The sequence below is a fragment of the Lygodium microphyllum genome, chromosome 6 (assembly GCF_053477565.2).
Source record: "Lygodium microphyllum isolate KBCC chromosome 6, Lygodium_microphyllum_v1.1.10, whole genome shotgun sequence".
In the NCBI taxonomy this organism is placed as follows: Eukaryota; Viridiplantae; Streptophyta; class Polypodiopsida; order Schizaeales; family Lygodiaceae; genus Lygodium; species Lygodium microphyllum.
Window position 1 is genome coordinate 98,976,936 of NC_141140.1, and position 72,089 is coordinate 99,049,024.

At 40.0% G+C, this 72,089-nt stretch overlaps 2 pseudogenes; one reads left to right on the forward strand and one right to left on the reverse strand.

The window, feature by feature from the left end:
* The first annotated feature begins 18,134 nt into the window (after positions 1 to 18,134).
* On the forward strand, positions 18,135 to 18,948 carry LOC148034853 (germin-like protein 8-2 pseudogene; annotated as a pseudogene).
* A 7,826-nt stretch (positions 18,949 to 26,774) lies between these two features.
* Positions 26,775 to 47,886, reverse strand: LOC148034854 (threonine synthase, chloroplastic-like; annotated as a pseudogene).
* Between the last annotated feature and the right edge of the window lie 24,203 nt (positions 47,887 to 72,089).

The window sequence follows — 72,089 nt, forward strand, 5'->3', positions numbered from 1 at the left end:
ACATGTGAACCATTGCAATTTGCACCTTTTTTAGATCAACCCATATATTGTTAAACTCATTGTAATAAAAAATTGCCTGTTTTTTTTGTTTTTCATAGGACATAGACCTTTCGATGTGAATGTAATGTCCAAAAACATGTGGAATCTTGCGATTCATGGAAATTCTTGCAGTCGAAACTGCAAGGGCTCGGGGCAATCCAAATGTAGTTACCCTATTGCGTTTAAGATTTTTAAACCATAATCCAGAGATAGCACGATAACCTTTTCGACTTATACCCACAGTATCACATGTCTCTACGATTTCATTTGCTTTCACTGTGCCTTTTAAATCCTTCACTAACTCTCTCAGAGTTGGACCTCTCAAATCCACATTTTCTGGTGACTTAAGAATCCTCAAAATGTCTTTCTTATTCATAGTTTCCTTCAAAAGTTTGATTCTTTCCTCATTCTCTCGGATATTTATGCCTAGTATGTTAGAGACATATTTCTTTGTAAGATTTAGTCTCCTTTTCTTTGCTCTCTCACACAAGCTGGTTATATTTTTTAATGGTCTCTTCCTCTCTCTAAATCCTACTGGAGTTTCTCTCAAGCGTGTTAGCTTATCCTGCAATGAGTTGTTAACATTTTTCAAAATATCAATCTGACTTGTCAACTCTAAAATATAGTTTCTAGTGCTTTTTTCATTTCGTGCACTTGAGCTATATATGTGTAAGATGCAGAGTATAACCTCATACAGTAGCCAAGCATTCCATTGTAACCTTCTCCAACATATCTTATTCTTCCTAAACCTCAACTAATTAGCAACTTAATCACTTTCTTACAAGTGCCATTTTTGAAGCGTTTTTGGCCCTAATGGTCAAATGTGGAAGATAAAACCTTATTTACTTGTTGGAAGGAAGTTGAGATTGTTAGAAACAAGTATGGTATCGTCCACATATAGAGCAAGAATAACAAAACTATCATTGCACTACTTGACATATAAGTTACGATCTAAAGAACAAGAGATAAAACCATGTTTTGTAAGGAAGAGATGAATCTTTTGATACCAAGCTCGTGAAGATTGTTTGAGACTATAGAGTGCCCGATGAAGTCTACAAGCAATATTTTCCTTATGTTTGACCAGAAATCTCTCTAGTTGCTCCATGTATATCTCTTCCTTTAAATCGCTATTAAAAAAAGTAGTTCTCACATCCATTTGGTGAATCTCCAAATCAAACTCAATAGCAAAAACTAACAAGACCCAAAAACTGGTAATACGAAGAACATGTGAGAAATTTTATTGATAATCAACTCCTGCAATTTGAGAGAAACCTTTGGCAACTAGCCTTGCTTTGAATTTTTAAACTGTTCAAATTGCTTTTGTTTTAGTCTTATAAACCCACTTTCATTTAATAGTAGTACGTCTTAGTGGTAACTCAGTTAGAACCCATGTACCTTTATAGAGAAGAGATTCATACTCAACTTCCATGGCCTCCAACCATTGTTCCTTTTGTGGGGATGACATGGCATCACTATAAGAGAGAGGGTCTTCACAAATATTGAGAGCATTATCAAGAATATCATTATCATAAACATGACAAGTACCATGTTCATTATCAATTGGAAGATAAACGCGAAGGTCATCATCAATAATAATAGATGCAAGTTATTTAAGAGTTTCTATGTTGTACTATTTTGTGTGTGTGTGTGTGTGTGTTGTTAAAATGAATCAAAAGAGAACCAATTCACTTGAATTCTTGCAAGAAATTTATAGTACAAATGAGAATCATGCTCATAGTATTACTTTGCAAATTACATTGCGAACACATGAGGTCATGAATGCAAAACCTTTTGATTGCCTAGTTGCTAATAGAAAATGGTATACAATAAGATATGAAGGGGTTGCACATGGTGCTTCTAAACTAGTGAGAAAGGTGATTAATAAGCATTAATGCAAACAAACCTATGATGCAGGTGTCAGGACCACAAGTTAGTTGCCATTCCTTTCACCATATCCTATAATATACCTTGTATATGTTGAAGAGGTTAAACCTGTCTACCCCCACAACCTTATATCCTAATCCACAATAAAAAGCTAAGTCTTACCAAGATAATTTTCAAATACTACACCATGGAGAAGGAGAAATAGAACCGTAGATGAGACACCTTGCTAGTAGGATACAATGGGGAAAAGTGGGGTATGTTTAAGCCTTATAGAGCTTGATTTCTGTAAAGAATAAGTCATGGCAGTCAATAGCAAAGCACTAATCACATTCATGGAAGGCTAGGAGTACCACTGGGGGATCTTAATACCCCTTGTTTTAAACAAGTAGCTTATTGCAACTTTGATCAAGGTAATCCCTTTCATATAGTTTACCCTGGACCATATATCCATACACAATGTAGATCCATACTTGTAATGTATCACCACGAAGGCTACTGTGGATGAAATTGCATTACAAGGTGAGAGGGAGATAGGATTAGGGAAGATAGGAAGAAATGATAATAGGAGTTATCATACATTAGTTGGGCAAAGAAGGAAACGATTACATGCACTTTGATGTGACAAAAACGTACTGAAAGGCTATTGGCCTATAGCACTTGTTAATTTTATGGCCTAGCAAAATTAATTCTGCCTCTAATAGATGTGATAAATTAGCTATAGGAAAAGGTAAAGATGACACTAAATAGTCCATAAATGCACATTATATTTTGGGGCTCAAATAATTCATTAGTCGTCCTACTAGTAGCAAGTTGAGGAAAGGAAAGGCCAACCATGTTGAGTGAAGAAGTGGCTATCTCACAAGGGCCAACTTGGGAAATTTGGTGCACTAATTAGCCTTAGTAATCATCTGAAGCTAGGAGCCATATTCCACACTGGATTCTGTGAGGTTTTTATTCCACGATGGATTACGTGAGGTTTTGCGGTGGATTCCATAAAGCTATATTTGCCAGGGCTTGTACACAAGGTGGATTCCTTGTGCGAGAAGTTGACGGGGACACATGTTCTTTTTAGCTGTCATATTAATTTAATGTGCATGTGGGTGATTCTGCAAAATACATATTTAAATTAATGGACATTTATGAGTTTAGAGTGCACTCGTATTAAATTAAGGTTAGGACAGAGTTCAAATCTATTTATTTATTTTGTAGTTGAAGAATGCCAGGTATTCACTTTTGTTTGTTTAAATTTATTATTTTCTAACAATTGTGAATACTTCAGTTGATATGTAGAGCACGTAGCGGTAGCATTGGGAAGCACTAGGCAATGGCGATTATTCAAATTACCTAGAATAAATTATCAATTTTTATGGGCACGTGTCTTATCATTAAAGGCGTGGTGCTAATATTTATTTAGGCATGCTTATTTATTGAAGCACCTAACAAACATTTATTATTTTTTATGCACATAGGCACTCAGTTTGAATATTTCATTATTGGACATTGTATTTGGGCAAAACCCGACTTTAGGGATGCCCAACCGCTTTATTCTTTATTTGGACAAAAGCAAACACAAAAGCCAAAGCATGTTAATGTAAATTTGGCTATTTTTTAGCTTGAAAATTAATAAATTTATAAGTACATGCCTTGTGGAGCACTCACACAAGGCATGGGGGGAGATTGTACCCAATTTATCTTTTTGCTTCATGTCGTGCAAAACCTTCTTCTTACTTTATGAGTTTTAGTAGAGTTCTTTGTTCTCGGGGACGTTTCGGCGTTCACTACGCGTGCATACAACATCCGATTTGCACACCAGTGGTATCAGAGAAAAGTTGAGATCAAGGGCTTCCAATCACTTACCATCTTGCGCAAAGATGAGGCTCTTGGAACAAATGGGCTCCACATACAGTCTTGCGACGAACAGTCAATACGAGGTTGTTCCTGGCGATGAAGAACCCCCTATTGTGCTATGAGATCGCAAAGGACCACTCTCAGGCGACGGAGGACCACTCGGGAAGCTCCTTCATAAAGATGTTTTTTCTCAAAGAAGGCAAATAAGAAACTTCCAATAAGATTAAGTTTAAAAAGCTTAATAAGCTTTATAAAAATCTTAAGCCCTCCAAAGTTTGACAATCGGTGATGGCAGCATGTATTGATCGTTGTCGTCACTGTGAAAACGATGTCTATGTCCTTACGCTAATGAAACGATTAAGTTAAGCTTTCTTTTATCTAAATCTTAAAGGATTGAAGCCTCTATAAGGCTCAAAACTCAATCTTCAATCTTTTCCATAGTGAAAGTTTACACGCAACTAATCCGGAACCCACTTTGCAACTTCAACAAGCCTTTGTTCACACATGCATCTTGACAGAGTCAATTTCTAGCAAGCAGACTACCACCATGAAGTCTATTTCCCACTTGGAAGAAGACCGTCATCAATTACCATACCCACAAATAAGCAAGATCATAAAAAGCCATATTTAAAAAAAAAACAAGCCTTGTAAACCCAAAAATTGAGCTACGCTCATCCCTCTAACAAGATTTCGAGTGTGTGAGGTTGTTTGAGATTTTGTAAGATGTCCGATCAAAATATGGAAGAATTTATGGTTGATTGTGATTTATCGAAACCAACCATGGAGCAAAAATTGGACCTAATTATAATGCAACTTCAAGAGGAATGAAGAGCACATCAAAATTTGCAAGCTCAACTAGCTACTCTTCAACAATCAACTATTAATCAAGATGGAGCGTAACCCGAAGATGTTATATGATGTACGATGTACGATGTACGATGGATGCGACATTCGAAGCACATTTTCTCAAGAAAGAAGCCAAGATAAGTAAAAGAAATTTCAAATTCTGTACTTTTAATGGGCAACGTGATGGAAAAATTGTTCTCGCTTTGATCAGTTAGTTTGATGTTTATTTACATGAAGAGTAGTATGTTGAAAAACATAAACTCAAATGCGTCACTAACCATCTAGTAGACAAAGCATCGTTATGGTGGACTGTCATCTGCAAGAGTATTGATTGTCCTACTACTTGGGAGGCATTTCAAAATAAATTTTTAGAGAATTTTCTTCCACCTAAATTTCATGAAAAATCAATTAAAGAGTGGGATCTTCTACAACAAAGAGATCGTGAATCTATACTGCAATACACTAAGTGTTTTCTGGAGTGCCTTATTGCAACTTCAAATGCTTGAACATGTTCTTGAGGCGATCCATAAGCGCAAGTATATGTTCGGTTTGTTTGGTCACTTCTATGCGGAAGTGAACATGTTTAAGCCAAAGACTTTAGAGGATGCAATTTCTTTGGCCCATGATGTTGAAGACAAAATTTGTGGACGATAAAAGTGACCGCAATAATTTTCAACTAACTGTAACTTTAGTACAAAGAAATTCAATTCTAACTTTTGAAAATTCAATCAAAATTGATTTGTTCCTTCTTCTTTCCGTAAATCGTAGACTCGACTACCCCCTTTGCCATTTTAAAAATAAATAAATCCTAAGCCATCTCTCCTGCCTAATCCCAACATACCATGTTTCCAAAGCAAAGTCTATAGTTTGCTCTAAGTTCCATCAACCTAGACTGAAGACTGAAGATGAAGACCATGAAGATATACTAGATTTTATGGAAGATGATGATATCTGCGATGCTTTAGATACTTCACCACGTATGCCAAATTCTCATTCAATATTAACGATGAAATGTCTTGTGCATGGTCACGCAAAGTTTGTTTTGCATGATGATGGAAGCACACATGATTTTATTTCTGCAAAATTGGTTAAAGAATTGAATTTACATACTGTTACAACTCATTATCATATAAAAGCTATATTCTTAGGCTCTAGATACAATGGTACACAAGAAGTTCATGATTTAGAAATTAAAATGAGTGATTATGCTGAGCGTAAAAAATTCTCGATTGTGCATTTTCAAGCTAGTGACATTATGTTAGAAATGCCTTGGCGTTACAAATACAATCAATGAAAATTCATTCTAACAGAAAACAAATCACATTACATAGAACACACACCTTTAATAATTTTCCATTGCTTAGTCACACACATGCTAAATGTGTGCATTGAGAAAACGTAGCAAATCATACTTAGTATGGGTGAATGAAATTGAAGCTAAGGAAAATAAGATGCATCCTAGGCACGGACAATTTCTTTCATAATTTAATGATTGTTTTGCTACTGATTTACCCCCTGGTTTACCACCTACACGTTGTTGTGACGCTGCACGTCTACCATTGCAAACCTGAGGGCTTCGACCCTTAAGTAAGCGTCATTATCAGAGATTCATGCGACAACGTCATGAAGATCATAAAATAGATTTAGTCCCTGGTTTTCAACCACCATGTAAAGCACCTTATAGACACAAATTAGATTGAACGAAAATAAATCCAAGCACAAGTTGAAGAACTATTAACCCAAGGACTTATTAGGCCAAGTAGTTCTCCTTTTGGTACACATGTCCTATTAGTTAAGAAGAAAAATAATACATATGGGATGTGCATTGATTATCATGTCCCTAAAAAAAATTACTCTTAAGAACAGATATCCGATCCCTAGGGTTAATGATCTCATGGATAAACTACAAGGAGCCACTATTTTTAGCAACATAGATCTCAAATCTGAATATCATCAAGTACAATTGGATACGCCTGACATTTTCAAGATTGCATTTAGAACTCAATTTGGCCATTATGAATTTCTTGTTATGCCTTTTGGTTTGACTAATGCACAAGCCATATTCAGTCGTATGACGAATCGAATATTTTTGAAGTATCAATATTATATAATTATTTTATTTGATGATATATTGGTTTTTAGTAAGAATGATAATGAGAATTATGAACATCTATCTTTGGTTTTCAAATTATTGAAAGAAAATCAATTAGATGCTACCCTAAAAAGAGTGAATTTTTCCAAACCGAAATTGAATACTTAGGTCACGTTGTTTCTTCTGATGGTATTCAAGCTAATCCTAAAAAGATCGAATCAATTTTGAATTGTCCAATCCTTAAAAATGTGCATGAGTTATGTTCTTTCTTAGGTCTTGCTAGTTTTTACAGAAAATTTGTGAGAAAATTTTCATTACTTACATTGTCTTTTACGAAATTATTAAAGAAAGGTGTTGTATATCATTGGTATGATAATTAGCAAAAGTATTTTGACTTATTGAAATATGGTTTAACACATGTACTTGTTTTGAAATTACCTGATTTTAATGGACCATTCTTTCTAGTAGTCTCTGATGCTAGCGGATCAGGAATAGGAGTTGTCCTTATGCAAGATTCACATCCCATAGCCTATTCTAGTTGAAAACTTAGACCCTCCGAGCTGAAGTATTCTACACATGATAAGGAATTGTTAGCTGTAGTACAAGCTTTACGTCAATGGAAACACTATCTAATGGAATCTGAATTCATGATCAAAATTGACTAACAAAGTATCAAATATCTTCTTAGTCAGCCACAAATTTTTGACCATCATACCAAATGGGTTACTTTCATTCAAAGTTTTCATCCACTTATCCAATATCAATGTGGAATAGAGAATGTTGTTGCTGATGCATTGAGTAGAAGACCAAGTATCCATAATATTTCTGTTATATATTTTGATTCCCTTATTCCTATGAAGGATACCTATGACTAAGACCCCACTTGTCAAGCTTATTGGAATAAATTAGTTGCTAATAATTAGATTCCAGTTGATTCTTTTTCTTATTTTGATGGATTTATGTTTTACAAGAAAACATTGTGTATCAGTGTTCCATTTAGATCATTTGTATTACACAAAATTCATTGCTCCCCATATCGAGGCCATAGAGGTATTATTTCTACTTTAAGAACATTGGTTGAAGATTTTTACTGGCCACAAATGGAATCTGATTATTCTAACTTTGTTTTTGAATGCTTAATTTGTCAACAAGTCAAGTGACACCATGGTAAGCAATATGGTTTATTGATGCCTTTACCAATTCTTGAACAACCATGGACACATATTTCAATGGATTTTATAATTGGTTTGCCTTACACACAAGCTAATCATGATATAATTTGGACTATTGTACATTGATTTAGCAAACAATTCATATTTCCTTCCATGTAAGAAAACATTAATTGCATCTCAAGCTGCACAATTGTTTTTTAAGACTATTTTCACTAATCATGGTTTACCAAAATTTATTATTTTAGATCGTGAATAACACCATATTGAGGAATATGAAAATTTTCCATCAGTTTGGGACACATGGTCAAATCTTTGGATTTTTCATAACTTGAACAGTATAACTCCAAATCAAGCGCTCTATAGCTCAATAGATTCCAATTTTCAAGCACTTTCCAATGATAGGTACATCATATGGTTTTGAGAAAATTATTGGTATGTTATTCGGGTGCCACCCTTTTAGTATTTAAAAAATGGTAATTGGGAGATTCCCAAACTTACTAATATTGTGTTGAATGTAGATTCTGTAACAATTTTTTGACTACTTTGTTTGCTAATTTAGATACTAAGATTGATTTTTCATCTACATTTCATCCAGAAACCAATGGGTAAACAAAAGCTACTAACATTACAATTCTAGATCTTTTACGTACATACACAATTTCAAAACCACAAACATGAAATACACATTTTCATCTACTTCAATTTACATATAATAATACACCACACAGCTACACAATAAGCACATTTTGAAATCATTTATGAATATAGATTGCATACACCTGTTACATCATTGTCAAACAAAGTTAAAGCTGCTGATGATATTGCCAATACGTATGCTACTATCTTTGCTTAAGTTAACGACATGATTGTGAAAGCCTAGCAATGTCGTGCCGCTATACACACACCATGTGAAAAACTCTAAAGTGTGGATTTCTTATTGATCTCCAGAGTCAATGCCATTTTAGACATTAGTGTTAGTCTCCATGGTTCAAACATATTAGTTTTTTGGACAAGTATAGCCAATTTATGATATTTTAGATATTTTGTAAAAAAATCCAAAAACTGTAGACAACTTCTAGATTAGGATGACATGAAAAAGAAAGCATGTAGCTTTCAGCCATCTATGAGGATTTTATGTAAAAAGAGAGATGGAAGAAATCACGTGCGTCGCGATCGCTGTTTTCAGGCAGTGAACAACACTCCCAAGTGGGAGATAAAGGAGAGATCTGGCAAAATTCTGGCCAAGTGTGATGGTATTTTATCCAGCATAGAGGAAGGCATTATTTTGTGTACGTTTTTGTGTACAAGAGATTTGTCTTCTCATAATGGAGAAATAAACTGACATGCTTCAATTCTGTGAGTATTATTCTACATCTTCTATTTCTTTATGTGATTATTCTTTCATGTATTCTCTTTCTTTCAACCCCTTCTCTTTCTTTCAACCCCTTCTCTTTATGCGATTATTCTTTATGTGATTATTCTTTCATGTATTCTCTTTCTTTCAACCCCTTCTCTTCGGTCTACTCCACTCCTTGAATCTCCCTTCACCCTGCTGTCTCTTACTCCCGCAGTAGGCTTTCGACCGCAAACGCTCCAACAGTGGTGAACCCGACGTGAAAGTTGGCAGCAAAGGTGTGTAAAGATGGGAGATTCTAGAGCTTCAAGTGGTGGTGATGCTTTACAACAAATGATTGCTTTGTTACAACAGCAACAACAGTAGCAGTTGTTGTTACAACAACAGATGCAAACTCGACAGGAAGTAGAAAGAATTGATTCCTTAGCCGTGAATGCATTGCAAGCAATGGGACAAGAATTCAAGCAGTTTAAAGGTCAAAATGTTTTGGCCTTCATCCGACTGTATGAAGAAAAGATGTTGTTTCATGGGGTACCATAGTATGTATGGAGTCCGTATTTCTCCAGTTTGGTCATGCATGCTTTGCATGATTGAATTGATGAGTTACATAGAAGAGATGCTGATTCGACAGCTTTTAAGAAAGCTTTGAGAGAAAAGTTTTTCTTGGAAGATACAGGATTGGTAACTAAAAAGACATTTACAGATTGGATTGAAAATCCCAATAAAGGGTTGGTTGCTATAGCTTTGCTCCGTGAATTTGAAAGTCGGTATATGCAATTGGATGCCCATGAGCAGCAATCATTGGAGAGTTAGAAAATTGATTTGTTTCTGAAGGCTTCAGATCCTATCTTGCAGGAGAAGCTGACTGATCGTTTAGAAGATGCCTCTTCTGAAACAGGGCTGAAATCAGATTGGGCTAATGTAACTGAAGCAATGCATATGTTGGTAAAGAGAGAGCGGATGAAATTAAGATGGGATATAGGCACCACAACTGCTAGTGCTCAGAAGGGGGCTGAAATTGCAGCCAAGGCACCTGTAGCTATGGCAGAACAACTGGCTATACGTGTTGGTCCAGCTCTTAAAGGTGATACTGTGGATGAATTAATCAAAGGCATGTGTGATTTGAGGCTGAATTTGATAGAAATCTATACAAAGGTCGAAAAGTTGGATGTAAGGTAGAAGAGAAGGCTTGGACAACAGCCCAAAGACCATACAAAGAAGGATACAATAGGAGATGCATTTGGTGTGACAGTTTACAACATGAAAACCGAGATTGTACAGCTTACCGTGAAGCGGAAGCAAAAATGTTAATCTTTTGGAAAGATGGAAAAATACATGCAACAGAAATTGGTCTTCCAATAGAGCCGAATTTTGGAAAAGGTGGCATGCAGAAGAATTTGGTAGATATGGCTGCAAGGATAGCATTTGCTGCCATAGATGCAACCACATATGGGTTGAGAACTGAAACGATTGATGAAGCTCCTAAAGGAAGCATGGCTGAAGAAAAATCTTGTGTTTGGATGCAAGCATTAGATTGCATGAAAAAGTGCAAAATAGCAAAGTCTGAATTGGCTGATGCAAGTCAAAGTATACAAGGGAGAACATGATGGAGTGCACCAATGGACTCATTTTTAGCCTATGCTTATTTGGCCGAGGTTCATAATCAAGAAGCTCTTGTGGAAGAAAAGAGAAGAAGAGATGAGGACATTGCTGGTCCTTCCTCTTCAAGCCCATCTAAACGCATAACACGAAGTAAAATGGAGCAACAAAAAGAGACTGAAAAAGCCATACCTGAGCATGTTATGGACGATGCATCTCAAGAGAAGAAAAAAAAAGGGAAGAAAATGGGCAAGCAACCCGATTACACGTTACAATCACATCTTGAGACTACCCCAAATCTTAAAAAAGTATTGGAAGATCACATACTTGGTAGTAGAGTGGAATTCACACTTGGCGAAGTTCTTGGAATTGCAAAGCGTGAATTTCATAATGCAATCATTGATATGTTGAAACGAAAAAGATAGTTTGATGGTGAAGTTTTGCAAGCATTGATGCACGTTGACAAAGACATAGAGAAATATCTTCAGAGGGAATATGATGATATATGTAATGTTGTTTTGGAATAGACTGATGCTGAAAATGGGTTAGATGGAAGTATAGACAGCAAGCTTGTGGCTGAAAATGGTATTATGGGCAGCACTAAGCATAGAGAAAAGGCTATGTATAATAGGGATGTCCATCAAAAAGCACATGAAGAAGAAGATGCTCATTTTATTCCAAGCACTCATTCTTCACGAATGCATTGGGCTTGTACTACAATAGAGACAATTGTTAAAGTCGGAGAAAGAGAGATGCCTTGCATAGCTTTCTTGGATCATGGTTCTGAAATCAATGTTATGGCACACAGTTTGTATGAGAATTGAGGTTGGCCAATTGATGTAGATCCAGGATGGCGCATGTGGGCAACAAACAATTCATTAGGGGAGCTTGTTCGAATGTAACCATGACTATTGTAGATATTAGGGATGAATATCATTTTTTAATGCAAGATTCATATAGTTATCCAGTGATTTTGGGACAACCCTATATTTTAGAGTCAAGGCTGGAAACAAAAGTCTTGGATGATGGTTCTTCATATGCTCGGGTTCGGAGTAAAGATAATACAAAGGAAGTACAGTTTCTCACTGTTTTTATGAATCATCCCCGCAATTGAGATAAGCTGTGGGATAATCCCATGCCACCTAATGCACGAGAGTTTAAGGGTTTCTAGATAGCACTATTGTAAGAGGAGGCTACGATAATGCCTCTAGGAAGATAATTATGCCTCCAAGAAAGGGGAAAACTGTGTTTGTGTTTGGATTGCATGAATGGACAGCATGTAGTCTTGGCAGTTTTAAGAATGTTTCAGCCATGTGCAAGGCTGAAAAGAAATATGTAGGATGGGTTGGAAAAGAGCAGAAGACATATGGTTTGATGGCTGCAAATGAAGGTATTTTAGGGCTATTTTCAAGGTTGATTGATGTTGATACAGTGGCTAAAATTTTTGCAACAATTAATGCTAAAAGCATGGCAGAAAAAGTGGTTATTTATGTTGACACTTTAGAAATGTATTAAGTCATTCAAGAGTTTGCTAAGCATGAATGTTATGGGCTGCAAAACAGGGCTGAAGCAAGGGTGGATACAAAGTACAAAACAGTTGCAAAGAAGGTTAAGCATGTGGCTTTGCCTTTACCACTTGAAAGTGATACGTTGGCTATGTGACTCAACAGCCTAGTTTACACGATCCACATGAAGTGGGACATAAATTTACAACTGAAACTTTACAAAAGCTGAAAATTGGTGATACAAGCTCTCTTTTATTGGCAGAAAGAGCTTGTTTCTTGTAGATGTTGGCAAGGCATGGGAAAGCCTTTTCATTTCAGCCAAATGAAATTGGATGTGTTGATCTGACCATAGTTGCACCTATGGTTATCTTTACAGTACCTCATGTGCCATGGAATTTAAAGCCTATTCCAGTACCTCGGGCATATTTGCCTAAGTTACTAAAGTTTTTGAACGAGAAGATCAGGATGCAAATTTTGGAGCCCTCTTCAGCTCCATATTCAAATCAGTGGTTTACCGTTCCAAAGAAGAATGGTTCTTTGAGGTTTATACAGGATTTGCAGCCAGTTAATAAAGTCACCATAAGGAATGTTGGATCAGACCCGATAGTGGATGAATTTGCAGAAGCATTTGTAGGCAAAGAAATTTACTATTCCAGAGATTTATATTCACGATATGATCAGTTCCAGCTTGCATTAGAAAGCCGAGATATCACTACCCTGGAAAGAGGGTTTGAATAGAGAAGAGTTGCTGGTCCTACGCATTAGACAGTTAGAATGAAGGCCTGAACACATTGAGACAGCCATGAAAAAACTGAAGACTGCAAGGATCAAGAATAAGAAGAGGTTTAAAAAGCGACACAGACTTCGGCCACAAGCTATACAAGAAGGAGACTGGGTGCTAGTTTATGACAGTAGCTTAGAAAATCAGCATAGTGCCAGTCGGAAGATGACAAAGCGGGGGTGGTTTGGTCCATATGTGGTAAAGTTTGTTTTTGACAATGCTACCTATGCATTAAATGAGATGGATGGGACAACTCTAAGGATTCCAATGGCTAGAAAACGTATCAAACTCCTTAAACGTAGGGAGTCTTCGGCATCTGAGTTGAAGGAGCTGGATACTCAACATGAATATGAGGATATAGAAGAAGAAGAGGCAGAAGATGAAGACATTGACATGGTAGAGGATACTTCTTCTGACACTGCGGATCCATAAGACTTTGGCACATGCTAGAGGATGTGCAGGTTAGGAGGGGGTGGATGTCATGCTGCTACGTGCACACCATGTGAAAAACTCTAAAGTGCGACTTTCTTATTGATCTAGAGAGCCAATGCCATTTTACACATTAATGTTAGTGTCCATGGTTCAAACATATTAGGTTTTTAGACAAGTGTAGCCAATTTATGATATTTTAGATATTATCTCTTGTTTTAAAAAAATCCAAAAACTGTAGAAAACTTCTAGATTAGGATGACATGCAAAAGAAAGAATGTAGCTTTCAGCCATCTGTGAGGATTTTATGTAAAAAGAGATGGATGAAATTGTGCTCGTCGTGATCGCTATTTTCAGGCAATGAACAACACTCCGAAGTGGAAGATAAAGAAAGAGTAATCTGGCAGAATTTTTGCCAGGTGTGCTAGTATTTTATTCTCCTTTCAGAGTCAATGGAAGCATCAGATTGGTGGTCTGAGCAGCATAGAGGAAGGTATCGTTTTTGTGTACAAGAGATTTGTCTTCTCATAATGGAGAAATAAATTGACAGGCTTCAATTCTGTGAGTATTATTCTACGCCTTCTATTTCTTTCTGCGAGTATTCTTTCATATCTTCTCTTTCTTTCAATCCCTTCTCTTCCATCTGTTCCACTCCTTGAATCTCCCTTTACCCTGCTGTCTCTTACCCCCTCCGATAGACTTTCGACCGCAAACTCTCTAACAGCGATCATACACTAAACAAGTTAATAAGAAAAAAAATCCATGAGTTTCAAAGTTGATGATTATGTTTGGTTACATATTGAAAAGAGAAGATTGCAAAGTGTTGAGAAACGTCCTCTTGTTAAATTAGCACCTAGATTTTATGGACCTTTCAAAATCATTCACAAAATCAATGAAAATACATTTAAATTAGAACTACCCCCACATTGGAAAATCCATAATACTTTTCATATCAGTTTATTACGACCTTTAGAGGCCAATTACATGTCCACCCTATCTATGAAAACCCTTCTTTGTTAGAAGAAGAAACTGAAATTCTTGAACCTGAAACTATTCTAGACTCTGTTTTTATGACCACTAGAACTAGCCGTAGATATTCTAGATATTTGGTTAAGTTTAAAAATCATCTTGTTGAAGAGGCCTAATGAATGCATGCATGTGACCTAAGTTCTTACATGTCACTGCTTGCTCCACATTGAGCTAATAGCAATTGAGGACAATTGCTATCCTACCCCAAGGGTATGATGCTATGAGGCATATTCCATGGTGGATTCTATGATATTTTTATTCCACGGTAGATTCCGTGAGGTTTTGCAGTGGATTCCATAAAACTATATTTTACGGGGCTCATACACAAGGTGGATTCCTTGTGTGAGAAGTTGACGGGATGCCTGTTCTTTTCGGGCGTTAGATTAATTTAATGCGCACGTGGGTGATTCCACATCAAGTGATTTTGCAAAATACATATTTAAATTAATGGACGTTTATGAGTTTAGAGTGCACTCTTATTAAATTAAGGTTAGGACAAAGTTTCAACCTATTTATTTATTTTGTAGCTAAAGAGCTGAAGACTGCTAGGTATTCACTTTTGTCAGTTTAATTTTATTATTTTCTAACAGTAGTGAATGCTTGAGTTAATGTGTATAGCAGGCAGCAATAGCATTGGAAAGCACTAGGCGATGGTGTGTATTCAAATTACCTAGAAGAAGTTATCATTTGTGATGGGCGCGGGCCTTATCATTAAAGGCGTGGCACTAATATTTATTTAGGTACACTTATTTATTGAAGCGCTTGAAAAATATTGATTATTTTGTATGCGCATAGACGCTCAGTTTAAATATTTTGTTATTGGACATTGTATTTAGGCATAATCTGACTTTTAGGATACCCAACCGCTTTATTCTTTATTTGGACAAAAGCAAACACAAAAGCCAAAGCATGCTAATTGTAAATTGGGCTATTTTTGAGCTTGCTTCGTATTTTGCAAAACCTTTTTCTTACTTTACGAGTTTTAGTAGAGTTTTTTATTCTTGGGGACCTTCCGACGTTCACTACGCGTGCATACAACAATTTGTGCTCTATCATCTAAGTGTGACTTCAATCTTTGTGGATACAAAGATTTTCTAACAAAGGATGCTTTTCTCCATAGTAGAACATATAGATTACCATAGTATTCTGCATGGATGGGGCTTTGTCCATCCAGCTAAACATGCAAGTGTGGTAACTACTAGGACCATGAGTTGCATAGTGGTATTTGTTGATACAAGGGGCCCAACAACTATATGTGATGTTAAAACATGCAAAAGGAGCTACCATTTTTTGTCTTATTTACAAATTCTTCTAGAAAATCGAACCAATGACGTAGAAGCCACATACAAGTGGCAAGAATACTTCCATTAGTGTATGGGTATTAGGCTTTTAGTTGTTGCATTCAAGCTAGGAAGTGAAACCCCACTAATAAGAGAAAATTCTTACAAGTTAAATAGTAATTACAATCTTTTCTTTCCAAAGGATATGTTGTAGTGAGGAGGGTTCACTTATGTGTGTTTGGTTTTCCATTCTCATATACACTACGCATAAGGACAACTAAGACTTCTCTTAAAGGATTTGATTAGTATATGCTGATGTGGTGCTACTTTTCTTGTTCACTCATAAAGATGAGATTATAAAGAAAATTTCATCGTTACCATCATTCTAACACATCATTTTCAAAGTAAGAGATTTCTAATTGCTCTACACCATAAAGGTCTCTATAAAATGAGTCTATTAAGCTTATTTCACTTTCCCATATGCACGTATGGTTGATGTTCACAAAAGCTAAATACCTACTCGTTTGTTTTCAAATAACCTTGTGTGTGCAGTGTAATAGAGTTGCATTATAATCCATAACTACTCCACTATTTAAGAAAATGCTTGCTTGCAAGTGTTAAAACTTAGCTATAGAAATCTTTTGAACTTCTATTAAACATCCTTGATCACTATTTTGTTAGTACACATGCATGAGTACATATTCCTATATGGAGAGGTATTTGGAAAGGTTATGTCTTTTACATGCATACATAGGCATGTCTACACACAAATATAAATGCGTATCCATGTGTAACTTGCATGTGTATTGCTCATCCCCTCGGGGCAGTTACTCTTGAATATATGTGTGTATCACATGAGTTCAAAATAAGCAATTTTAAAAATACTAATTTTACAAATTTTTTATATAAAAAAGGGTGTCATATAAAGGAGTTACTTATAGATTGAATAAATAAGGGTTACTTTACTAAAAATATCGATTTTTTCCAAAGTAAAATTAAAAAATATTTTTTGTAAATTTTACTAAGTAAAATACCATTTTCTTTGAGCTCACGTGGTATTTTACATTTATTTAAGAAAAATTCACACATAAGGTTATGTATAACCAAGCCTTAAACACACATGATACAAAGCATATATATATAGTAAACCCTTTGAGCCCATTCTCCACTTGCACATATCTATGCACACGTGCACATACACACACATAGAGTTGTTAAGGAAACTCCTAAACCAAATCAAATATACATAATATAACATGATAGAGAAATTTTAAAGAGATCTTTATGTATATCTTACTATTAATTTGTAAAATAAAAACTTGAGACAAAGCAAAACAAGAATTTGATATGTGTAATTTGAGTAACTCATTTCTTAAGTTTTCTCCAAAATTCTTTATTATTTGAGCACCTTTACAACTATTTCTATGTAAATTTCCCATGTGGATATTATATTTGAACTTAGCATCTACTTTTACCTTAGCAAGCCCTTATGATTACATCACCTCGTTACATTGTAGAATAGTGTTTCCCATAAAAATAGAACTCTTGACCTTGGGTTTATTACACCATCTCTCTACATTCTACCTAGCAAGTCTTGGGATATATTGCATTACCTTGCACATTCAAGAATAGCGTTAGTTTATGCTACCAATCACAACATTAGATGGGTTAATGATATAAATATGAAAATCCCGAGCCTCACACCTTGTAGTGGCCATTTTCCATAAACGGGCAACGCTCATGAAAACATGTTTTCTATCCATCTTGCGAAATGATTAACTACCAAGTCGTAGGCCGAGCGATCGGACGCATTCCATGAACGCGTGGACGACGACTTCATAGGTATTTTACATAAGATAAATACTTTCTGCATACACGCAGGATGAAAAGTAGAGTCTCTTATTTTAATGTTAATCAGGCCGGACGCGCGTGATTGGATCCACAAGAGCGTGCAAGACCTGGTAAACAGGCTGATGACCTGGTATACGAACGATTATCCACGCAAGCTCATGACCTGGTATACGAACGATTATCCACGCATCTAGCTCGTACTACTTATATGGAATCGAAGGCTCCATCTTCCCACCATGCGATCAGCGGTGCAGCAGTTGTTCATTCCTAGACGTTAGAAAGCCGCGCTTGTGCTTGCTGAAAACCGTGATCTGCTAATACAGTATTCGCCGATCGGAAGAGGTTAACTAGCTAGTAGAGAACCATTCGGGCCCCTGCTTTCTCATAGCTACCGTCCTGCACTCACCATACGCAATACTGTATCCATGGCATCATCACTAAAGCTTGCTATGCTAATTGCAGCTATCACATTGGCGCAGCAGCTCTTCCACCCGATAACTCGCACTGAGGCGGCGGACGAGGACCCCTTGCAGGACTTCTGCGTGGCTGATCAGGGGGCGCAGGCGGCCGGAATCACAACCGTGAACGGTCTGCTGTGCAAGAATCCCCAACAAGTGCAGGCCAAGGACTTCGCCTCTCCTCTGCTCCGCCAGCAAGGCCAGTTTAACAAGGCGCTCGGCTCCGCTGTGCAGCTGGCGTCGGCCCTCACCTTCCCTGGACTCAACACCCAAGGCCTGTCCGTGGCCCGCATCGACTTCGCGCCCAATGGTGGGCTCAACCCTCCACACGTCCACCCGCGTGCCACCGAGGTTCTCTTCCTTGCCGAGGGCACGCTTGTGGTAGGCTTCGTCTCCACCACCAACAACACCCTCTTCCAGCAGACCCTGTACAAGGGCGATCTCTTCGTCTTTCCCCGCGGCCTCGTCCACTTCCAGATCAACCCGGACAAGAAGAAGCCTGCCCTCGCTATCTCCGCGCTCAACAGCCAGAACCCGGGCACCTCCCAGGTCGCCCCCGCTCTGTTCGCCGCCATGCCTCCCCTGCCGGAGGACGTGCTGCAGACCGCCTTCGCCATCGACAAGGACGAGGTTTATAGCCTCGTTAAAAGCGTCGCCACCACACTGCCGTGATGGTACTAATACGTGTCACACCATCTCAACACATCATTGCTGCACAGTCGAGGTTTACAGCCTCATTAAGACTCGCCACCACAATCCCGTTATCATGCTAATATATCCGTCATCACCACACTCCCGTGGTCATCCTGATATCTATGTCGCACTAAGTTAACACATTATTGCTATACAAATCAATATTCTTAAGCATTATTGTTATAGAATCGATATTCTTGCCACTACATTTCTTTGATACTTGACACGCAACACCTACAAATTTGGAAATCATAAAAAGTAATCCATCCGGAGGTCACAAAATTTTGATCTTTCATGTTCCATGATTCCCAAGTCTATTTATGAAAAAAAATATCAAAATGGAAAGCACAAAAAACGTTATGCAAGAAAAGCCCATCTACGCAATATAGTTACCATGAATATTGCAATAATTGCTATTATTACTACCTTATTGAATTTTCAAACTTCCTTTTATGCAAACGAAGCACTATGAATTTTACTTAAAAACTGACATTCAATTTATGAAGTTTAAAATTTTGCATGTGATATAGAAAATATAGTTTCCATGAACATTGCAATAACTACTATTGTTGTTTTTTGCTACCAGTAGTGCTGTGATAATTGATGCTCCTCCTCCTCCTCCTCATAACACTACTACTATGATTTCTCCTTCTACTTTGCTACTATTAGTATTGTTATTGCCATTGCTACTAGATTAGGTGTCACCACTAGCCAATGTGGTACATATCAAGTCTTTATGTTGGCGAGCACACTTTCACCATATAGAAATGATAGACACATTCAAACAATAAAGGCAATTATAATTGTATGGAATAAATGCACTAATGTATCTTTATCTTTGATGCTTCCTTGGAAATCCACCTTATAGATTATGTAAGATACCACGTAAGTTCAAAAGAAAGGGTATTATATCTCATAAAATTTACAGGATTATATTTACAAATAGGGTTTTTCAATTAAAATTTGAAAAAAATGTGTAAGTTTAGTAAAGAAAAAGGTGTTATTTTAGGGTCTTATAGCATATAAAGAAATGGTATTTCTTAATATCCTTTGAATGCATGTTATATAGATGAATACTTATAGATAAACCCCCTGAGCTACTTCACACTCTAGAACCAACTCTAATAAAATGGAGATAAGAATGCAAGAGTGAAAGAAAGCAAAAGACTTGATTGTGTTCATTGTTGTGCAAGTAATGCTTATATATAAGGATGCCTCATAAAGAGGTCAATGTGAAAGGTTGGTGGTTAGTGGAAAAAAGTATCCACTTGGTAGATGCTATATGATAAGATGATCATAAATGAGAAGATGTGGAATGGGTAATCTTTGTTGACTTTTGAAGGCTTATATTTAAAGATATTTGAATATTCTTCCAACATACCTTCTTAAATTGATGTGATAATTGATGCTTCTCCTCCTCATACTACTGCTACTATGATTTCTCCTTCTGCTTTGCTACTGTTAGTATTGTTATTGCCGTTGCTACTAGATTAGGTGTCACTAGCCAATGTGGTACATATCAAGTCTTTATGTTAGCAAGCACACTTTCACCATATAGAAAGGATAGACACATTCAAACAATAAAGGCAATTATAATTGTATGGAATAAATGCACTAAGGCATCTTTATCTTTGCTGCTTCCCCAAGGAGTCCACCTTATAGATGATGTAATATACCACATAAGTTCAAAAAAAATGGTATTATATTTTGTAAAATTTATAAGATCATATTTACAAATAGGATTTTTTAATTACAATTTGAAAAAAATATGTAAGTTTAGTAAAGTAAAAGGGATCATTTTAGGATCATATAGCATATAAAGAAAGGGTATTTCTTAATATCCTTTGAATGCATGTTATATAGATGAATACTTATAGATAAACCCTTTGAGCTACTTTACACTCTAGAACCAACCCTAAGAAAACGGAGATAAGAACACAAGAGTTAAAGAAAGTAAAAGACTTGATTGTGTTCATTGTTGTACAAGCAATGCTTGTATATAAGGATGCCTCTTAAAGAGGTCAATGTGAAAGGTGGATGATTAGTGAAAGATGCCACTTTTGAAGGATTACACTAAAAGATATTTGAATATTCTTCCAACATACCTTCTTAAATCGAGAAAAGACAAATTAAAAATGATTTCAAGAAAAGGAGTTACTACTTTTTATCCCCTTATAGAAAGGAATGGGTTGCAAGTACAAAAAATGATGTCAATAGAAATCAGGAGCATTAGAGGTGAGACGAAATTTTTCATGAGTGACAAGTTTTGTGAAAATGTCTATCTAGTAAGAACTAGGCACATGCTCAATGTGAAGATAGCTCTCCTAATATAAATATTTTACAAAATGGAAACATAAACTAATGTGTTTGAGTTTGTCAGAATTGACATCACCTAAAGTGATGAGTGTGATATAAGATTGATTATCAAAATAAGTGGTAAATTAAGCAACTTTGTAGTAGAAGTCTGATTCCTAGATCATAATGTGATATAATTTTACTTGTTGGCACTCCAGATAGAAGAACCACCCATGAGAAGCACGTAGCCATCGGTAGTCAATCTATGAGTGAAAATATCACCTCTCCAATCAGCATTACAACAGGCACAGAGGGTATCTTGGGATGGAAGGTGATACTTGAGGCTCAAGCATAAGGAACTTTTAATCATTTCCTACATAGGAAAAAGTAGGGAATCCCCTATCAAATCTATAGATAAAAACACACATAAGTAGGGAAAGTATTTAGGGAAAATGGAATATTTCCTAATTAGAGAAACTAGGAAATCACATAGGAAGTTTCCTACATAGAAAGGGAAAATTCCCTTCAAAGAAAACTTTTCTATATAGGGAAAATTTTCTACATAGCGAAATGTTCCATTTTTTCTAATATTTACTTTTCCTACATACATTTATTTTTGACCAGAGAAATGATAAGGAAAACCCTTTTCTTCTTTCATATGTAGGAAAAATTTCCTATGTGCAGAAATTTTCATACATAGGGATTAGGATATACATAGATTGTTTAGTTAATTTCAAATAGGCCATAATGTACATCTAATAGTTTAGATAGTTGTTCCCTAAATACAACTCTTGATGAATGAAATTCTTGCGTACGACGAATGTGCAACATGCAACCTTTTCCTAACTACTACGTACTTAAATGAGATTATAGGTTTTTTTTCCTATGTTAAGAGAAAAATCCTAGATATGTAATATTTTCTATATAAGCTTTTTTTCTATGTGGAGAAATTTTTTTAATGTAGATAATTTTATTTTAAAAAAATATTTAAGTAATTTATATGATGCCATAATATGGTGGCACTATATCCTTACTCTAGTTGATTCCTAATGGCTAATGAAATGATAAACAGAGACATTGCATTGTAAATTACTTGGACATAGAATTGAAAATCTCTATCACTTGTGTCGATGCCAATGCTAATGGGTTGCTTGGGAATTGCTGGAAAAGGAGAGCTTGCTCATCATTGTCGAGTAGTTCCATGTAGCTGTCGATGGTTATGGCATGTATGTCCCTCTACAATACATAGAGATGTATCAACACAATGGGAAGCTTAGCTAAATCAATCACAAAATGCAAAAAACTTGAGCAACCCACAACCAAAACCTCCCACACTGAAAGTGAAGAAACAAATAAAAATAGAACTTGCTCATCAAGAACAAATAAGCAAGCCAAACTCAGAATGGGGACACTATTAACAAAAACCAGAGTCAACAATAGTAGCCAACTCACATAGATATACTGGAAAACCTGTAGCAACCAAAACAAATACGACATGCTGCTAGAAAATGGGCCGCATAGAAGGCTAAAAAAAAATCAAATTGCTGTCAACTTTGGCTGCAAAGAAGACTTACAACAAGTGCATCAAATGTATAGAAATACCTAAAAAGAGACTCAACCAAGTAGGACAATATTCTAGTATCACACTATATGCAAGGCACACAGCAAGAAGTAGCACTCTCTCAACAACCAAGTTCACATGCTCTAGCAATATCAATCCATAGGAGACAATTGCAGAGGAGACAACCATCAACACACAGGAAGGTCATGTAAGAAAACTCGAACCACTAATCCACATAGGAATTTCTTTCCTCAATAGCTACTTGAAATAAGAGTCCCTAAAGTAGTGGAAACTATGGGATTGAAGGCAAGTTTTCACTTGAGCATATGCATAGATTTAGGTTTTGGAATAACCCAGTACCACTTCCATTAGCAATCAAGTAGCACTTGCATCAGATTTTCTCCCATAAATGTAGCAGTTTCTGCGAAAACCATGTCATCAAGGAAAGAAAGCAGCTTCTTCTCTGAAGACTATCTCACTCAATGCATTTTAAATTTCTTCAACCTGTACAACTTATTCTCACTATTTCTTCACAAATCTTTCTTGGTGAACGTACAACCACAAAAAACACTGGAGTTGTGTGCCTTTCTTGGTGGAAATCATCTGTAGGTACAAAGCATTTCTTTAGCTCACCCCAGCAATGTTCATCCTACTTGCAGCTTGACACAAGCCAAAATTCTGTATTCTCTTCTCAAATCTGCTCTTACTTTTAGTTTTTAAGGTTCTATGACCTACTTCAATAGTCTCTTCTTCTACTATTATTTCACCCAAGAAAGCAGCCATAGCCAGATATTGCAACTCTTGATTTCTCTCCCTTTGTGTCCATATTTCTAAATAAGAAGCCATAATCTGCATCTATTTCAAGCCCCAAGGGTCTCCACTTGAAGCAGCAAAGCTTGCAAGATTGTGAAGATCAATCCCACATGTCACAACTAGTCAAAGATGGAGCTACAAGTAAGCTATAGCCCAATGCCATCAGCAAAATTGAAAATGGGCTCCAAACAATGGTCCGCTCACATATTCCTCCTTGAAAAATAGCATGAGGAGAGGGCACAATAGTTTGATAACATTAGTGATGATGATGATTATTGTTAGCTCACAAATAACCTTTCCAATGCATAGCGGTTCAGTAAGCCCACTCACAAGCTCGATCGCATGTGAGGTTGCCTTTGTTTAGTATGGCAAGAGCCTTTGGTTCCATAAAACATGAAAAGATAGGGCAATTATAGCAATGATCTCATGCTCTACAAGCGTAAGATGCATGTGATGCTAAAATTAATGTTGTTATTGTATAGGGTATCCATCAAGCTACAAGCTCCACAAAAGTAGCTCCAAGGACCTAAATCTATCGATGAATTGTTGTAGTGACATCTAGCCTTACAAAATTAAAATATTAAAGAAAATCCATATACATGTCAACTCATCATGTGGTTGACGGAAAAGATAATTGTTCCAACTCCTTTTACTTATGGGGATCAATGTTACTTTTTGTCCTATCGTAACTTGCAAGCCTAGGATGTTGAACATGGAGATGCTTCTTTTTGTATAGCTGATATACAGCTAGTATTAAAACTTCACGGCCAAGTTTGTGATTATTGGCAATAGCCAGCACTGAACAACCACCTACATAAAGACATTTGACATTTGACTGTTGCAAACAATCCTGCAAATAGTCCTCGGGGAAGTTACTATATGTATATTCTCTACATCACGTGCGTTCAAGGCCTATTTATAAATATCCTTATCTATGAATTTTTCTTGAATAAAACATAACCATTTTCTATTCAATCTGTAAATAACCCCTTTATATTATATCCCTATGTATGTAAAAATAAAATAAAAATGGTATTTTAAAACTACCTTATTTTAAACCCACGTGATGCACACATATATTCATGAGTAACTTACTCGAGGCATTTGACTGCAAAAACTTTTAAGAATTAACTTAGATCTACATATTTACAAATCTAATCCACTACTTAAGAAATGATGGTGAGATAGGTCACCATTTTCCATAGTCCATACAATGCTCCATGAATTTTTTTATGAGCAGGTTTAGTGTGGAATCTAGGCTGCAAAATCTCCTTCTCCATGTAGCATTACATCTTTTTAATCAACAATCCAACCATCATGTCTCATGTAGAAGCTTTCAAGGCTTTATAGATATATCCCATTTTTTGTTTGGAATAACAATCCATTCTTCCTATGATTTTGTCGGTCTTCACACTAGTATCTTCCCCACAAAATTAAGTTGACAACAAGATATGAGGAACGTGAAAAATACCTGAGATAAATAAGTATATATACTAGCATACATCACACATGATGTATTAAGTTCTTGTCCTCTCAACTAGGAGGATATGAAGTTGAAGTTTTCTGAAAGAGATGTAGGCTTACATATTCAATTTTTCCTAAAACAACTTCATCCAGTTTTAAAGCTTATCCATGCCTTGAATCTAGTGACATCTTGGCAAAAATTTATAATAGTTATAAAACCTTATGCATAATCCATCAACATGAGCACAAGGATATAGAATGAATAGACTAATGCATGTTTGCACACATGCATAAAACGAAAGCTACTAGTTGCAAATGCTCCTTATGTTTACACACAGTCTTGTGAAACACACTACACATCACTCTAAAAATACACATGAAATATGGAGGCATAGATGTAATAAGGTATGTATCGTACACACAAGACAATGAACCTTTTCAAATTGTTAATCTTCATGTTTATTCACTCTTCATGTTTGAGTTATACCACTTTAGAAGAAAATAAAAACACCAATGCTACAAGGATAAAGATTACAAGGATAATTTAGCAAGTAAAAAAAAAGTCTCAATAAAGTCACAAACTATCTGGTAGCTTCCTGAATCTTTTCCATGTATTAATTAGAACCAATTGTATCTTGGAGATTCTCCACAAAACCTTCATTATGAGTACTTGAGATTTAGGCTTCTTCAAAGAGATTTTCTCTACTTCACCTGGCATAACATTAATAAGTTACATCTGAATAAAAGCATACAAATGGAGGACATATTGCAAAGAACATCTACATGGCATCTTCCATACATATCATGAATATTTAAGTAAGCTTCAAATGTGAGTAATAGTTTTGACACTCTCCATTGCATTCAATGACCACCAACAAAGGGCATCAATCAAGGCCTTCATCATTACAATAATCTTCATTGTGGTCAAAACCTATTACAAGAGACATATGAAAAAAATTGTGGGTACCTTAATGATCAACTTGACCTTACAACAATTCACACATCCCTCACAAGGCATGGCAATAGGAGATGATGTCTAGTGTTTTATTAGAAAATAAAAGTGCCTACTACTTTCACTATTACTAGTACATAAGATCAAAGATCCACAAAATTCCAGTCCATAAAGCTTAATTCTTGTGTAGCATAAAGATAACTCCAAAGAAAACTGTGCCATTTGTCAAAATATGGAAGATGAAATTTACCACAAAAACACTGAGGTTGCACATTGCACCTGTCAAAATGAAATGTGCATGTGACCTCAGAGACACTAGCACTTTGGGTCAGTTTGTTACTCCAAAATGTGCCTATGCCATAGTCCATTAGCACCCATTTCATAGGTGTCCTGTAAGCTCCATAGTAGTAGCTGACTTAGCACTCAAACCTATAAAGCTCAAAACATCAGAGATACAATCATGGTCTAACTCAGAAGGTCAAGAAGTGGTAAAAGATAATAAAGAAGTACAAATCTTATAATAGGAGACATAAGAACAAACTCATGGATATCATAATGATGAGCTTGTCCTTATTACACAATGTCAGAGATATGCAAAATTCCATGATCAGCCTGTCCTTGTTACACAACATCAGAGATATTCTAAATTCCAACCCATGAGTTTTTCTTTTGCATGATAAAGATAAATCTGAGACACCATGATCTTATCAAAATGAGAGATGTGATTTACCATAGAAATAGTGGTTGCACATTCCACTTGTCAACATGAAATGTGCAAATAACCTCAAAATATTGAAACTCTAGGTTAGTTTCCTTCTCAAAAATGTGCCTATGAGAGAGACCCTAAACTAATCTTTATTTCAATTGGGAGGGTAGCATACTTTAATTGCAACTTTGGTATCTCCTTCAATTGGTAAGCAATTTTGGAATGACTGAACATCAGGCCATTAACTGCACTCATAACAATAGTATGATTGGTCGGGCCCAATTACATTCTTCTCTTGCAACTTCATCAAGGCAGATACTGCCATGCAAGTGTATGGGCAGTAAACACTTCTATCGTATTAGCCAAAGATGCACTGGATTGGCATTTGTTGTTGCGGATTGTGCACCAACTAGCTTGGGAATTCGATTAGTCAAGCCAAGTTCTTTGCACTTAGCAAACCCCTAACAGAATGCATAGATGTTCCCATGATTGCTTTGATGTATAATAACCCAATGAGGAATGTCCCACTTAAAATCTCTATGGCTATAGTTTTCTGGCCTTCCAAGTGAAGGCTTTATAAAGAATTAGCCAAGTACATGGGCATTGCTTCTATCACTTCTCAAATTAGATGCATGCACCTATCAAAATTGGTGTCCAGGCTCAATAAGACTACCCCATTGGCAATTTGTTGCACCAAGTGGGCAATTTAGATTTTGTTTGCTGGAAAAAACACAATAGGAGGAATGCCAAGTGCATCAAAATAAGTTGAAAGTGTTACAGATATATCAATAGTTGATGCATAGTTGACATCAATGAGAAGATTATTCATTTTCCTTAACCTCTTCTCTTGACTCAACAAGACCATCATGCCAAGATTCTTAAAACTCCCCGTGTGAGTGATACCACACTACTTCACCCACAAGTCATTCAAATTCAACATCTCATTGTCCAATTGCTATGCATGGAACAAATTCAAATTCCCTTGAAAAGCATTTACAATATCATCTGTCCATCTCAGGAAGTACACAATTTTCCTTACTCCAAGCACTTGATCCAAAATGGCCAAGTAGTTTTACTAACATAGAAATCAAACAAAGTTCAAATACTTCACATCATATTCCTTAGGGCCTCCATATCATGCTCAACATCAAGAACCAAACCATCCTTGATTTTTTAAATGACCTCGTCCAACAAATACCCCTCGTCGACAGGGTCATATGGGATGAAAGGAACTTACTTGGCAGAGAAGGTAGTAGGTGGCTCAAACAAACCATGGTGGCATGCATTGTCAAAGATGTTGTCAGTTGCCTTCTTTTTCCTAGAGGCCAAAGTGGAAGAGGTGAGCCTCCATGGGTTAGCAGATCTCACGAATAGTGTTGTGTTAAGAATCCACCTCTATTTACTAGTTTAGCTTAAAAGAATTGTCAAAAAATACTATTCGCTAACTCTTCTTACTAGCTAAAAAAATTTGTCAAAAAATACTATTTGCTAACTCTTCTTACTAGTTCAGCTTTGAATGGCAAAAAAGTCTCATGCGAACAAAAGCATAATACTTTAGTTGTGATTTACCATTGCACACCCTAGTAAAGAAAGTGAATGACCTTTGAATGGAGTTTGTAGTAGCTACAAACTTGCATTGGAAATTCTTCTGAGTACTCCCAAAGCTATACTAAATGCAAGTACATCCTACACATGCATTGAAACATGAGCAAGGGAAAATTTTATTTTAGTGGCCCTAATGCATGAAATTATTTCAAGAGTGTATCAACCATCAATGCACCCATCAGAATGGGGAAAAAATAGACCATCCCACTAACTCATTATTGTGATAAAAGAAGCCTTTACACTAAAAACTTGTTGCATTTCTAGCTATTTGTTTTGCTTTACAAGTTTCACATCTCTCGAGTGTTGAGATATCGAGCTCCACTCGTGATATGCCAGGGTGACCGTTGTGCATTTATGTCACCGACTTGTTAGCTACAGATGCGATTGGTACACCGCCCATGAATAATAGCTAGATGACAGTTATCCTTATCTACTCTAGTTCTGGCTCAGTTAGTATGCCACCTTAGTTAGTTGAGTTTGGTTTGAGACCCATATATAGGGTTCTTCTATTTCTTTCTACTAGAGTTCTTTTTGGCTTACACAACTAAGAAGAGGAAAACTGTTTTCAGCCTCCACCTTTATGTGTATTTCCCCATTGTGTAAGTGAGAAAGCTACAAGTGAGACTCCTTCCTTCTCTCCCACAATCTTGACATGGTATCAGAGCCTAATTCGTGGTAAGGAGCTCAAGAAAGCAAACCAAGTTCGTGGTGTTCTGGTAAGAGGACCAGTGTTGCTTTTATTTTTTGAGTTTGGGAGCAAGTCTCTACAGGTAGCACAGCCGGAAAATGCAAGAGTGCATTGTCTCAGATTGAGAGACCCTTCGCGGTGTAGCAAGAGGGCAGTATATGCTGCGGGCGGAAGTTTCGGTGCCTGTTTTGGAGGCGGAAGTTATCTGCACGCACTCAGGAAAAGGCCCTGTTTTTTGCTGTGCGACCACTGTTCTACAGGTCGGTGAAAAGTTACTGTAGAAATTGCATCGTATGCCTATGCGCAAAGACATTGGGAGTTACAGAATCATCCTTGTTGCCTGTTGATGCAAAATCGTCACTAGGAAGTGACTGTGTGGTCAAATACCACTTTCGTCACTTTTGCAGATTTGCCCTTGTGAGGCTGAAGCTGTGTTTTTTGCAGTGACAGAATTTTTTGCAGTGTTCTGTAATGGCGTCTGATTCTCTTTCACAGATTGTCATTGAAAAGCTTGACAAGAACAACTTCCAAGCATGGAAGTTTAGAATGACAAATTTCCTTATGGGAAAAGGATATTGGAAATTCGTTACAGGAAATGAAGAAGAACCAGTTCTTCCTTATGTTCCCAATCAACAGCAAATGCAGGCATTTAAAGGATGGCATGAGAGAGCCAGGAAAGTTATGTACTGGCTGTCTATCAGTATTTCAGGCTTTATGATTGTGCATATTCAGGATGCAAGTACGCCAAAGGAGGCATGGGATACTTTGTCAAAAATGTATAGCACAAATACGCAAGCCAGGAAAATGTAGCTCAAGCAAGAGTTGCACAATGTGCAAAGAGAAAGTATGAGCATCAATGACTACCACATGAAGGTGAAGAAGATTGCAGATGCACTTGCTTCCATTGGGTCGCCAGTGAAAGATGATTTAGTTTCTGTGACCTTGAATGGTCTAGGAAAGGATTATGCATAGTTCCGAACATCGATTTCCGTCCGTGAAAGATTTCCTGATTTTGAGGAGTTGATTGCTCTTCTAATTTCTGAGGAGCAGAGAAATGGTGGTGCATCTTCTTCAGGAGGAACTTTAAAAGAAGTTGTTTTCTACTCAAATACTGGAAGAGATAGAGGCAGAGGTAGAGGAGGCCGATTTGGAGGCCGTGGTAGAAATCAGAATATGTAACAAACTCCAGAAAACCAGTCCTATGGAGGAGGACGTGATAACTCTAGAGGCAGGGGGAGCCAAAGAGGTCGTGGTGGATAGCAAAGAGGCCAAAATGCAAACAACAATGTTGAATGCTACTACTGTGGTAAAATGGGTCATATGGCTAAAGACTGCTATAAAAAGCAAAATGACATCATGAATGGAAAACTGCAACAAGGGAATTATGCATCTTCTAGTAGACAGGGTGATGACAGAAATGAGCATTTGTTTATGGTGCAGCACATTACCAATTCTTTGACAAGTGCAGAAGAAAGCAACGATGTGTGGTATGTTGACTGAGGTGCATCAAACCACATGACAGGTCATGCAGAATGGATGCAGGATGCAAGGAAAATGGAAAAACCAGGATTATGTGGAGACTGATGATGATACTGCACATCCTACTGTGTAGATTGGAAAAATTCCTTTGTCTATGTAGGATGGGAAAAAGAAATACCTGTCGGATGTATTTCATGTCCCGAATATCACCAAGAACCTGGTTTTTGTTGGTCAAATGGTTGAGCAGGGTTTGCAGGTCAGATTTAATTCTCATGGATACTTTGTTGAGGATATGAAAAATAAAGGTCGCTTGATAGCAAAAGCAAAGAAGAAGGGTAGAATGTTTACGTTGGATGCAGACATGCCTGAATTGAGTGCAGCAATATTTGCACATGGGATCGGTGTAGTTGCAGATATTGATATCTGGCATAAACGCATTGGTCATGTTAATGTACAACGACTTAAATCAATGCAAGCCCAAAATATTGTTGCAGGATTGCCTAAATTCAAGGTTGCAGAAATGCATAAGGTATGTGAAGCCTGTCAATATGGAAAATAGGCAAGGAAACCATTTGCTAGACATGTTCAAGAGAGTAAGAAGCCATTGGAATTAATCCACTCTAATGTGTGGACTACTAAAGCTACATCTATTGGAGGCTATCATTATTTTGTCACTTTTATTGATGACTATAGCAGAAAAGTTTGGGTGTATTTTATGAAAAAGAAAAGTGAAGTGTTTGGGCATTTCAAAACTCTTAAAGCTATGGTTGAAAAAGAAGCAGGCCTGCAAATAAAATGCCTAAGGTCAGATGGAGAGGGAGAGTGCCTCTCAAATGAGTTTGGAAGGTTCCTGCAAGAGCATAGCATAAAGCAGCAATATTCATGCAGTCATACCCCACAACAAAATGGAATTTCAAAAAGGAGAAACATGCATATTGGAGAGGTATCTTGTGCCATGCTCAACGAAAAAGACTTGCCAGATTTTTACTGGGTTGAAGCAGTTGCTACAGCAGTCTACATAATGAAGAGGACTCCCACTGCAGGAATACATGGGATGACTCCAGAGGAGAGGTATACTGGTAGGAAACCAGATATTTCTCATTTGAATATTTTTGGTTGCATTGCCTATGTTCATGTGCCAGATGAGTTGAGATCCAAAATCTGAGAAGTGCATCTTTATTGGTTACTCTTTGCAGCAGAAAGAGTATAGATGCTATAACCCTTCCACTCGAAAGTTTATAGTGAGCAGAGATGTTATTTTTGATGAGATGAGTAGCTGGTATAAACCAGTAAATGTGATTGATGATGTAGATGCACAAAATGGTAATGCTGCATAGAATTCACAGTAGCAGTCACAAAATATTAGTGGACCTAGAGTGTCCTCTAGCAGTGGTTCACATTCTTCGCCATGGACAGGCAGATTGAGATCAAGAAAATCTCCTCAAAACAATGTAGATAGTGGTATGCAGGTTTCATGAAAAGGAAAAGAGAAGGTAGATCAGCCCATGCTTGATGTGAATGCAGGTCACTCTTATGTGGATGGTGAATCGAGTGGCTCAAAACAGAGCATTGATGATGAGTTGGGTATTCCTTCTATTGTTACACTTGGAGTAAGGAAGACCAGGGATGTTTTGAGAGCACCTGGCAGTGAACGTACTTTGCGCAGGTCTACCAGAGCTAGGTATCCTGTGGATAGGCTGAAATATGATGGATTTACAGCCATTCACTATACCTATATGGTGAATCGAGTGGCTCAAAACAGAGCATTGATGATGAGTTGGGTATTCCTTCTATTGTTACACTTGGAGTAAGGAAGACCAGGGATGTTTTGAGAGCACCTGGCAGTGAACGTACTTTGCGCAGGTCTACCAGAGCTAGGTATCCTGTGGATAGGCTGAAATATGATGGATTTACAGCCATTCACTATACCTATATGGTCAAAGTGATACAGGAATCAGAACCCACTTCTTTTGAGCAAGCCATGGGAAAAGAAACATGGGAAAAAGCCATGGATGAAGAAATGGATGCCTTGGAAGCAAATGCTACATGGAAATTGGTACCTTTGCCTAAAGATAAGAATGCAATTGGTTGTAAGTGGGTTTATAAGGTGAAACACAATGCAAATGGTTCTCTGAATAGATACAAGGCAAGATTAGTAGTCAAGGGGTATGCACAAACATATGGCATTGATTATGAAGAAACATTCAGTCTGGTTGCAAGGATGGAAACCGTAAGAGCAGTCATTGCTATGGCTGCATCAAAGGGATGGTCTTTGCATCAAATGGATGTAAAGAATGCCTTCTTGCATGGTGATTTGCAAGAAGAGGTCTATATGGAGCAGCCACCAGGTGATGTGCATGCTGTTGATCCTGAGTTTGTTTGCAAGTTGAAGAAAGCCTTGTATGGCTTGAAGCAAGTACCTAGAGCATGGTCTGACAAGATAGGACAGTATCTTGTCACTATTGGCTTTCAGATTTCCAAGGCAAATTTCTCACTTTATGTGAGAAAACAGAGAAAGCTATTATGCTACTTGTCATTTATGTTGATGATTTGATTATGACAGGTGATAGTGATGAAGATATCCTTCATGTGAAAATGCTATTGAAGCAGAAGTTTGAGATGAAGGATTTGGGAGAGCTGCATTATTTCTTGGGCATTGAGGTGATTAGATCACCAAGTGGGATACGGCTCTTGCAGAGGCAGTATGGATTGGACATGCTATCCAAATATGGGATGACAGGCTGTAAGCCTATTTTATTTCCTTTGGAGCAGAATGTGAAGCTGAGCACAAATGCAGGTGAGCTTCTGGAGGACCCTACTATGTACATACGCATAGTAGGAAGTTTGATTTATATGACTATTACCATGCCAGATTTGAGCTATGTTGTTGGATTGGTAAGTCAGTTTATGCAGGCTCCAAGGAAATCGCATTTGGATGCGGGTAGACGCATACTCAGGTATGTGAAGTCCACATTGCAATATGGACTACTTTATGAGACTGGGGTTCAGATACAGTTGCATGGATACACTGATGCTGATTGGGCTGGTAGTATTCTTAATAGACGATCTACCAGTGGATATGTGTTCTCTTTTGGGAGTGCTGGAGTCACTTGGAGCAGCAAGAAACAGCCTACAGTTGCCTTGTCGAGCACAGAGGCTGAGTATAGGGGTGCAGCAATGGCTGCATGTGAGGTAGCTTGGTTGCATAAGCTACTTTATGATATGCATCAGCCTACAGATGGGCAAGTTGTCATTTATTGTGACAACATGAGCAGAACACACTTGGCAAATAACCTGATCTATCATGCTAGAACAAAGCACATTGAGGTGCATTATCACTATGTGCGGGAGACGGTTTTACTAGGTCTTATTGATCTAGTTTAAGTCAGCACAGAGGATCAGGTAGCTGACATATTCACAAAGGCATTGGGCGCAGAGAAGATGCGCAAGTTCAGAGACCTGCTTGGTGTGCACGAATTGGGATTGAGCTCGAGGGGGAGTGTTGAGATATCGAGATCCACTCGTGATATGCCAGGGTGACCGTTGTGCATTTATGTCACCGACTTGTTAGCTCCAGATGCAGTTGGTACACCGCCCATGAATAATAGCTAGATGAAAGCTATCCTTATCTACTCTAGTTCGTGGCTCAGTTAGTATGCCACCTTAGTTAGTTGAGTTTTGTTTGAGACCCATATATAGGGTTCTTCTATTTCTTTGTACTAGAGTTCTTTTTGGCTTATACAACTAAGAAGAGGAAAACTGTTTTCAGCCTCCACCTTTGTGTGTATTCCCCCATTGTGTAAGTGAGAAAGCTACAATTGAGACTCCTTCCTTCTCTCCCACAATCTTGACATCGAGTCCATCTTACATTCATTTTCTTCCTATTTCAAATCACTACATACAATGATACAACATCTAACAAAAGGCATAGGAATTGACGAGCTAGAATCTCATAGATGTGAGAGAGGCACAAAAAATAACATGATACATGTGTTGCAAAGATTCCTAGTGGCATGCCTAGTACATTTCATGGTAAACTGTAGGTGTAGTCTCAATAAGAACCCCTCTTGATTAGGATGTTCTTATCAATCACACTGACTGCCACTATCCTCAATGAAAAAAAATCATACATGTGCAATTACTAGGCCAATTAGGACTAAAAATTTTAATTGAATATTTCTTAGAAACATTAAGAAAGTAGTCACCATACTAAGGTGTTTTGGTCCTGCAAAAGGTTATGTGCAAGGACCATCAAGGTGGTTGTGTTTATTCTTCACATGTTGAGATTTAGGGTGATGTGGATGTATTCTAATCTTGGGCCCTCTAGATGAAATAGGCCCCACTCTAGAAATCACAGAGGATCTAATTTCTTTTTTTTTATTTCTTTATATATTTTTAGTTTAATCTGTGGTGGCAAGTTAATGATGCAACACTATTCATTGGCTTTGGATTTTTGAGAATGAAGGTATTGTAACAAGCTAAATATATTTGATAGCAATAGCCTATGGTCATACTTTCCATGATAATATATATCTAGCTTCACAATTTGTTTGTTTAATAAATAGGTACCACCAAATATAAAAAATCTTACTATTTATGATGTGAATTGAATGATTCTATGTAGATGGTTGAAATAAACAAAGCCATTGCTAGTCCCTTCCTCGAAACTAGGCAAATAGTGGCTTATCATATGACTATTTATTCTGAAGTTCCTTGGATATAGTCATTATTTTTTCAATATTAATATCTAGAGATTGGTTATGGACATAAACTTAAGGAAGTGACTTTAACTTCTACAGAGTGAGTACAAAAAATGTCATGACTGAGGCACTAGTGTTATTCTTTGAAAGTCGATAAAGAAGCCCTTCCCTTGGCTTTAGACACATGATATACTAGAATATTAAGAAGTAAAGCTATTACCAGAATACAAGGCCTATTTAAGATCATTTTCTAGTTTATCAAATTCTCATCCATTAAGTCACCTAGTTTGGAAGACATCCATTGGAGGATTTGTTTGCTCATCATTAGTTATCTAGTGGAGTGGTTAATGTGACCACTAAAGTGAAGCTTAAGATACAAAATTTCCATATTTCCTAGACTATGAGTACCAAGTATCTTATTTTTTATTCATAAGGAATATCATTTCCTTTATCTCCTCCTCAAATGATGGCCTATTAAGGAAGGCATTCACTCAAGAAAGTGATTGTGAGAGCTCTCGCTTGACGGCCAAGACCCATGGACTACTTATTGTTTAAGCATTCCAAGCAAGCTCTAGTGGCTACTTCTCACCTAGCTGACATGCCTCCAAACCTATGAATGTAGTGAGCTTTCCTCGATGCAAAAATGAGTTGCCTCCTCCTTCACACACACTGGTAGCTCCATGATCCTAGATGCTAGCTCAAGCATCCTCAAGCCTCCTCCTTCAAGCTCCATCAACCATATCCGTGCGCGAGCAAGAAAAGAGAAGAGAAGAGAAGAAGAGAAGGAAGAACGGTGAAGAGCTTCACCCTCTTGATTCCTCACTCCCACATGCTCACTCCCTCACCCTCTCAATCTCCCTCTCTCTGTACCTATCTCTATATCACACACACACACACACACAAATAAGAGAAGAGAAGAAGACAAGGAGAGAGGTCTCTTGTTAGCCACACACCAAAGAATGACCTTCCATTCACTTTTTGAATTGTATATACAAGCCCTAAAATCCCATGGGCACCCATTCCTTTTTACATGGCTGGACTTTGTGGCAAGGTCATTTTTCCTATTTCCCTTTTCTTGCCTCATGCCTTAAGCTACACCCGTCTATTCTTTTACAAATGGCACAAAAGGGAGATTGGTGCTCTTTTACAAGAGTTTTTTGAGTTTTTTGAGGCACCTTCTATTTAAAATTGTGTTTTTTCCGTAGCTTAGATTTTATTGGCCGCCTCTGTACCTTTTCTATTTTTCTTTTCTTTTTGTCCTTTTTGCTTCATATTTCTACCATTCGAACTGAGGTTAACATTACTCCCCTTCGAGACGGGTGCAAATCCCATGGCAGTTCGCGGTCTTTGTTGTGGAAGGGTGGGTTCTGGGCTAGGCTGGGGGGGTGATGGGGCCGCATGTGGACTCATTTGATTGGGATGAGTTGGTAATGATTTGGATAGAGAACCCAAGGTGTGTCAACTGGATGATAAGGGCCTCCGAAGTTGGTGGTTTGTAGCATCCTATTGTACCTGGAAGGAGAAAGTGCTCGACCTAAGGGAAGTGTCTACCTTGCCGTGCGGTGCTCTGTGCTCATGTTGGTGGAACAGGGAGTTGGGTCTAACCCTAGGTAAGCCTAGGTGATGTCCCACACTTGAGGACCCATTTTGTGCAAAGGGAGGTGCGGTGTATGTAGCTTAGGTTCACAGGCCTAACCATAGGCGAGTCTTATCTCCTTAGGTATATCCTTCCCTTGGGGCACCCTAAACATGAAGTGGGGAGGCAAAAGGGTTAGGGGGTTAGGACCAGAGCCAACCGATCGAGGCCATCGGACGTGCCAAACTTGAGGATCCTTAGGTGCAGTGACTGGGCGCTATGTGCCGCGACTTGCGTTTGGACATGTCACGGGCTCCTTAAATTTTTATTTGTTTACTTTTATTTTAAAAAAAAACTTGTTGAGGTATAGGATTCGAGTAGTAGCTAATTGCTAGTTCTTGTCATCAGAAGGCGATGGAGTGAATCTAAAAATTTCAAAAGATTCAACCGGACCTAGAGAGGGGTGGTGGAGAGGAATGGATGGTTACATTGAGTGAATTTGCTGTTACTCATATCCTTAAGAATAGCGAGGTAGAAGGAAGGTAGAAGGCTAACTTGCATTATTAGGCGGGTCATCGTGCAGCTATCAATGTCGTTAAGGTCAAAAAAGAGTGGGGGGAAGACCATGTTCTACCAGGTTGGGGTCCTGCCTAAGTAAGATTTTTAATAGCCTAAGATAGTTGCATGTGGTAAGGAAGGCAAGATCAGGATAGGAGGACAAGTCAGCAATAAACTGGGTCGTGGTGGCATCTAGGCTATCGGAGGTGAAAGTGAGGGCTTGGGCTCAGGTGGTAGTACATGGATTATTATGACGGGAAAGTTGTAACGGCCATGGGTGTTTGCATCAAAGTCTAATCCTACCCTATGAGGATATGCCATGAATGTGGGTTTGTTTCTCTCAAAAGGGAGGGTATTACAAAAAGCCATCCATGGCAGCACATTGTCGTCGCAAATACGTCTCCACCACAATAGTTGGCACTCGTATCTAGACACACACCAAGGCACTTCAAAAACCTTATTTTTCCAGTACTCGGCATCCTCAGTGCCTTAGAGGGTGGGATTCTTCTCTCTGTCTTCCAACCATTGTTGGCTTAGTTGGCTTCCGATGTCGATCACCTCGTCCACTATTCTAGGGGAAAGGACTCTGCGCAAGGCATTGGGGATGAGGAAGCTGAAGTTGAAAGGATGTTTCTCTTTGTCACATCTCTCCCAGACTATGAGCTCTGCATGAAAATTGGTCGGTGGGTCATTTGGGCATGTGGAAGGGGTACAGACAGTTGTGCCATAGGGTTAGCCCTCAATCTTTGTTTGGCTTCTTCCACCATTTTTCTTCTCTTCTCCCTCAGGGTGGTTTTTCTTTCCACGGATTTGTCTGTTGGCTGCCACTGCTCTTCAGCATGGGGTGAAGGGGGTTGTGGGGTAGTTTTAAAATACAATTTTTATTTTATTTTTACATACACAGGGATATAATATAAAGGGGTTATTTATAGATTGAATAGAAAATGGTTATGTTTTATTCAAGAAAAATTCATAGATAAGGATATTTATAAATAGGCCTTGAACGCACTTGATGTAGAGAATATACATATAGTAACTTCCCCGAGGACTATTTGCAGGATTGTTTGCAGTAGTCAAATGTCAAATGTCTTTATGTAGGTGGTTGTTCAGTGCTGGCTATTGCCAATAATCACAAACTTGGCTATGAAGTTTTAATACTAGCTGTATATCAGCTATACAAAAAGAAGCATCTCCATGTTCAACATCCTAGGCTTGCAAGTTACGATAGGACAAAAAGTAACATTGATCCCCATAAGCAAAAGGAGTTGGAACAATTATCTTTTCCGTCAACCACATGATGAGTTGACATGTATATGGATTTTCTTTAATATTTTAATTTTTTAAGGCTAGATGTTCTAAACATGTCATCAATAGATTTAGGTCCTTGGAGGTACTTTTGTGGAGCTTGTAGCTTGATGGATACCCTATACAATAACAACATTAATTTTAGCATCACATGCATCTTACATTTGTAGAGCATGAGATCATTGCTATAATTGCCCTCTCTTTTCATGTTTTATGGAACCAAAGGCTCTTTCCATACTAAACAAAGGCAACCTCACATGCGAGCGAGCTTGTGAGTGGGCTTACTGAACCGCTATGCATTGGAAAGTTTATTTGTGAACTAACAATAATCATCATCATCACTAATGTTATCAAACTATTGTGCCCTCTCCTCATGCTATTTTTCAAGGAGGAATATGTGAGCGGACCATTGTTTGGAGCCCATTTTCAATTTTGCTGATGGCATTGGGCTATAGCTTACCTGTAGCTACATCTTTGACTAGTTGTGACATGTGGGATTGATCTTCACAATCTTGCAAGCTTTGCTGCTTCAAGTGGAGACCCTTGGGGCTTGAAATAGATGCAGATTATGGCTTCTTATTTAGAAACATGGACACAAAGGGAGAGAAATCAAGAGTTGCAATATCTAGCTATGGCTGCTTTCTTGGGTGAAATAATAGTAGAAGAAGAGACTATTGAAGTAGGTCATAGAACCTTAAAAGCTAAAAGTAAGAGCAGATTTGAGAAGAGAATACAGAATTTTGGCTTGTGTCAAGCTGCAATTAGGATGAACATTGCTGGGTGAGCTAAAGAAATGCTTTGTACATACACATGATTTCCACCAAGAAAGGCACACAACTCCAGTGTTTTTTGTGGTTGTACATTCACCAAGAAAGATTTGTGAAGAAATAGTGAGAATAAGTTGTACAAGTTGAAGAAATTTAAAATGCATTGAGTGAGATGGTCTTCAGAGAAGAAGCTGCTTTCTTTCCTTGATGACATGGTTTTCACAGAAACTGCTACATTTATGGGAGCAAATGTGATGCAAGTGCTACTTGATTGCTAATGGAAGTGGTACTGGGTTATTCCAAAATCTAAATCTATGCATATGCTCAAGTAAAAACTTGCCTTCAATCCCATAGTTTCCACTACTTTAGGGACTCTTATTTCAAAGTAGCTATATAGATGAATACTTATAGATAAACCCTCTGAGCTACTTCACACTCTAGAACCAACCCTAAGAAAATGGAGATAAGAACACAAGAGTTAAAGAAAGTAAAAGACTTGATTGTGTTCATTGTTGTACAAGCAATGCTTGTATATAAGGATGCCTCTTAAAGAGGTCAATGTGAAAGGTGGATGATTAGTGAAAGATGCCACTTTTGAAGGCTTACACTAAAAGATATTTGAATATTCTTCCAACATACCTTCTTAAATCGAGAAAAGACAAATTAAAAATGATTTCAAGAAAAGGAGTTACTACTTTCTATCCCCTTATAGAAAGGAATGGGTTGCAAGTACAAAACATGATGTCAATAGAAATCAGGAGCATTAGAGGTGAGACAAAATTTTTCATGAGTGACAAGTTTTGTGAAAATGTCTATCTAGTAAGAACTAGGCACATGCTCAATGTGAAGATAGCTCTCCTAATATAAATATTTTACAAAATGGAAACATAAACTAATGTGTTTGAGTTTGTCAGAATTGACATCACCTAAAGTGGTGAGTGTGATATAAGATTGATTATCAAAATAAGTGGTAAATTAAGCAACTTTGTAGTAGAAGTTTGATTCCTAGATCATAATGTGATATAATTTTACTTGTTGGCACTCCAGATAGAAGAACCACCCATGAGAAGCACGTAGCCATCGGTAGTCAATCTATGAGTGAAAATATCACCTCCCCAATCAGCATTACAACAGGCGCAGAGGGTATCTTGGGATGGAAGGTGATACTTGAGGCTCAAGCATAAGGGACTTTTAATCATTTCCTACATAGGAAAAACTAGGGAATCCCCTATCAAATCTATAGATAAAAACGCACATAAATAGGGAAAGTATTTAGGGAAAATGGAATATTTCCTAATTAGAGAAACTAGGAAATCACATAGGAAGTTTCCTACATAGAAAGGGAAAATTCCCTTCAAAGAAAACTTTTCTATATAGGGAAAATTTTCTATATAGCGAAATGTTGCATTTTTTTAATATTTACCTTTCCTACCTAAATTTATTTTTAACTAGAGAAATGATAAGAAAAACCCTTTTCTTCTTTCATATGTAGGAAAAATTTCCTGTGTGCAGAAATTTTCCATACATAGGGAATTTTCCTATGTTTCCCCACATAGGGAAATTTCCCTACATTTGATAGTTTTCCTACATAATAAATTTTTTATGTTACTCTAGTTTCTCTCTAATTGGAAATGTTACATTTTTCCTAGTTTGCACATTCCTACTTCTATGAATTTATAAGTAGAAATTATACACTAAATTTAAAACTAGGATACACATAGATTGTTTAGTTAATTTCAAATAGGCCATAATGTACATCTAATAGTTTAGATAGTTTTTCCCTAAATACAACTCTTGATGCATGAAATTCTTGCATAGGACGAATGTGCAACATGCAACCTTTTCCTAACTATTACGTACTTAAATGAGATTATAGGTTTTTTTTCCTATGTTGAGAGAAAAATCCTAGATATGTAATATTTTCTATATAAGCTTTTTTTCTATGTGGAGAAATTTTTTTAATGTAGATAATTTTATTTTAAAAAAATATTTAAGTAATTTATATGATGCCATAATATGATGGTACTATATCCTTACTCTAGTTGATTCCTAATGGCTAATGAAATGATAAATAGAGACATTGCATTGTAAATTACTTGGACATAGAATTGAAAATCTCTATCACTTGTGTCGATGCCAATGCTAATGGGTTGCTTGGGAATTGCTGGAAAAGGAGAGCTTGCTCATCATTGTCAAGTAGTTCCATGTAGCTATCGATGGTTATGGCATGTATGTCCCTCTACAATACATAGAGATGTATCAGCACAATGGGAAGCTTAGCTAAATCAATCACAGAATGCAAAAAACTTGAGCAACCCACAAATAGAAGAACCCTATATCCACCTTTGTGTGTATTCTGCGTGCTATGCTCAGCTTCTTCTTTACCACCTCCAAGGACTCCCCTTCCTCCGCGTGGGTGGCATCCATCACGGTATTCAGAAAAACTTATTGTTAAGTATTGAAACCCACTTGGGCTGCCTCTACTCTACTTTCTACTAGGAATTCATCTTTTTCCACGAGAGCTAGGCGATGCACCAAGGTCTTCACTCTTTGTTCATTTTTCCCTGCCCACTCTTTGGCTCTCCTTTTCATTTCCTCCATACCTTCTCCTTGTCTTTGTACCAGGGCCATGAGTCTTTGCTCGTGGTCTTCCAACTCCCTGCTCATTCTCTCATGCTTCTCTCTTTCTTCTCCTTAGCAAAGAGCCTATGATGTCTCAACACATCAAAAACCCTCCTCATATGCGACAAATGATCCTGTAAAGTCTTGCTGTAGATCAAAATGTCGTCAAAGAACACCAGGACAAACTAAAAGAGGAAAGGTTGCAGAATCTTATTCATCAGGCTTTGAAAGGTAGCTGGAGCGTTTGTAAGGCCGAATGGCATCACCAAGAAATGGTAGAGCCCACGATCAGTCCTAAAAGCAGTCTTGACCTCATCACCCTCTCTCATGCGAATCTGATGATACCCTGATCTCAAATCAATCTTCGTGAAGAATCGAGCCCCCTTAAGCTCATCAAGCAAATCATCTATCCTGGGTATAGGATACCTATTCTTCACTGTTATCTTATTGAGATCCCTGTAGTCAATGCACATTCTAAAAGATCCATCTTTCTTTTTGACTAACAGGACTAGAGATGCATAAGGTGAAGAACTTGGTTCAATGAATCCCATTTCAAGAAGCTCTTTGATTTGCTTGGCTACTTCCTCTCGTTCACATTTTGATAGTCTGTAAGGTGGCATATTGATTGTCTTTGAGTTGGGTTCCAAATCAATGGGGTGATCCACCGCTCTCTTAGGAGGCAATGAAGTAGGTACTTCAAATAAATCACTATACTCCTCAAGAAGAGCTGTCAAGGCTGGATGTTTTACTGAATTATTGGGCTGATCCTGTGTTTCTTTGTTCAAATGCAATACAAATATCTGTAAGCGCTTCTTGTACTCTTTCTTGAGTTGTTGAATGGTGATAAGCTGAAAATCAGATCTACTAGGGATTCCCTGTAAACGGATGAGCTGTCCATTGGAGAAAAACTCCATATATAACTATGAGAAATCCATAGTAATCTTGCCTAAGGTCATCAACCAATCACAACCAAGTACAATATCTATGGGCCCCATTTCCAAAGTGATCAGGTTTACTTTGACTTCAAAATTTTCAGCCATCTGCAAAGAAACCTGTGGGCAGATCTGTGTGCTGGTTTCCTCTTCACCATTAGCCACTTGTACTCGAATGGGCTGCTGTAAGTCGGTGGGAACACAATTCAACTTGTACATAATAGATTTATTGACAAAACTGTGAGTACTGCCACTATCTATCAAGATGAACACTGGCTTTCCACATATGCTTCCCTTCATACGAAGTGTATTAGGGCTCTTAGATCCCGTCCAAGCATCCATAGAGATAGAACAATTAGTGGCAGCAGGCAACTCATTACAAAATCCACCAGGATCAAATGGAATATCACCGCCTGGATCAAAAGGAAAAGAGTCTGATGGATCATAAAAGTACTCATGTCCACCATCATCCTCGAAATCTTCATTTTCAGCATTGATTGTGACTGCATTAACTTCATCTATGTCATTTTCAAAGTCCTCAAGAACTAGCATACTCTGAAACTTTGGCTTGGCATTTTTGTATACACACTTTGAAGCATGGTCAGGCGTATACTTTTCTCCACACTTGAAGCATAAGCCTTTGTCCTTTCTTTCCTTGTAAAGATCCATGGGAATATTTTTGGAATTTGTATTGGCTGAAGTGGACTTAGGCTTATTGTCACCTTGCTTAAATTCAATCTTTGGACTGTTTGCTGTCCTGAAATTGCTTTGAAGCCTAGAAGCATTAAATGGAGGATAAGTTGGTATCCGTAAGCTCCCACTAGGCATATGATTGCTGCCATAATTGTTACCAACTTGCCCTTTCTTTAAAACAGTCCTTGGCTGTCCATAACTTGGCTGAAATGAAGACTCTTTCCTATACTTCCTTCCATAATGCTCTGTAAGCTCAATAGCCTTGAAAAGTGAAGTAGGATTCTGCGCCATAACATCAGCTGACAAGGATGGTTCTAAACCATACATAAACTTGTGTAACTTGGCCTCATCACTGATGTTTTCCACATACATGGTCAAGTTGAGGAATTGGTTTGTATATTCTCTTACACTTAGGCCCCTTTGTTCCAAACCATATCATCTTCGTTCTAACTTCTCTTTTTCAAGAGGTGAAACAAAGACTTCAGCCATAAGTGCCTTGAAAGCTTTCCAATTCTCAATAAGTACATTCTCTTTTTTGATATACCTCCACCAAGTGTGGGCAAATCCTTCTAAGTGCAAGGAGGCAAAATGTATCTTCATATCATCAGTTTTAGGAAATATGTCAAAATAGGACTCCATCTTAGAGGTCCATTCCTCTAATTCTGATGGTGAAGATGACTGGCCATTGAATTTGGATAAAACAATTTTGTCCTTGAATTCTCTATCATGAAAGGGTTGCTGTCCCAAAATTGGCTGATCAGGATTTCTAAGTACAGAACCCCCAAATTGAGACTGAAATCTTCCAACAGGTGGCTGAGAATTACCATGTAATCTTCCTGTTGGTAAGGCACCCCTGAAATTCTGAGTATGCAGTCCAAAAGTTTGAGTATTGGCTCCATTCAAACTGCCCAAATAGTCATCGTACCTTTGTGAAGCTTCTCCTACTTCATACTGACTATTTGGTATGCCTCTTCTTCCAATGATCCCATCTCCATGACCATTTTGGTTGGATGGCTGAAGTAGGACTGAAGGATCACTGTTTGAACAAGCCTTCTCATTAACTTCTTTTGATGCCACTTGCAATTGTATGAGTTTAGAGATTTGTGTCGAAAGTTGGTCATTGGATAATACTAACTTTTCCATAAGAGCCTTGGTTTGATCAGTAGATTGAACCATTTGATCCATTCTTGACAACATGGCCTCATGTCGCTCTCTATGCCTTAGTTCATGAGCACACAAAGTATCATTGAGTATTCTAATTTCTCCTTGTTGTTGAAACTCTTAAAGCTTCTCTTGAAGTGTACTTTTCATCATGGAATCCCTGATTTGCTGTGCATAATCCTCCTAGACCTTATTTTTGCCTTTATGTCTTGCCATACTAGTGCAGTCCTGCAGTACCCCCTGTCAGTAAAACGGCTATAACTTTGGCTAGAAAACTCCGATTGCAGAACTTTTTTATGCGAATCGAAGCTAAAAATGCCCTCTTCAAGATGAGCTATAGCACGCTATAACAGGTTTAGGACAGAAAATTATGTAACTGAATTTCAGAGTCTGAACTGTCCAGTCCTGCACCCTGTTTAGACCTGTAAGTGCCCTGTTTTGACCCTGTAATGCAAGAGAGTAACCTCAAATGGCTACCAAACCCTGCAAAGGGGTATATAGGACCTGTGGGTACCCTGTAGTACCTGCACCTGTGCTTCAGCAATGAAGGGTGTACTTGTATCCACCTGTAAATACCCTGTGGATGACCTGTAAATTCCCTGTTTTACCCTGTTTTAGTCCAGTAGGTACTTGAGTCGTTGGAAAGTCTTCAATCTTCAATCCTCCACTCGCTGTACCTGTGTGAGGGATAAAACGGCAGGACAAGCTCCCTACACGGGCTCCGAATCACCGGGAGGTGGGCAAAGTTCCCCCCGGGTCGGTTGGTTGCACCCCTTCAGGATCTTCGATAGTGAGGGAGGGTCACCTCTCTTTTGTCCCACTATCTCCCCCGACATCCACCTTTTTCCTCGGTGGGAATATCAACATGGCAGAGGCTAGTGTGCTAAGCAATCAGCATGATATGCAATTCAAAAATATCCATTCAGCCTTTCATGAGATGCAATTGATTGAGATAAGAAAACTTGAGATGGGAGGAGGGTTTTACCTATGCAATTCAGTGACTCACTGATTGCTAGTACTTACCCTTTTACAATTTTCCAATTTAGGCAAAAGAGAATCAACCAATCAATTGGATTAGAGTAAACAAAGGCACCAATCAATGTATTCAGTCAATAAGATTCAAGTGTTATGCTGAAATCTCAGATTGAGGCCTTTAATTCACTGATTGAAGCTAATATGCATTAGGCAAGCATTGCATTCAAGAATAGATGAATTCAAGCAAAGGTTGGCTGAGAATTTGATGAAAATGTTCAATTCTTTAATCTCTCAGTCAAATGGCTTAAGCTCAGCAGTTGGATTAATGAGAGAGATTAAAAATTGAAGAGAAATACCTTGACATGGCTGAAAATAACTTGCGAAATGCTTGATAGGGCTCCCGGTTGTCCAATGTTAGCAAAATAATCCATAAGGCTTGCTTATTTGATGATTGAGACCAATCTTGAAGCTTCAAATGCTTGAAATTGAAGCATTAAACCCGTTTCCCCCAAATTTTTGCTCCATAGAAGCTCTTGATCCTCAATCTTTAGCCATCCCGTGCTTAATCCTTGCAATTTGTTGAAGAATCCTTGCTGAAATGATTCCACGGGCCAAAAGGATGAAGAATCTTCAAGAAATTGTCAAGAAATGGAAGCTTGGGCTGAAGCTTTCATGGCTGCCCATGGACTGTTCACCTAGGGTTCAAGAGAGCTGAGGAATCCTTGAATGTGGCTGAGAATCTTACTATTGCTGAGGATTTATGTTTGAAATGGATCAAGAAGAGTGCCAGAGCTGAGGAGAAGCAAGCTGAGCAAAGGGCAGGGCTGGAATCAGCCCGAAAATTACGTCGCAATTTTCGGGGCTGCTTCTGGCTCCATGGCAGTGGCAAGCTTGAGCAACCATATGCTCATTCTAAAGGTCTTGAGCTGAGGAATCTATTCCATGTGGTATTTGGCCAAGAAACTCAGGGTTTAGAGAGATATGAACTGATCTTCAGGGCTGATCTTCCATGAAACCTGTAGGAAACTCCAAGAAAGGGGAAAGAGAAACCCCTCTTTTCAAAGTAACCACAGTTTGTTCCCAAACTAGGCCCGGTTAACCATCCTTTACCCTAGCACCTTCAATTTTGCATAAAATTTGGTGACGTCCAACCATTTAAGCCCTTATCCGCCATATCTGACCTTGGATATCTCCAGATGTAGTTATTTGCTAACTGTAGTTGTCCTGCAACACTCCACTAGTCACTGTCTTGTACCATTTTTGTCTGAAATTGGTTTTGAAATAGGAAAATAGGAGTGAAAATGGAAGAAAATAATGGATCAAAGACTGAAGCTCTGATACCACTTGTCAGAGAGAGAACCAGGGAGAGAGAAAGAGAAGAGAGAAAGGCTGCAGAGGAGAGAGAAAGACTGCAGGGAGAGAGAGAATAAGAGTGACGAGGAGAGAGAAAGACTAGAATTGGAGAGAGAAAGACAGGAAAGATGGGGAAGCCATGGAAGCTTAGAGCAAGATGGGAGAGAAAGATTGTAAATGTATTGATTTGTCAAAAGATATGAAAAATTACAACTTCTCTCCTTATATACCAATGTCTATGTGACATGGCATATTATTAGCATTCTAACTATTCCCAGCTTCTTACACCTCTGCTCCTGCTCCGCACACGAGATCTAGAGTTGGTTCTTGACCATCTTCTTGGCCTACTCCTACTCCACCTGCAGTAGTAAAAATCTCTGTCCCTTCCATATTTGTAGCAGGCATAATCAAAATGACTTCCCCTATACCGCCAAGACGTTTTGCTTCTTTGCACACAAGACGTACTTCTTTGAATCCAACGAAAGGGCGAAATACATGAGCTGCTTCTCTACATGTGCAATCTGCAAGTAACCCTTCCACAAACTGTGTATTGGATTCTTCTGAAGGTAGCAGCCCATCAGCTGTAGACCATGGCACTTGACTATCTTGCCTTGTTAGAAAATCAATTCTTCCACCACTCAGAGTAGGCTTCCCAATGCCAGCGTCAAGTCCTAACATTCTTCCACCGCCAGTTCAAGCCATGAAAAATTGTAGGGTGAGGAGTCCCACGGCCCGCACAAGCAGGCGTCGAGCATGCCCTTGATGGAGAGCATCCATTCCTTCTCCTCCAGCTCAGGTGTATTTGTGCGCTCTGATACCATGTTGGAAACTGCGAAGAAGACGAGAGAGACGAAAGGAAGAGAGGAGAGAAGAGAGATATGAGACATCGTAAGTGGAACTCCAGAAGTGTGTCTACTGAGCACACATGATAGGAATATATAGAGGGGACATGGGGCGCTATATATAGATAGACTATATATAGCTAATAGTTGTAGTAGTAGAGAGAGATATATGTTTTTTTAAAGAAAATGAGAGAGGGGGAGGAAGAGAAAAAGGAAGAAGGAACTAGAGAGAGGGAATAAAAAATACAACATAATAAAGAAAGAGAAAGAGAGAGAGAGATGGAAGGAGAGGAGATAATGAATGGATAAAAAACAAAGAGAGAGTGGTGGCGAGGTCCAATGAGGCCCGATGCAACACCACGAGACGGGAAACACTCCGACATACGTTAATTTTTGGGTGGGTGGGTGGAGACTTTACATACGTTAATTTTTGCTGAGTTACAAGAGAAATCCCTTCTCAAACAATTTAAGAAAGAAAAAAAGAATGATAACAAAAACAAATTATTTTTCGTAACGTAGACAAAATGGAAAACGATAAAGGTCTTGATGTTCAAGATCGTGATATATATCTTAATCAGCATGTCTCATGTCCTTGCTCTCAATGTAAGCTGGCAATTAGACGAAAACGTCGATTGTCTATAGAACACGTACGACGCTTTGACGAGTTTCAATATGAGATCATTGATCAAGAAATCTTGGATTTTCAATAAAAGGTAAGAAAAGTTAATATCAATCATTCATTGTACTCGCAAGCTAATTGAATACCATATACAAAAAGATTGGGTGTGGTTGGCAAATTTTCTATCCAGGGAGGTGACGTCTCTTCCCAAAGAGGAGTGCACCCTTTGCCACCAATTAGAAGAGTTCGTGGGCATGTAATGGATGGAGTGCCTGAGCCAATCCACCATTTGGAAGGTACTACCCAATCTATACCATCAATACCAGAGAAAACAGACAGCCTTCGAGACTTACCTACAATCTTGGAGCCTGAGATGGAGGCAATGATCGATGCATTGATTAATTCCCATAGATGTTGAGACTTCTGATCCACTTAGAGAGGAAGCATCCATACCATTATATGATGGGTTCCGAGTATCTTGCCTGAAGACACTTCTTGCACTCCTAAGTGTGCAAACAAAATACGAGTGGAGCGATGTGAGTGTAACCGAGTTGATCAGATACCTTGTACATACGCTTTGTTGATTTCTTTTTGGCACTATCATTAAAAACATTTGTGATTTTTCAAGGTGTTTTATGATTTTTTTCACATTATGAAGTATCATATATTACCACTTGCAAATACCATGCCTGAGTCTCATGATAATGCACGACATGTTTAATGAAAGCTTGGCATGGACTACAATAGCATCCATGTATGTATCAACGATTGCATATTGTTTCGAGGAGAATACGAGACTATGGAGACATGTCCAAAGTGTGGTTCTCATATGTATGGATAGGAATTGCAAGGGCAAACCATCCCTCAAAAAGTTCTTAGGCACTTTTCGCTTATCCCCCGCATAAACCACATGTTTCGTACGTCCGGCAACATGAAAAGCTTGATAACATTGCATGCCCAGAATAGGTCCACAAATGGAGTTCAATGAATATCAATGGATTCACGTGCATGGAGCCACATTGAATCTACCTTCCCAGGCTTTGCCAGAGAGCCAAGGAATCTTCGGCTTGGTCTTGCAATGGATGGCGTGAACCCATTCGGTCTGCGCTCTTCTTACAGTGTGTGGCAACTACAATATCCCTCCATAGCTTTCTACGAAGAAAGGACATCTCATCCTTAGCTTACTCGTCCCCGGCCGCTACAAAGTCAAAAATATGGACGTGTATCTTTGTCCATTAGTCGATGAGCTTACGATTTAGTGGCAGGAGGGGGTCACCGTGCAAGATATGAGCAAGTGCAATGGTCGACGGTCCGCTAAGATTCAAGCCATTCTCATGTGGACCATGCATGACTTTCTGGGATTTAGAGAGTGCTCAGGTAAATAGGCTTCCGTTCTCATTGGTAATATCTATCATAGCTCGTTCAAGTTTGTATTCACTGGATAGAGGTATTGGGACAAGTCTGGTTACCTCAGGTTATCATGCATGTCCATTGTGCGAGCCCCAGTTAGACTCCTGAAGGTCACAAACCATGAAGAAGATGGTATATCAAGGATACCCCACTTTCTTGCCAGAGGGTCATGAACTCAAGGAAGGTTTTCTTGGACGACCTCCAACACATATGAATGCCCAAAGCTGGTACGAGCTGAAAATGGTCCACGCAGAGTCACATCCAAACGGAATGTGACGGTTCTCAGTTTTCTACGAGTTGCCATATTGGACCCATTTACAGATCAACCACTTGTTGGATCCTATGCATATTTTTAAAAACATGGGCAACTTGCTATGGGACCACATCACGGGAAAGAGAGACACTATAGGGGCACGAATGGATTTGAAGGAGGTAGGCAAGATGGAGGCACTTTTTCCGCAGTCGAGTGCTGATGGTTGCGTGCAACTACCTCGCACTCCTTGGGTTTTTTCCACTAAAGAAGAGCGCATTGTGAAGCAAATAGTCAAGTCTATTTGCACTCCAACGGGTATGATGCATTCTCTCAGGTCTGCGTTTTCTAAAGACGACCAATTATCAGGGCTAAATTCTCATGATTGGCATAAGATATGTCAGGTTTGTACTACAAATGGATTGTAAGTAGCCTACGCATTTTGCTATTAGGAGTGTAGTCATTGTTCATAATGCTTTCTCATTTGTGGTAGTTTGTACTACTGATCACGATCGCAGGATGCCTTACTCCAGAAATACGCAGGGCCATTTACAGGTTGTCGACTTTAGTGCAATGGATCTCACAAAAGGAGATTAAGACGTTCTCTATTGAATTCACGAGGCGGGGAGCAGTGGAGACGGTTTGCCTCTTTGAGAAATACCTGCCTAGCAGCATGCTCACGATACAAATCCACCTTCTTGTGCATCTTGTAGATAAAGTGGAGATTGCTGGACCTATCCACACGTGATGGATGTTCTTCTTGGAGCGCTTCATGAAAACCCTGAAAGGCTTTATGTAACAACGAGCTCGGCCAGAAGGTAGCATGGCTGAAGGTTGGTCGGTGTCTGAGACGTTAGTGCATATTTCACAATGGCTACTAATGGTGGATTCAGATAATAGTATACTATGGTCACTGAAGGACGATGATAGACCGACCGGAGATGTGGTGATTGAAAATGGGGTAGAAAAAAGAATGGATGCTACAATAGAGGAGAAAGAAAATCGCTTTTGTATGTTGCACCATGCCTCTTTGGAGACGTGGCTCGCCAGGTACCACCAAGCTAGGCAAGATCGAGAGAAAACACGATCTGAATTTTGACATAGTACACACCATCGACCGATTTGATATCCCAAGGGAATGGAGGAGATGCACGGTTTATGTCAATGTGATGGTTGCTTGAAGCTTTGAACGCAGTGTCTCATGAAAAGGCAGACGTCTCAATCGAGGAGTGGAAATTCTCGAGGGGATGTAGTTCAAAGGTGATGACGTGTTTAGGGTTTATCGTATCTATATTTTATATGTGACAACTAATTGAGTGTTTCAATGCACTGTACAAATATATAGTGCAGCGTGGTTGAGCAGACGAAATTTCTGTGTGGAGCGTATTGAAAAAATGCGCTCCACAACAGACTGTGGTATCATGGCAAGGTTTGAGCAAGAGAGCCGACGACGAGCAATGGATCCAAATACAGTTATAGATAAGATGGAGTATCTTTGGAACTTGCAAAGTATTGTTACAGTGGATTACCATAGCTTCTTCATGATTCTATTCGATGTGCCGTGGTTCAAAGTGGTACTTGAAGAAGCTGGAGCAATAGTTCGACGAAGTTCATTTGGATTTCTCGAAATAGATTCCGAAAAAAAATGGACAGATTTCTGCGACACCTTTGTGTTGTCGGCCCATTATAAACAGGTACATGAACTCATTTGTTTGTTCATTGTATTAGGACATGGTACATGTCACAATAGTTAAATCTCTCTTGTACGTATTTGTGAACACGTAATCTTCTATCCAAACCCCCGACAACCTCGATGGTGGTATGCTATACCTTCAGCTCCCAAAAGTGCGAGAGTATATGATCAAAGCGATGTTCCGAGCATAGATGAGGACAATATGCAAATAGAGGGATCGATATTACAAGCGGTGGAGGCCACCGAAAGCTTGGAGCATGTAGAGGAGCCAAGATGGGGTAACAATGATGGAAATATAAGAGTCCAATCAATTATTTGAGAATGAGGTGGACTCATCCTTTTGTGGTGACATGTCTATCCACCTTCCAGTTTATGCCGAGTTGTGTCAGGAGATTGACATGGGACCATAGTATACTTCATACTTGGAGCATCCACTTACTCAATTAGTTGACTAATCGCTTATAAGGGTACATAAGATATGCAATTTAAGTAAGATTATTTTTTAAAGATTTATATTACCGTACTTTTTATGATTTAAATTGATTATGCTAACATTATTTTTTGTCTGTGCAGGTGACCTTTGTGGATACTTAGATCATTAGGATGAGTCGAGGAATGAGCGATGAGGAGTTGCAGGATATCTTCATGCGCATGTCTCCAGATCAGATGGCAAGATTCAGAGACATGGCGAACCAGGAGTTGTCTCCGATATCGTCAGGCCACTCTATTAGATCTACTTCGGTGTGATCAAATGTTGTAGTTTCAAACAGACGAGGTCAACGCTCCAGACTTGGGCTAGGAGTTGCAGGATATCCTCACGCGCATGTCTTCAGATTAGATGGCGAGATTCAGAGACATGGCGGACTAGGAGCTGTCTTGGATATCGTTGGGCCGCTCTATTAGATCTACTTCGGTGTGATCAAATGCTGCAGTTTCGAGCAGACGAGGTCAACGCTCTAGACTTGGGCTAGACGAAGGGAGTGCTTCAGGGTTAGGGGGATGTTGCAGAGATACGGATGCAGTGAGCCCATTGTTGGCTTGAGATACAGGTGCTACTTCTTGTTCTCGTGGCGGTTTCAGAGAGCGTGGCTCAGGTGATTGCTGTGGAGGCACGGACGCAGTGTCTTTGTCTCATCGTTCTACTGGAGTTGCATCACGTCTGGGATTTGTCACACGTGTGGGGATGTCTACTCCAATCACTTTGACTTTTGCTCAACCGTTCGCAAGTGGCATCCTTATGGGTGCTACTCTGGTAGATACTACCCCGGTCAGTACACCAGATGTAAAAGGGTCTCCTGGATATGCCCAGGAGCGTGGTCGTAGGTGGGAGAGGACCCATCTTAGGCATACCCCAAAGGGATATACCTACCTTGTAGATGATAGATCAGGAGGCATCATCATGAATGATGAGGGGAGAAGGGTGATGGCTTGCATGAGAGAGTTGTGCCAAAAAGTTTTTCGGCACAATGTCTTGGATCATTGGAAAAACATATCGGAGGGGAGCAAGAACTACATAGTAGCATCCTTGCATGAGGATTTTTCGGTACCAACCGCAGCAGATAGGTTTTTTACGGGCTGGATGATGGAGTGCATGCATACATATATGTCACACAGATGATTCGATGCATGCAAGGCACTCAAGAGTGGGGCTGCAAAGCCCGAGTGGCTAGATGCAGACGAATGGCCCCGACTGAGGGAGGAGGCTATAGATTCTCCAGGATGTTGGAGACAGTAGCGCAAGGCCGCGAAGGTATGACTAGAGGCTGGACTGGTCCATTATCTTGGGAGTAGTGGCCACATGACATATCTAGAGGACTTTGTAAGTTTTTCTTTTGTTTTGCTTGCTTTTTTTTTTGCAATATCCGTTGTACTGACAATCATGTTTCTAACAGTTAGTATTTTGTTTCCTTTGCAACACTCCATTACAAATTACGATCCGACCAGTTGTGATACTTGATATGTAGAGAGGCACGGTCTCACTGCATTGATTGATCGATTGTATGGATGCGGTGGCCCTATAAGTCACTCATCTTTCTTGTACGTAGTTACCATTTTTAATTAGAATGCATTATTATATGGCGGACTAATATGTAGTTTTTTTTTTGCAGAGTCCGTTCGACGCTCCTTTGCGGCGGGATGAGCTTTCAGATGGCGATGATCTATAGCTCGCCCTTGGATCCCTGGAGCTCACACACCCTTCCTTTTTGGTCACGTGATCTGTGTAGACATTTTCTATGTAGTAGTGATATCTTGCCATGATTGTACCAGTCGCTTTCATTATACGATCGTGTATTTATTTTATGTATCAGTATTATGACTTAAGTACACTTTGTCTTTATTTACACTAGCATTGTACACAATGTAGAAATTATTTTGTATTAGCGTCACAAATTTACATACACGCATCGTTATTGGTGTCATTATTAGCGTCGCTATTTGCGTCGGTATCAGCATCGCATTTACCGACGCTAATATCGACTATTCTATGGCATCGCCAATAATGACGCTTTTAACGAGGACGAGGACAAATTTTTTTATTTACATTTTCGTTTCTTTTAACATCGGTATAAGGCTTATATCTTGTAGTGTTTGAACTAACGCATGAGATGTGGACACAAGTAATATTATTTGGCAAAACTCACATGGAAAAACCTACACTCTAATTAGTCATGGAGGGCAAACTAGGCTTGATCACATTTATTTCAATGAGAGAGCATGTGGTATTTGTAATTGTTTCTAAATGAGAGCATTGAAAGCAAGTGATTGTAATACATTGAAAATGTCTTACAAAAGAAAAAGATGATAGAAGTTCACATGCTAGAGTTTAATCTCATATAGTGTGCTAGAGTTCAATCTCATATACATAGGTTGCAACACAATAAGGAGAAAGTCGTAACTATGATGTTATATTACTATTAATCTCAGTTCGAGATGGGAGAAATATGAAGCAAAAAGTGGAAAAAGAACATAAAAAGAGCAAAAGCATAGAGGCGGCCCCTAAAAGCTAAGTTGAGGCAAAAGCACAATTTTAAATAGAAGGCACCTCTAAAAACTCTAAAAACTCTTGTAAAAGAGCGCCAGGCCCTCTCCTTTGCCATTTGTAAAAGAATAGATTGGTGTAGGCTTAAGGCATGAGGCAAGAAAAGGGAAATAGGAAAAAGGACTTGCCACAAAGGTCGGCCATGTAAAAAGGAATGGGTAGGAAGTTGGGGCTTTTGATCTTTGATACAAGTATTTTGGTTATTTTGGTTGTTTAATTCTTGGGAAATAAGGGGAGATCATTTCAGTTATTTGCTTTTGATTCTTGTTGCAATCAGCGTAGGTTAGGATTAAGAAATCAGATTGAAGAGGCATAGGATTTACTGCTATAAAATAGGGTAAAACAAGCACAAACACTACAACACAAACGAGACATAGACGTGCAAAGTCAGGAGCGTCTATCATCACGTTTGTATGTGCGTGTAAAAGAGCGTGTAAATAGATGCGAAGTTTACGTCTATATATCTACGCAAATAGACGCATTTTCAGACGCGTCACTACAACAAGCAGCAGTTATAGATGCGCACACAGACGTGCACTAAATTTTTTAAAAAATTTGAAAAATATAGACGTAATTGCGCATCCATATTTGCATCTAATTTGCAGGTGAAATCGCATCTATGTGTGCATGTATATGCGCATCTATAAGCGCGTGTATATGCGCATCTATAAGTGCGTTTAACTGTGCGTATATAAGTGCGTCTATAAGCAATTTGTGCTCTATATACACGCGCTTATAGATGCACGCACAGACACGCACTAAAAGTTTAAAAAAAATTAAAAAATATTGCCGGTGTGTCATTCTTTTCAAAGTAGTCCCGTCTTGCGTTTCTTTTGGGTTTTTTGATAGGCGCACGACACAAAGAGAGGAGAAGGGAAGAGGCAAAGAAGAAAGGGTAAAGAGAGGAGGAAGCAAAAGGCAAAGAGAAAGGAGAGAGAGGAGAAGGAGTTTGTAGCCCTGTCGCCGCCCATCACAACACCGATTCAAGGTGAGTCCTTCTTCTTGTCTCTCTTACTCACTCACTCTCTCTCTCTCTCTCTCTCTCTCTCTCTCCCTCTCCCTCCCTCCCTCCCCCTCTCTCTCTCTCTCTTTCTCTCTCTATCTTTGCTTTGAGTTGTATTTTGCTACCTTCTTAGCTTTTGGTATGTTTGTTGTGAGACAAGGAGAACAGCCAAAGAGCAAGGAGATGGAGGAGAAGAAGGAGTTTGTAGTTGTGTCGCTGCCCATCACAACAAATATTCAAGGTGAGTCCTTCTTCTCTTCTCTCTCTCTCTCTCTCTCTCCTCTCTCTCTCTCTCTCTCTCTCTCTCTATTTACTCTGAGTTGTATTTTGGTTCCTTCTTAGCTTTGGGTATGTTAGTTGTTGCTTGCTTTTCCTAGTTTTATTTTGTGCTTCACTACTAATTCGCATCTACAAGCACGTCTGATATACAGAGTAGACGCTCTCCTAGACGCGTAAGTGTTGAAGATCCATAAAACCTCCTAGGTTTTTCTTAGTTTTGTGGACCTCGCGCGTGTAAGAGCACATCTGATCCACAGAGTAGACGCGCCTATAGACGCGCTCGCATTAAACAACCACATCTCCTTTGAGGTTTTTTTCATACACTATTTTTCGCGTCTATATTTGCGTCTAATTTGCAGGTGAAATCGCATCTATGTGCGCATGTATATGCACATGTATATGCGCGTATATGTGCGCATGTATATGCGCATCTATAAGTGCGTCTATAGGAGCATCTATGTTTGGGTGTATATGCGCGTCTATATGCACGTGTAGTTTTCACTATAAGCGCGCTTGTAGATGCGAAATTTTAGATGTGCTAGTAGACGCTGTAATAAACGCGCCCGACATTTTTAAACACAATTCAAATATTGCGTCTACAAGCGCGTCTATGGAGCCTTTTTGTTGTAGTGAGATCGAGATAAATGGAAAAAAAGAGTAGTTGGAATAATTAATGCCGGCAAGGGAGTGATTGGGGATAGCAAGACCTTGCTTGGGAAGGGGTTTAAGGGCCAGGAGACCATAGAAGACATCACCTTTCACCCTAGCAGTGAGAGAGAGGGAGTGAGAGAGGGAGAGATTTTTCATCAGTGATTCGGTTTGATCTTACCATCGAGGAGTTCTTCGCACGATTCAGGTATATCAAAACCTTCCTGCTAGGTATGGCCGTCGTCGTGCATGACTCGGCCCGTCCGAGTGGCTTGGATTTGGGCTAAGTCTCAGAATTGGACCATTCGGCCCTCCGACCAGTTGGATCACTTGGCCCACTCGATTCGGGACACATATCGCTCACCTCGTCCCAGTCAACCATTTGGACAAAACTGATATTCGGCTCTCGGCCTACTTGACTTGGCCCATCCAAACAATTGACTTGATCCACTAATGTGACTCGGCCCTTGGACCACTTAGTCCTCGGCCAAATCTATTCGGCCATTGCAAGTTCCGCTAGTGTTCCTATTCGGCCCTGAGCCCCTGTCCGAATTCGCCACTCAGCCCCTACAATTTGGACGAGTGGGGTCGAGTCAGACTTTTGCAAACTTTGTGGAAGGTTGCACAAGAACTAGCTAGATCTCAACGGTGCCAACCTTTATGAGCCATCCCAATGTCCATAGCTCGATTCTAGTGCAAGCAATAGGAAAATTTGCAAGATGCGACTGCTTAGCAGCTTAAGTAGGTTGTTGAGAAAGTCAACACCTTGATGGCAGCTACTGGAGGCATAGATCCCAAACGAACCTAAACTGAGTAAGATGGCACAAAACAAGCCCTAAACCTACCAAGACGACCAGAAATTGATCGAACGATTCTATCAGGTCTAAGACAAGACGAGAGTGCGCAGGCCACTTAGACACTTGGTCTCCCCAGTCACCTTGACTTCCAACACTTGAAGTATACCTAAGAATAGCCGAAAGCCAGCCGAAAGCCTGATTGAGCGCACAAGTGCACAGAAAAGAATGCGCTCGCTAAAAGTGGAGCTAACTTGAGGATTGTGTGTAACAATTAAGGAACTCATTCAGATAAAAGAACGTGAAGGAATCCACCAATAAGAGAATATCCCAAGATATAGATGGGCAATCACAGCCCAGCGTTGGACTAAGCGAATAACAACAGAGACTTGGATCTACCCGACGTACTTAACCTTATCGATAGCTTGGTGGAGCACGAGAACAATATCATGTCAGAAGAAAGCTCAAACTGCACGCATAACAAGGAATTTGACTTAGGGATTTTTCCAAAAGTGATCCAACTGTTGGTGAGTAGCTATGATTCTCACACTTGATATGAGCACCGCGGTAGAATGGTAGACGCCATCATAGCTGACCTAGAGGAGGAAAGGAAACTAGCCCACAAAGCAGTGCAAGGCATAGTGGAATACAACCAAGACTAGCAGATTAGAAGCTTGAGGTAGAATGCAGATATGAGAGAGATACAGTGAGCTGAACCTAGCAAGTAGGAATTGAAATAACCATGAGAGAGTGCTAGAAGGAGACTTGATGCTAAGTGAGATTCTCATGAAGCGATGGCTAGACAACATAGCAGCAGAGCAGAGAGTTGCAGCATTAGCCACATCACTACTAGCAGGGTTAGGGGTGAACCAAGGCTCCAAGAGCTAGCCCAAGATACTAGTTGTCATGAAGCAGCTCAATAAGTACCAGCCCCAAGATGATCCATACAAGTTTATAGAGCAGTTTGAGCAAGTATGCGAGACCAATGGTCTCATCGACTTGACTCAACGCTCTCAAGCATTCGAGCTTTGCTTAGGCAACAAGGGTCAGACTTGGTACACAAGTCTAGATGTCGCAGAGCGAGCAAACTTCAATGGACTCAAAAACCTCTTTATTAAGAGGTTTTCGATCCTGGATACTCGGACAACTTGCTAGTATAACTTATGAACACCAAGAAGAAGGAAAAAGAGGATATTCGTGACTATGTGACCCATGTAAGGAGTCTCTTGAAGAGGATCCCAATGGGTGAATGACCGACCAAAAGAGCAGTGTTGACGGTATTCATCAATGGAATACAAAATGAGGAGCTTTATAAAGCCTTATCAGGTAACTCGAGCTTGCATTGGTGTCGACGGTATTCATCAGTGGAAGACAAAATGAGGAGCTTTATAAAGCCTTGCCAGGTAACTTGAGCTTGCATTGAGATGTGCTAGCAAGGGTGTTCAAAGAGGCCATTCGGGTAGACGACCAAATGAAGGAGAGGATCTCTAGAAACTCAAACCAAGAAGAGACCAACTCTAGAAGCTCAGAGAGAGCTTCAACATCTAGCGAGCACTTAGGTGCAAGTACCCAAGATAAGGGAAAGGCTGTGGATATCAACTAGGAATTAGCTGACATGAAAATGGAAATAGCCAAGATGTACATGTATCCTTACCTAGCGAATCTATAATGCGTGTACGACCTTGTGCTAATTGCGGTAGGTTTGATCACGATAGTGCACATTATAGATTGCCTAGACGGCTTTCCTACTCACAACCATACGGTCATCCTTACCTAGCGAATAGGCCACAACAATTCTTCGGAAGGGGAGCACCATTGGTCCTTCCCATGTCAAACGATGTTAAGCCAATTGTTCCTAGAATGGATATAAATCCGATTGGAATACCTAGACTACCTGGCCCCTATGTGACACATCCACCGAGCGACGATCCAATCCATTATGTGGAAGAGCCAAATGAGGAAGAGCCTTACATATACCCTTACATCTCGCACGACAATGAGGGAAACATAGTCCTTATGGACTATCAACTAGTATCGGTGATGGCGTTAGATAGGGGACAAGGTAGAGGCCTAGGAGGGCAGACCCAAGATCCAATCATGTGTTGGACTTGCGGTCACCTGGGACATATCTCATCACATTGTTCTAAAAGGGAGCAAAAAAATAGAGACAAGGTTGACGTAAGGTGTCATGAAGGTGTTATCACTTATCTCTTCATTGGTTGTCCAAAGCAAAAGCCATCCTTAAATTCAGCTAACGTACCATTCATCCCATTGGGGATGTTTGGTGTCGAGAATGTTGATGGGGAGGCTACATCTATCCTATCGCATGTCATGACCCGTGCATAAACGAAGCAAGCCAATATGTCACTGCTAGGTCCTAGCAATCTTGATGCAGCCTCAAAAGGGAAGAAGAGCCATAAGCGAAGGAAGAAGAGACTCGAAGCTAAAGTTGCGCTCAGCCTCAAAGACTGTTGAAAAGGGAAGTGCTAAGGTAGGGGAGTACCCCAACCTAAAGTACAACTAGAGGCCATTGAGAAGGTGAAGGAGTGGGTAAAGGAGACTCAAGAACACCTGAAAGATGTGGACCCGATCTTGGAGAACAAGATCGAGGACCTCTTCAGCATCAGTATGTCACTCTCACCCCCTCCACGGAAATCAAGAGAGGCAACTATGCCACAAGCAGTACCACTTAGGCAAAGCCTTAACTCTATGGGCCAGCAACCCAATCAGGGCCATTGGCCGAGACAATCCGGAACAGGAGAAAGATGAGCAGCCAACGACCTCCTTACCACTCTAGTGAGTGGCTTGGTGACGTTAAATGTGGGAGATTTTCTTAGGCAGCATCCATCCTATGGCGGGACTTGAAGCAGTGGGTTGAAGGGTCACAAGAGCAAGCTGCTACATGCCTACAAGAACATGATACACAGACATAGATACTGAGTTTGATGTTGCACTTCATGTCTAAATCCTTGCACATTAATGCTTTTTGGGAAGGCATAGAGATGCATGCAGTCTTACCGATCTTAGCCCTAGGCGACACAACAAGGAAAGGGATTGTAGACACAGGGGTGGGAGTTAGTGTACTGAGCCATGCAATGATCCAAACTTGGGGAGACCCACCTGTCGAGACTATTAGGTTCAATGTCACATTAGCTAATGGAATGAGAGTGAAGCCATTGAGGTGCTAAGAAACTAGCCTGTGAAAATCTCCGGAGTCAAATTCTCAATTGACTTTATAGTCTTGAAGAGAGTGGACTATGATATCCTATTGGGCCGACCTTGGATGCGCAATGCCAAAGAGATCAAAGATTGGGGGAATGATCTCATCTTCCTAGGCAATAGAAAAGCAGTCATAAGGGTAGAAATGGACTCCTAGAAAATCGCACCAATCGACCTTGACGCCATCTCTGCTATGCTCAAGGGTGATACCCAGATCAAGGAATCCTATGGGCCCCTAACTAAGTATATCCCATGTCGTGAAGACAAGTGAGACTGGATGCATATCCTTGCTACCATTGACTTTCCGTTCTCAGAAAACGAGGAGTAGGAATAGGGCATTAAATTGATTGATGAGCCCAAGGGTACACCCTCAGTACCAATCTGCATGATGGCAAGAAACCATCGCAGCAGAAGACCCAACCCTGCCACTATCCAAGTGCCAACCAACAGGAGAGAGCTCTAGGGGGTTTTAGAGTATTTGACTGGCAAGCTAGCAGGCAATCCAATTGCAAACTTCAAGCCACTCCAATATCTCTTAAATGAACCAACCTGGCAATGGACAAGGGTGCATGAACTAAACCTTAGGTATAATTGGGCCCTAGTCCCCGATCAAACATACGAGACATACAAAGACCTAGGAGACGACGAACGATCAGATGAAGATGCTTCCGATGACGAATACAAGGACTGTAGCTTCTTCAGTGAGACGACAGTGAGGATGAGATAGATACCGTAGAATACGACACTGAAGGACGAGTGATCAAACGTATACGGGTAGACTCCATGACACAAAGAGAGAACACCTTTAGGATAGAGCAAAGGGTCATGCGTGTGGATTGTGACCACGCTTGGTTGGAATGTATAAGAGCCATAGATCTTGAGCAAGTAGGCCTAACCCAACCAAGTAGCAAGTAGGCCTAACCCAAACCAAGTAGCATGCTAGTTCTTAGAAAAGAGTTAGCCTCTAAGCCGCGACCACCGGGGGAGACTATCTTGTCCCAACGAAGAGGAGGAGTTCAATTCCGAGTTGGAAGTGAGTTCATAGAGTGACCTAGAAATACCAAGGCATTCCAAGAAGACTAGACCTACCAAGGGGGACCTACCTGTCCACCTAAGATGCAGACGCTTGAAAGAAGAAAGGACAGAACAGGCTAAGGACGCAAGAGCAAACAAACAATGAAAACCACATGACCTCCCTAAGAGATTTACAAAGTTTAAGAAGGGTGATAGGGTAGTGATCATGCTGGATACCAGATGCAACACCGACCAAGTAGCGACCGTACCCTATGAATCCAAAACACATGCATGCAGTCAAGGAAGACATCGACCAAGTAGTGATCATGCAACACCGACCAAGTAGCGACCGTACCCTATGAATCCAAAACACATGCATGCGGTCAAGGAAGACATCGACAAGCTAATGAGAGCAGGATTCATCTACAAAATTGAGCACACAGAATGGATATCACCCATAGTCATTGTAATGAAGAAAAATGAAAAGATTAGGGTGTGCGTCAATTACAAGAAGGTGAATGCTGCCACTAAGAGGGACAACTACCCATTGCCGTACATCCTGCACATGCTCGAGAGAGTGGCGGGCAAAGAGACCTACAATTTTTTGGATGGCTTCTTTGGATAAAATGAGGTGGAGGTGCATTGTGACAATAGACATAAGACTTTATTCGCCACTGAGTGAGGTGTCTTTGCCTATATAGTCATGCCCTTCAGGTTGACCAACACTTTAGCCACCTTTCAGCACCTTATGTGCACTATATTTAAAGACATGCTTAAGAAAGAGTTAGAAGTATTCGTAGACGACTTGTGTGTTCACTTGACCTGGAGAGAACACTTAGACAGACTCTAAGAAGTCTTTGAACGGTGTCGCCTATATCACCTCTCCCTATATCCCTTAATGTGCCGGTTCTGGGTAAAGCACGGATGCATCCTAGGGCATGTGGAGTTGAAAAACGGCATTGCCATAGACTTTTCAAAAGTTAGGGTCATTGTTGACCTTCCACCCCCAAACAACCAACTATAAGGGAGTGCAATGATTCTTAGGACATATGGGGTATTATTGGCGGCTAGACCTTTTTTACAAACTATTGATTATATTTGAATGAATTGAAGAATGCCAACACGCATATGAGAAACTAGAAAAATCTCTAACCACATCACTAATTTTAGGAGCCCCAGATTGGACCATTACCTTCCACATGCATATTGATGCTTCAAAATTTGCTATGGGGGTAGTGTTGTGCCAACCTCGAAAACACAATCTCGACTACCCAGTGAGCTTTCTAGCAAACAACTCACCAAGACCGAGATAAAACACTTGACAATAGAAAGAGAAGGTCTAGCCATTGTATTTTCCGTGAAGAAATTTCGGCATTATTTGTTAGCCACTCCTTTCACCTTCTTTATGGATCATCAATCCTTGCTATATTTAGTAAAAAAAACCTTGTGCTAAAGGCCGAATAGCTTGATGGCTCCTTCTGCTTTTAGAATTTGACTTCTCCATGGTTGTACAAAAAGGGAAACATCACCACATGGCCGACCACATATCACACATCCCCATAGGAGAGGCCACTGGAGGAGGCATCATAGATGGTTTGCCAAACGCACAGTTGTTTAGCGTGTCTAGCGAGAGAGATTTATTTTGAACGGACTTGACACCATATTGGGTAGACGACATAGTCCAAGTGCTTGAGCATGGACTACCTAAACACCCAATAGAGAAAGCCGGACTTAGATGGCTCATCCTCAAGATCCAACCCTATCAGTTGATGGCAAGTCAGTTGTATAGGCTATGACAAGAGAGGTTGTTGCGCAGATGCATATGCGAGTAGAAGATGAATGAGGTGATCTTAGAAGCATACAGTGGAATCACTGGAGGACGCTTTAGTGGAGAAACAACAGCCCACAAGGTGCTACAGTCTCAATTGTGGTGGCCCATGCTTTTTCACAATGTGGCACGGTTTGTTAAGCACTGTGACAAGTACCAATGGAAAAAGGTCCTAATTCGCAAGGATCAAATGAAACTAACCCTGATAATTGCACGACAACCCTTAGACAAGTGGGAAATTGACTTTGTAGGACATATTAGTCCTATGGCACAAAATGAAGTCTAAAGGTTTAGGGCCCTTCAAGGTTCATGCCATCAGCCGAATCGGTAATGTTGAACTCAAGACTTTCGAAGGCGAGGGCGTAGGCTTTTTCAATGGTAGTCACATCAAGAAGTATTATCCTCCCACACATCCTTTGCACGAATAACCAATGTTAGAACCGCCGGTCAAAGTACCATTAGCCACAATCACGAAGATTGATGATGAAGATGAGGAAACCATATTAGAACCTGCCTACCTCCGCATCACGATCATTACCAAGCAAGCACGCACTGTAAACGCCTTGATTGATGAGGGAGCAGACTTCAATGTCTTAACCCACGATCATTGAACCCATATTGGCAAACCACAACTACAGCCCACTACCACCAAACTAGACCCATATGGGGGTCGATCATACACACTCCTAGGAAAAAGCAGGGCCACAGTTTCTATCAAGTGTGAGAGCATACCAATGACATTTTATGTGTTGACGAATGCTAAAAATGTAGGCACCAAATCGCTATTGGGTCATCAAACCTTTAAAAAGAAAGCTCGCTACAATGTCGATTAAGAGTCGTAGCATATCCACTTAGCCATTTGCAATGTCCGCATAGTGGCGGCTTTCAGTAAGGGCTACGTGACTCCCACTAGACGACCTGCAATGCCACCAATAGACACGCATTCAGTCAAGTCCAAGGAGGAGGGTTGTGATTTGTTACACCCTCTCAAGCCTCTTTGCCAGCATTCTGCTGAAGCCAAGGTCAATGCCCATCAACCCCAGTTAAGGTGGGTACCTAAATGTCAGAGCGTGCCACTGAAATGCAATCAACCTTGCTTTCATAAGGCTAACAACACAACCTCAAAACCTAGGAGGCCAAAAAAGAGCTACAAACAGTGATGTGTGGTCAAGCGGTGATGGGTTCCTAAGACCCTATTGCAGGCGCAAGGTTATTATGAGGGTAATGCCTAGATGTAGATCCCTAAGTCTAAAACAGCCAAGAGCAGTAATCAAATTCCACCTCACGTGTAACCATACCCAACCATACAATGTATCAAGGCCTAACACCGCAAAAGCCTCGAGACACCAAGCCCATTGACTCACAACTGATTATGCCCATGAAGACTGACCAAGTCAACCATCCCAAATCTCAGCTTGCTACTCCGAAACTAGTCCCATGCAACTCAAGCAAGACTCAAGAGGCCACATCCGCAAGTAGTGGTACCCCATTCGCAATCTAGTTGTCCTAGCCCACTAGGCAAGGGACCCAACTGCAATCTCAGGAACAACCGAGCCTGCAACTATTTGCTGTCAAACTCTCTAGTTCTGTCAAACCTCAACCACCCTGCAGGCCTTAGACCCTCCTATGAGCAAAAATCATTCTTGACACTCACTGCAGATCTAGCGGAAGATACAAGGGATGACGTCATTGCTTGCCTCAGACTCTTAGATGCCACATTCATATCACTAGCTCTGAGCTATGACCGCTTGGACTTGGACCTGTTGCAAGAGCCCTTTGCGAGAGAAGTTCGTACAATGCCTTGTTCATGGGACACACTCAAATTTTCATTCATCAAAGCACCCCACTCAACTGTTGCAGAGTTACTCTACATTGAGATATCTACAGAGCCAGCCACTAAACGTCTCATTACATCATACGATAAGCGAGCGTCTTCCGCTCTCACTGATCGAGAAGTCGAGGAGTTGAAACAGCTTGCTAAAACCGAATCCCCATTCTTACAAAACTGGTACGCTCTTCGATTGCGATGGGAACTCAAAGGATGCCAAATAATGACCAATGCTGAGCAGCGACACATGATCAAGACATCAGAATATGACCCAACTTATGTCGCCCCAAATTTGTATAGGGTGTTAACAAGTATTCGTGACCAACCCCCTAGAAGAGCACATCAAAGGACACCCTTACCTTGATTGCCTCCAGATAGAGAAAGAGTTACATATTGCTAGCCGTATCGATTACGGTGACGTCTTGACAGGTGTCCTTACTTACATCACACACGTAGGTAGCCGACCCTTGGATTTGGACCATGACGCTCAGTTGTACAATCCAGACTTCTATGCTTGGCTCATGCGAAAGTAAACACTCAACCCGTACACTCAATGCCCTGGGCCCACTAGCCTTCAATCCTAGGAAGGATTTTACCCAAATTCGAAAGGGGAGGGGATAAGGTGAGTGAGTCAAATCAAAAGTAATCAAAATCAAGCAAACGCATAAACACATTTAAAAAAACACACACTGTTGTGAAAACCTTAGTCAACATTTAATTGCAAGAAGGAAAGAAACACGTTAATTTGCAATTGAGAAAAAATATCACAAAAATCTTGAAATAAAGGATGAAAAGTTTGAAAGAAAATTTTATGTTGGAGCTTAAATATTTTAATTCAACAAACACGAAGCCTTTCTTTTCAGCAAATTGATGCACTTACTTTTCTCCAGTCAGCACTATAACTCCATCATGCACCAAATCAGTGTGCCTGCAGAGACAGATCCTCCAGAGGAAGAGGATGAAAATGCTGAGGAAAAAAACGAAGCAGGTTATGAAAGTGCAGTTGAAGAATATCCTTTGATAACGGATGATCTTGTTGATGTCCCTACAGAGAATTCAAAGGCTGAAGATCTCGGGGTGTTGGAGGGAATGACCATGGTTCCATTTGGGTTGACTAATGGACCACAAAGTATGCAGAATCTATATAAGCAATGGATCAAAGGCATAAAAATTAAGTTCACAAGTTTCTCCTATCGCCTTGACCATTCATTTTGGAGAAAAGATGATGATGATGCCCCTTGTTAACACAAGCCAGAACCATTAGAGCCACAACTTCTAGAATGTAACATTCTAAATTCTATCTTTTCGCATGAATCCCCTTCTGTGTAAAGGGGATAATGAGATAGCATTTTTCTTTGGGGATAATGCAATTTTTTTTCCTTATCCCCCCCAGAGCCGACAATCATGCTGGAGGGGGAGGGGAATAGTAAGGCTTCAGAAGATCCTCGGTGGAGCTCATAGAGAGACACATCCATGCTGCTTGACACATACAAGAGGGAGGATGCCCCTCCCCTCCCCTATTTAAACTAAGGGGGGGCTGCTACCATGGAGGAAAATGGAGAGAGTAACTGCCGCCAGAAGGCCGTGCCGCTGCCGTGAGAGGGGGACGGAAGGGCTGAGATTGAGAAGACAATGTTGCCGCTATCACAAAGGAGGAGGGGCTGCCATTGACGGCGTCGCCGCTGCTGCAGAAGAGGAGGGAGCAAGGCCACCTCAATGCCATCCTGAGAAGACGGGGGCAGAGATCGGGGAGGACAAGGTAAAGGGTGCCGCCTGCTCACCATTGGGAAGCACCACCTGCACTCGGGCGGTCCCTCGTACGCAGTAGATCAGGCTCCCCTCCCGCATCTCCTCGTCACACGCCTGCTTGCCGTTGGGCTTCTCCTTCCACGTGGCGTGGAAGCTTCCAAGGAGAGGAAGCTTCCAAGGGGCCCTTAAGCCCCTTTTCACCCCCCCTACCCGTGTCCTAAAATCCCCCCAAGACTCCCTTCCTATACCTTTTTATCATCCCCCTCCCCCCTGTTTTATCCTCTTAAGGGCGTTTCACCCCCTATTGTGTCTTTCAAAAACCTTATTATTACCCCCGTGTTAATCCCTTAAACCCCTATCCCTTGGCTTTGGAACCACCCCTCTTTCCTCCATATTTAAACCTTCCCTAGCCCCTCCCCTTGTGGCGTACTGAAACCCCCTTTCCTCCAAGTTTGACCTAAGGGTCCTTCGACCTTACTTATAACCTTTACGGTTACTATATTCCCTTAGAGTTTTCTCCCGCACCTTGTGTTTTTTCCATCCCTTTTCATTCCTTGTTGAACGAGTCATTACAAGGCCATTAAGCCTTCCCCATGGCTTCAATGGGTCTTAGTCGTAAAATATTCTGAAACACCCTTTCAAATTCCCAACTTCAAGGAGGGAGCCTTCCAAAAAAACTACTTTCGACGGACGGTGCAAGGGGAGCAACGATGAATTCCAAAGAGGAGTTGTAAAGCTGCTTCCACATCCGAACGACTACAATTACGATGCCTCCTAAGAAAGTTCAAGGTGCTGTCGAAGGATTTCGAAAGCAAAGTCACGACCACAGAGAACTTTGAATAACTTCAGGATAGAAGATCAATCAAGAAAATGAGCAAAATGAGAAAATGATGTCAAGTCTCTGTTATTTTATTTCTGCCAATAACTGAAGACGAATAGAAATGAGAGTGGTGATCAGTGTAGCTCTACACAGCTTCAATGCATGATAGCAGAGTCGTCAGCCGCGCTGCTGGAGCATTCATAGTCGTTGCCTTTTCATCTATGATAATTTTTACCCTCCCTTTTTTGGTTTGAATGGGGTTAATTGAATTTTATCCACAGCCTCACATAGCTTCTGAGAATTTTAACCCAATCTGGGACAAGAATACTATATGTCTCAGCCCTCAAAATAGCTGCAACAGCAATAATATCATTAACTGTAATTGTAGCAACCATAGACTCATGTAACTCTCCAAAGTTGCCAATGCAATTGGTGCACCCATAACCTACAAGAGTGAAACCTTGCAAATCCAAGTTTTTGTCCAGCCCACTGTTTGACCAAACCCAATCCTTGAATTAAAAGAAGTGTATAAACAAGCTGTTTATAGAAGAGATCCTCTCTCATTCAGAGACTCGCAGTTCCAGCCAAAGCATATGCAACTACAAGGGGCGGCGATGCCAAATAGTTAGCACGGGTCAATGGATGGACCCTGCCCTCAAAATTACCATTTCTAGTTAAAACATCAGCTCATGCCTATTACCACTATGCATAAGGGCAACTTTCTTCTCAAGACAATCAACGACAATCTCCCCAACTAATTCCACACTAACAGGCCCTCCTTCAATGATCAAGACACTGTTTGCCTCATTCAACTTTTCTTGCTCGGATTGAAAATACTGAATGCATTCTATTTTCTTGGCAGGTCCAGTATGGACAAAATCTGTAGAAATGACAAGGAAATCAAAAGGCAATATTTTGCCAGTCCTAGTCACAACCTCAGTGATGGAGGCATACTCTGCAATACCTCCACATGCCTGCCTTTGTGTAGGTATTTGGGATGAAGAACGAGATACTCTTCAGCAAAATCAGGCTGAACAATGGATCTTAGTCGGCCATACGGGATCCATCGCGTCGATAAGAATGACATCACTATGATGTTGGAGAAGCTTCGCAGTGAAGGCTCCACTGATGCCCCATCCCACTATCATCTTCTCAGTCGCACTAGCGTCTGTGCCTCCTCTTTGTCAGCCTTCTTTTTCATCGTCCAGTGTTGACTCTCGACTGTTTCATTCCTGCGATTGTTCCTTTATCTTCAATTAAAGATTTATCTTTGATGTCTTCATCACTAGAGTTCCAATTTCATCTTTGTTGCCAGAGCTTCTCCTTGTCATCTTCGTCACGTTCATCAGCTCCAGACGTCCTCCGTTTGCACATTTTTAATCCTTGTCAGACTTTATTTTCCACCTCGGCTTCAGAGCTCTCCTCGTTGTGCTATAGGACTCCTTCAGCGAGCTTTTCGTTCCCCTTCGATTCTCACCAGGTGTCACTGCGTACCAGCACATTGTCCTTCATCAAGGTAGAAGATGTTGTAATGCCCCTCTTCAACTACAGGTTGGTTTTTCCTTCGGCTCTCTGTGGCACATTGTCGTCATCTTCAAGTCTTCTACTGTGTCTTTGTTACCAGCTTTTGCATCACTACATTGTCGTTTCTCCTCACCATTGCAACACCTTCAACGTTCGTTATTGGACTTTGTACTCATTCACTTATGACTTCATTCAGCATCGTCTTCCTCAACTATCAATCCTCTTCTCCGCCTTCTGTAGGAGCTTTGTTCCCCCCCCTCAGTTTAGGAGATAGGTCAGCTTTTTTTTTTTTTCGAGCCCCCTTTTTCTCTCTAGAAAAGCGGCCCCCTCAGAAAAGCAGTAGATACATACCATCACCAATCCTGCCCACAAACAGATCCCCTTCTAAACCTGATTTTTTAATATCAGCATGTACTTCTCTGCCTTTTTCTACAGCTCCCGTCACCCACACACTTTCAAGGAGAGAACAAATGTGACAGGATCTGGAGAAACTCCTTCTAGTTGCATCTTCTTCACACAGTTCACCACTTCCTCTCCAAACACATGTTCAGCATAGCCTGGAAACAATGCATTCCACAAAACTACTTCACGGCCTGGGAGATTATCATACACTTGTTGTACATCCATGAGCAAGCCACATTTTGCATATAGATCAACCACTGTGCTACTAATGAAGAGGTCCATTTCCAAACCCTTTCGAACTATTTCACCATATAATGCCTAGCCCATGTCCACATCTTTCTGTTGTACACAAGCCTTGAACAGGGCAACGAATGTGTAACTGTTTGGTTGAACACAGTCATCTTGCATTTTTCTGAAAGACCTGGAAAGCATGTGATAAATCCCCCATGTCAACATAGCCAAGGATAAGGGAACTCCAAGAATACTCATTGCGTTGTGGCAGGTAGTCAAACGTGTGCTGAACATCAAGCAAGCTCCCACATTTGGCATAGATATCCACCAGTGTACTTCGATCTGCATCTCTTTGAAACAGTTTAGTACTTCCTCACAAAGCCCATAATCAGCATATTCTAAAATGAGTGTAGCCCATGAGACTGCATCTCGAGTTACCAATCTATCAAAAACTCCCTGTTCTTCTACAAGCATGTCACATTTAGCGTACATGTCAACCAGAGCATTACGGATAAGTTCCTCTTGCACTAAACCCCTCTTCACTATATTACCCACGCAGAACAAAAGTGCAAACATAATGACTAAGTATGTACAAAGTATCAAATCCCACACACATAACTTTTTGGTGGATTCCACACCTCAGATGCATAGTAGTACGACATCCACCCCCTCTAATCCTGCGCATCCTCCGGATGGGCCAACTACCCATGATCATTATCATCAAGATCCACAAACAAATCAATCTCTTCATTGTGTATCTCCAGTATTTTAGCAAGATTATCTGTCATATCATCTGTTTCTTCTACTGGAGTTTCTTCTCGTTGCTCTTTTCTTGCAAATTCTTCCAATGCATAATTCTCATCATCTCTTTTCTTGAAAATCTTGATTCTTTTTCCTACAATAGGCACTCTAAGCACTGTCCCATCCAATTCTGTCAGCTCATATGTTGCATTATCAAAGATATGTCTGACTATGTACGGTCCAAACCATCTTTTCACCATCTTCCGAACTGCAGTATGCTGATTTTCAAGGCTGCTATCAAAGACTAATACCCAGTCTCCCACTTCTATTGCTCTACTTCTCCTACTCCTACTCCTACAAGATATGTCTAAACCATCTTTTCACCATCTTCCGAAGTGCAGTATGCTCATTTTCAAGGCTGCTATCAAAGACTAATACCCAGTCTCCCTCTTCTATTGCTCTACTTCTCCTATTACTACTACTACTACTACTACTGCTACTGCTACTGCTACTGCTACTGCTACTGCTACTGTTACTGCTACTGCTACTGCTATTGCTACTGCTACTGCTACTGCTACTGCTACTGCTACTCCTACTGCTACTGCTACTGCTACTGCTACTGCTACTGCTACTGCTACTGCTACTGCTACTGCTACTGCTACTCCTACTCCTACTCCTACTGCTACTCCTACTGCTACTCCTACTCCTACTCCTACTCCTACTCCTACTCCTACTCCTACTCCTACTCCTACTCCTACTCCTCCTTCTACTCCTCCTCCTCCTCCTCCTCCTCCTCCTCCTCCTCCTCCTCCTCCTCCTCCTCCTCCTCCTACTACTACTGCTCCTGCTACTGCTCCTGCTCCTGCTCCTGCTACTGCTACTGCTACTCCTACTGCTACTGCTACTGCTACTGCTCCTGCTCCTGCTCCTGCTCCTGCTCCTGCTCCTGCTCCTGCTCCTGCTCCTGCTCCTGCTCCTGCTCCTGCTACTGCTACTGCTACTGCTCCTGCTACTGCTCCTGCTACTCCTCCTGCTACTACTACTGCTCCTGCTCCTGCTCCTACTACTGCTACTGCTACTGCTCCTGCTA